The sequence below is a fragment of the Clytia hemisphaerica genome, unplaced genomic scaffold (assembly GCF_902728285.1).
Source record: "Clytia hemisphaerica strain Z4C2 unplaced genomic scaffold, Clytia hemisphaerica genome assembly, whole genome shotgun sequence".
In the NCBI taxonomy this organism is placed as follows: Eukaryota; Metazoa; Cnidaria; class Hydrozoa; order Leptothecata; family Clytiidae; genus Clytia; species Clytia hemisphaerica.
Window position 1 is genome coordinate 1,991 of NW_027103255.1, and position 72,089 is coordinate 74,079.

A 72,089-nucleotide genomic window follows, 5' to 3' on the forward strand; every position below is an offset into this window, starting at 1 on the left:
TCTTTGTGTTTGTCTGTGTCGTGCTTGAGAAAATCACTTAAATCTCCCTTTTTGTCTGTGTCTAATGTACTACTAAAATGACGGAGTTCTAATTTTTAGAAAAAGGAGAGAAAACCGATTTTTGGTCTACTCAGAACAAAATTGAAAATAATTAGAAAAAAATATGAGACACTTTCCTATTAACATCAATTCAAATATTATGTGACTGTTATGGAAAGGGGACACCTACGTTAGCGAACCCTTTAGAGTAAGCGCTTAGTGAATTATTTTTTGACAAAAAATAATCGGCTAATTTTGTTTTTTCCTTTTTTCAGGACCTAAAAATCTCAACATAAAGATTTCATATATACTTGGTTTAGAATAACCAAACCTTTGCTGATGTCAGCCATTATGTTCCATAATGGCGTCTTTACTGTCATGTGATACTGGAGAAACATTCAAAGTGGTTCATGGTGAAACCTTGATTGGCCGTGGTCCATTTTTAAAGGTTTGAACATTTTGGTTTAAAGTCTGTCTCAAAAGATTGTGAACACTTTAGTTTTTAAGTATTTTCTCAGAACCCATTTATGCTATGTTAGAAAATTATACACCGTTGGAAAGATATTTCCAATGGAGAAAAATCTGAAGGATGAAATATTTTTGAAAAAATGAAAACTGAGGAAGAAAATGAAGATTTTTTCTATTGTTTTGAAAATCATGACATCAGGCTATTTAGAACATTTAAACCTCACCAATTTCAAGGCGCCAATTTCAAGGCTGTGTCCAGATTTTTCGCATCTTTCCTAAATAAAAAGTTACAGCACTATGAAGTTGGTCATTTTTTGCCGTTTTAGGCCTACTTCAAAAGGCTGTAACTTTCTTTCTAAGAAAGATATAAAAAACTATACAAAGATTGGGCTTTTCCAGAAAAAAACCGTATACCCCCTGTTGAGGAGGTCCATTTCCGTTCCAAGGCGTAAGGTTTAATATGTGGCGGAATTCCATAGGGTGATACAAAAATCTGTCAAAAATAACTGGAATTCCATGGGAGTAGCTTTTTAAATCCTACTAAAATTCAGAATTCCAGAGGGGTTTAAACCTGAAATTGCCTGGAATTCCAGGCGAGTACAGAATTTCCAACCACAGGGCGGTGGACCTCCTCAACAGGGGGTATATGTTTTTTTTCTGGAAAAGCCCATTTGAAATCAGGTAAGTTTAAAAATTTTCTAAATAGCCTGATTTCATATTTTCAAAAGAGTAGAAAAAATCTTAATTTTTTTATTTTCGTTTCTCTTCTTCATTTTTCATTATTTCAAAAAAAGTTCTCCTTGGAAATCATCTTTCAAACGGTGTATAGCTTTCTAACATAGCATCAATGGGTGCTGAGAAAATACTTAAAAACTAAAGTGTTCACAATCTTTTGAGACAGACTGTAGTTACTTTTCAACGAATGAAAACAAACTCTTGCAACTTTTTTATGATAACGGAAATCTTTCATTATCTTTTCAATAAATTCTTCTGGAAATAAAATAATATCGTGAGCCCTGTTTTCAATGTATACCATAGATACATCAACGTCACAAGAAATGAGCCCTGCTCGAAAATCTTCAATTCAGTAATTTTCTATCTACCACTGGTTAAAATTTCAAGTGGAACACTTGTCAATTTTTAATGCTTTTGCTTCTAAATATTAGTAAGTAACTAAAAAGTAAAAGTAAAGATATCATTGAAATTATTTTCTTCCATTTTACAACAAGGCCCAAGATGATTTTGATACATCTTGAAAAGAGAGTATTGTTTGCCATACTGTGGAAGTTACTTTAAAATTCTTACTTTCAGGTTACAGACAGCAAAGTATCACGAAAACATGCAATATTGAAGAACGCAGAAGATGGAGAGATCTCCCTCAAACCGGTTAGTAGAATGACGTACACGTTTTTTTTAGAAGAACATCTAAAATTTTTGAAGCCTTTGGATGTTCTTAACTTTTTGGGTTTCAAGCCTTAAAATGTTCTTATTTTCACCATTTTGTGACCATTTTTACCCATTTTCCAAAGAAACGGGTGTTTTTGAGTCCGAAAAACCTTAATAATGTTCTTAACTTGTTCTTAACATTTTGGCCATCGAAGCCTTCTTATATAGTTTGTTCTCATAAAAAAAAACGCGTACGGCTACAAATTTTGATAGAATTCGAAGTGAATATAATATTGTTATAAGAATGGTGTTTTCCCGTTTTCTCATTTTTAGGAAAAATCTTTCTGAAATATTCTAACGATATTCTTAAGTTAGTGTTCAAACCCAGCCTAAATCTAGCATTTAATTTATACCTCATTCAACATTCAAGCAAAAATTTGGCTGCAGGAATAAATATATTATTTTTGGACCTACCTCCGGGTGCCCCGGTGGAGGTCCTATAAATTAACCCATGTCCGTTCGTTCGTTCGTTCGTCCGTCCGCCCGTCCGTCCGTCTGTTACCAGCTTTTCTCAAGATTGGCTCATTAGTTTTTTTGATTTTTGGCACAATGATGCAAAATGGTAATGCCCAAAATGTGACGGAGCCCGATTTTCGAAAAAAATTCATTTCCGGCCGAAAATGCCGGAAATATGCCGGAAAAACCGGTTTTTTGGCATTTTCTCAAGATTTCATCATTAGTTTTTTCTGATTTTTTTGCAAAAACATGCGTATTAGCAATGCCCAAAACTTGGCCGACTCCGATTTTTGAGAAAAAATCTTTTCTGGTTGAAAATGCCGGAAATAAGCCGGAAATCGCCATTTTTGCAGATTTTCATCGGACTTTTTCCTCGTATTTCGTTGTTTTTCCACACAAAAACATTATTAATAGCAATGCCCACCATGAAGCATGGTTCAATCGTCAATAGAACTGAGTTTTGAATCCGGAACTTTCTAAAAATCGCCGGAGCAGCCCATTTTCGCCGGAAAAACGGTATTTCTTGATTTTCTCGAGCTGTACTTTATATTTTTTTATGAAATTTTGCACACTGATGCAAAATGATAATACCTAAAATGTGACGGAGCCCGATTTTCGAAAAATAAATTTTTTTCCGGCCGAAAAAGCCGGAAATATGCCGGAAATACTGATTTTTTGGCATTTTCTCGAGATTTTATCATTAGTTTTTTCTGATTTTTTGCACAAAGATGCGTACAGTATATGGCCCCCAAAACGGAGACGGCCCCCAAAACGGAGGTTTTCATTGAAATGAAGATTCTGACTTGTAGATTTATCAGAGTTAAACGATTTTTGTTTATTTTGAAAGAATGATGGTTATACTTAAAAATGAGCATGTTTTTGCTGGTTTGAGACAGATTCAAAATAACATATTTGCGTCTAAAGGAAATATTTTAACGCCAAAATTAGATAAAAATTGCATATAACTCACTCTAGCTCCTTGGATATTGAAAATAAGTTATGAAAACGAGGTATAGGAAACTTTCTACACCTAATGCCGCTCAGAAAATGCAAATACATCTGTGACTTTAGAGGCTGGGTAAAAGATATAGCATCTTGAAGGTCAACCAGTATTTTGGAGCCCTAGAATCAGCAATGACAAAACCGAAAATTCTTAAAATGAGAAAAAGCAAAAAATCTTGGAATTCTACTCCTATCACCTTGAGTTAATAGTTTATAACAAAAAATTAACATTATATATAAAATTTTTTGCTGAATCAGCAAAAACGGCAAATTCTGTCATTTTTTTGCAAAATATAGGAGAAAAATATCTTTAAAGCTTAATATTTTCAGTTTCAGTTAAGCTTTTTTTCTAAAATTTTCACGGCTTATTCCGTACATGAATGGAACTATTTTCAAAAGAGATTTGTTTTCAAAAAATTGATTAAGACGTTATTAAATCAAAATTGTCATTTTGAAAATTTCTAAATTTTCAGTTTGGACTTTGCAATATCGAAAATCTTGAAATATTTCATAAAAATCATAAATTTTACATCCATCGGGTCGTAAATTTAAGGGAAAACACAAATATGTTTGTAGTTTTTCCCCCTATTACCACTGGGCTTAATAATTTGATTTTAACTACACCTCCGTTTTGGGGGCCCCAAACCTGCATTTTGACAACCAGGGGTATACTGTAAAAATTTTATCAAATAGATTTATGCCCAAAACCCTCTAAATCATATTTCAAAACTATGGTCAAAATTTTGTATTCATATCTTAAAGATATCTCGAGAAATCGCTAAAATTTCAAACCTCCGTTTTGGGGGCCATTAGAAAAAAGCTACCTATCTTTAAGCGATTGAAAAATATTGTTGAAATTGAAAATTTTGAAAAAAAACTTCCAGGAAATAAAGTAGAGATGTTAAAGGTTTTCATGCAGCAAAAACTTTTGTAAAATCTCTTTTCCTCTAGATTTGAGAGAAATTTCAAATTTGATCGCCGTTTTGGGGGCCACACACTGTATTAACAATGTTCAAAACATGGCCGAGTCCAATTTTTGAGAAAAATTCTTCTGGTGGAAAATGCAGGAAATCGCCGTTTTTGCAGATTTTCATTGGATTTTTCCTTATATTTCCAATTTTTTTCACACAAAAACATTATTGATAACAATGCTCACCATCAAGCATGATTCAATTGTCAATAAAACTGTTTTTTGCGACCAGAACTTTATATTTATTTTTTCCTTACAACCCTTTCCTCTCCCCCCATCAACAATCAATGATGAATTTTTTTGCGTTATGCATTTTCGCTAAACGCTATATTTTCTGACTGGTTCTTTTTCATTTTTCTCCTCGCATTGCTATCTAACTTTCATCATCAGGTAGGTCCATTCAGCATCTAGCTTGTTTTTGTTAAATTCAAGGATGGTTGCATATTCTTAATTTTTTGGCCACTTTCAGCGTAGAATATTGTTGTAATAAAGTGTGTAGGTTTAGCGGTTTTTGTGCTCGTTCAACAATATTCAGGAGTGGAATTAATAAAATAGTTTTTTATTTTTAAAATAGAATTTTATCAAAAGGTTTTGCTTCTCTTTCTCTCTCATAGCGTCAACCCCCCTGACATTTGGGGGGGGTTACACTCAAAAGAAAACTGGGAGCTAAAATACAGACAAATATTTGGGGGGGGGGCTGGAATTTCAATGGCAAGGCTAGGGGCTGACTATTTCTTCTATTATTTCTCTTTATATCGCCACATTTTTATCCAAAAACCTTTCATTTTACAGCCTATTGATTTTGTTTGTTTTCACTTGTGTCTACCATCTTGAATTTTATCTATTATAGTCAATATAAATCTGATTTTCCTAGAAACGATATCAAATCAGCAAATACTTTATACTAGGTATAGGACTGGGGGCTGCTTAAAAAACTTTTAATATTTTGGGGGACCTATTTTTTACCTGGGACCTAGACCTGGGCTGACCCTATGTCTCAGCTTGAGATCATTGTGACAGATTTGGTTTCAGTTTTTTTGGTCCTGAGATTCAAATCCTATTTTAACTTCTAAACCAGTGTGCAAAGACTCATGCTTATGCGCCTCTTTGTTATGGTATTTGTACTAGTAATAACATGGTTTAGAGGGTGATTTGGGATTAATAACCCCGAAGTTCAGCTATTTTGAAGTGTTTTCAATGAAACGAGGGGTTATTAATCCAAAATCACCCGAGAATACCATGTTATTCCGCGTTAATTATATGGTCAAAAAAAGAATTGAAGAACACTCAATCGCTATTCTTCTCGAAACTTATAAAAACATTCGAAACTATAAAAATTTCGTACGATATTTTGTTAACCAATCAAAATATCGTACGATACTTTTCTTTCAACCAATAGAAATTTTACAAAAAAGCGGGGCTATTACGGATTTATCGCCCCGCTCGTCCTTTACAAATCTAAGCTAAATGTAATCAACCATATAATTAAGCGTGCTCTTAGATGCCTAAAAACATGAAAGGGTTGGAAACTGCATCTCTAAATACTGAAATACTCCAAAATAAAAGGTAACTTTAGACTTTTTTAGAGCAAAATAATGGACTCTTCTTGTGACAGTTGAAAATATTTTGAAAAATTGATAAATTGATGGTCGTAATAATAAAGGCCTTGGGGTAGGAAAAGAATCGAAAAATTAAAAAGTGGGGGAATTTTTATTAGGGGCACCTGAGAGTAACCAACGAAATACAACAATCTGTACCCAAGCCAGACCCGATATCTACGGAATTAACAAATATACTACCTCCGTTGTTTCTTAAATTTTCAGATTCACAAAAATCCAACCTTCCTTTACATCGAATCTACTGACTATTGGCGACCATTACAAAAAGATATTTGGCATACTTTACAACATGGATCGAAGATTTCACTCTTACCCAACTCCCTTAAGTTTGAAGTTATATCGAAAAAGTAAGTTTTGTTTCAAGTTAATTTTGAGGGATTCAAATGTTTTGGTGACATATTCCCAACCAGGTGCACCGATCATCTTTTAAGAAAAGTTCAGTACTTTCGACAACTTCTGGCAGTAGATTAGCATCCTAATCGCACGATGAGTTATTTTTTCTCATTTGGCGCCCCTTCAAAGAGAGTAATTAATCGTTAATTGTATCCTGTAGAGAGCAATTAATCGTTAATCACACTCTTCAATGACGGGCCAATGTTTACAAAATAGATTTTAATTTTTTTTCTTACATTTTTACTATCGAACTTTTTAATTGCATTCGAAATTAATTTTGTGAGAAAAAAATCTATAAGCAACAATAGAAGAAAAACATAAAGAGAAGAGAAAAATATAAAACTTTCAGTGTAATTTACTTTCCTGACGGGGAAAAAGCAGTGAAACCGATTGTGCGATTAGCTCGTAATCACATGATAACTCGTACAATTCGAAAATTGCACTCGTGATTTTTTTGTTTCGAATTTGCTCGTCCTTTCGGACTCGGAAAATTAATAACAAAAAAATCACTCGTGCAATTAATCTCGAATTGCACTCGTTATCATGTGATTACATATACTAAGTCTTTATTTAGAATTCGGTGCAATCTTTTTTTCAATATAATAGACCTTTTCATAAATTACGTCACGAACATCGCTTGCCTTGTTCTGAAATTATTGCCAAGGTGATTAACTCCTAGTGGATTTTATTAAAACTACTTTCTATTTATAAAAAAATCATTTAATGTCTCAAGGGACATAATCACCATAGTAATTGTTTGAATACGAGGCAAGTCATGTTTGTGACGTAATTTATGAAAAGATCTATTTATTATAAGTAAAGTTAAATTTTGAGTAGTACTTAACTTTACTTATAAGTAACAAACGGATAATACTAACCCAACGGATCTCGGAAAAAAAATACTTATCTCACTTCATTTTTTCATAGACGAAGCACAGTCGAATGCTTAAAAGAAAATGGATCAGGTTTGTTTTTAATTTATCAATTTTGGCTGTCAGCAACCCAATCTGCCTCTACAATTACCTTAATTACCTTAAGGAAACTTATTTTGGCGAGAACTAATTTTGGCGAAAATGGCAAGCGACCTCGAAATTCGCCAAGTTTAATTTTTTTTAGGTCATTCGCCAAATTAAGTTCTCGCCAAAATTAAAAAAATCGTTGATTCGCCAAAATAAGTTCTCGCCAAAATTAAAATTTTGGGGATTTTCCCTAAATAACTTCTTGAGTTCACAAAAAAGCTTCAAATAAAGCAAAATAGAACAGATTTACGCTGTCATTCGCCAAAAGTTCTCGCCAAAATTAAAAAAAATCGTTGATTCACCAAAATAAGTTCTCGCCAAAAATTAAAAAAATTCCTGGTTAGCCAAAATTAGTTCTCGCCAAAATTAAAAAATAATTTTTAAATCGACCGTTCGTCAAGATTAGTTCTCACCAAAAAAGTTCCCTTAAGGTAATAACTTTTGAACCACTCGAATATACTTTCTGTAATTTCTCTTTACTTCTCTACAAATTCACTTGAACAAGCTAATTTGATACAAAAAATCCTATTGATCTTCGATTCTGTTCGACTTAATTGATCAAGAAATGTCACAAGATTGGAGTTGTTGAGCCAAAAACTTTCAAGGGACAAAATAATATTTTCGACTTAAGGTAACTTTAGAGTTATGGAGGCTCGAATAATAGAGGCTTTTTTATTTCAGTTTACTAGAGAAATTTTCAATTTGCTGATGAATTTGTTCGAGTTAGGAGACGTTCGAGTAACAGATGTTAGAGTTATGGAGACCTCACTGTAGTCGATTTTTGGACCTACCTGGAGGTCCTATAAATTAAGCTTTGTCCGTCCGTCCGTCTGTCCGTCCGTCCGTTAGTTACCAGCTTTTCTCGAGATTGGCTCATTAGTTTTTTCTAATTTTTTGCACAATGATGCAAAATGGCAATGCCCAAAATGTGACGGAGCCCATTTTTGAAAAAAAAAAATTTCCGGCCGAAAATGGCGGAAATATGCCGGAAAAACTGTTTTTTCGGAACTTTCTAAAAATCGCCGGAACAGCCGATTTTCGCCGGAAAAACGGTATTTCTTGAATTTCTTGAGCTGTACTTTATATTTTTTTCATGAAATTTTGCACACTGATGTAAAATGTCAATACCTAAATTGTGACGGAGCCCGATTTTCAAAAAAAATTCAATTCCGGCCGAAAATGCCGGAAATATGCCGGAAAAACTGTTTTTTTGGCATTTTCTCGAGATTTTATTTTTAGTTTTTTCTGATTTTTTGCAGAAAGATGCGTATTTGCAATGCTCAAAACATGGCCTAGTCCGATTCTTGAGAAAAAAAAAATTTCCAGTTGAAAATACCGGAAATCGCCGTTTTTGCAGATTTTCATTGGAGTTTTTCACACAAAAACATTATTGATAACAATGCTCACCATGAAGCATGATTCAATTGTCAATAAAACTGATTTTTGCAACCAGAACTTCCTATTTGTTTTTTCCCTACAACCCTTCCCTCTCCCCCCATCAACAATCAATGATGAATTTATTGCGTTGTGTATTTTCGCTAAACGCTATATTTTCTGACTTTTCTGATTTTTTTCATTTTTCTTTTCGCACTGCTATCTAACTTTCATCATTAGGTAGGTCCATTCAGCATGTTTTATAAGAAACAAACGACTAATTTTAATAGATCGTCACTATTTGTGTTCTGAATGATTGTTCAACGGTCATGCTCACGTAGATATCAATTATATATGTGTTAAATGCATAACTAGGTAGGTCCATAAATGTATCACTTGTTCAACGTAAATCGAGAATTTTGTACTCTTTTTGACGTCAAATATCATAAAGAAGCCGAGCTACAATCTGACAATCAGTGTCTGTGTGTGTGTCTGTCTGTCACAAAAACTTTAGGGCAGCCTGGAGAAATTTTTCAAAGATTTTGATTTTTGGGGCCTGGGGACGAGTTTTTCGCCAAAACGAGACTAAAACTTTGGAGCAGTCTGGAGACGTCAAAAATTGTTGGATTTGGCTGAAATTTGGAACACTTGTTCATTGTGTGAATATCTGGGGGTGATTTTTTCATTTTTCAAAGATTTTGATTTTTGGGGCCTGGGAACGATTTTTTCGCCAAAACGAGGCTAAAGTTTTGAGGCAGCCTGGAGACTTCAAAAATTGTTGGATTTGGCTGAAATTTAGCACACTTGTACCTTGGGTGAATATCTGAGGGTCTACAATCGGGCCTATGAATAATTTGAAGCCACTTAAGGTGAGCCCAGTGCGTTGCGCACGTTCGACTATTTTGACGTCTTCAGCCTTGATTTCCTCGAGGGTTTTGTTTGATTTGTTTAAATGTATCATCTAAAATGTCAGAAAATTCGAGAAAATTCTCTCCTCAAACGCTTACCATCCCAATAGGTTGATTAAACTTCACGAGTTGAATGTGCGATATTTTGTTCACTTGGGCTTTTCGAGAAAAAAAGTTGAATATAGGGGGGTGGAGGATATAATAGTTTTTGGAAATATACTCCCGGACATTGTGACTTTTGACTCCCCGGACAGCAGGTCTAACCCCCCCCCCAGACAAGCATTGGTTGACCCCCCTGGACACTCAAAATTACCCCCAAACAGAGCAAGTTTACCCCCAAGACAAGGCAAATTTTGTAGATTTTTCACTACAGTACCCCCGGACACTAAATCATCCACCCTCTACCGTTTGTATGTACGAACATTTTCTGGAAGAGCCCCTTTTAAGCAGGTAGGTCCATAAAAGTATGAATTGTTTATTTTTCAGAGAAGAAAAAGTCGGAAAATGCTGCTACCGCTAAAGAAAATAAAGACTCGCAACCCGTTGAAATCAAACTGTCATCAACAGCGTCTGGTTAGTTCTTTCCTCTTCTACCTTCTCGATGCCAAGTTAAATTTCTCGGTCCCATTCATTAATGTTGGAACAGTATATATATTCTAAAGGGTCCTGATAATTTTCAAATGAAATCTTGCATTATGTAGATAGGGGAGGTTACGTATAAATAAAGGGTACAGGCCCATTTACTCAAAATTAAAGGGGTTAGAGTGGAACATACGAATTTTACAAATTTTATTTGACAAACAAGGTCTAAAATTAGTTAGTGCAACATGTTTTCTGAGTTAAATGAGATTGGAGGGGCACCAACTATCATTATACAATTCTTTGACCCCATTCTAAGATTTGACCCCAATTGGTGAAACTTTGCGCACCTTGATATACGGAAATCTTAAACTTCGTCAAAATATTGACTGTAAATCTTCCAGCTAAATCTTTCAAGTACGGCTACTTTGTCTTCATTGCAAAAGTCAAAATTACACCTGAGATATTACTGAAATCTCAAAATTCTATACTATGAAAGTCCATAAAAGTATAAATTGTTTATTTTTTAGAGAAGAAAAAGTCGGAAAATGCTGCTACTGCTAAAGAAGAAAATAAAGTAAAGGAGGACTCGCCACCCGTTGAAATCAAAATGTCATCAACAGCGTCTGGTTAGTTCTTTCCTATTCTACCTTCTCCATTCCAAGTAAATTTCTCTGTCCCATTTATTAATTATTGGAACAGTATATATTTTAAGGGGTCCTGGTGACTTTCAAATAAAATTTTGCATTATGTAGATGGGGGAGATTACGTATAAATAAAAGGTACATGCCCATCTACTCAAAATTAACGGGGTTAGATTGGAACATACGAATTTTACAAATTTTATTTGAGAAACAAGGTCTACAATTAGTTAGTGCAACATGTTTCCTAAGTTAAATGAGATCGGAGGGGCACCATCTATCATTATGCAATTCTTTGACATGAATAATCTAGGATTTGACCCCAATTGGTGAGACTTTGTGTACCTTGATATACGGAAATCTGAAACTTCGTCAAAATATTGACTGTAAATCTTCCAGCTAAATCTTTCAAGTACGCCTTCATTGCAAAAGTCAAAATTACACCTGAGATATTAATGAAATCTCAAAATTCTATACTATAAAAGTCCATAAAAGTATAAATTGTCTTTTTTCAGAGAAGAAAAACTCGGAAGATGCTGCTACCGCTAAAGAAAATAAAGTAAAGGAAGACTCACCACCCGTTGAAATGAAAATGTCATCAACAGCATCTGGTTAGTTCTTTCCTATTCTACCTTCTCCATTCCAAGTAAATTCGGTCCCATCCCATTCATTAATATTGGAAAAGGATATTTTCATGATATTCATGACGTTTTCTACGGAAATACCCCGGTTTTAGCCGGTAGTGGCAAATTTAAACTAGACAAAAGCTGTATAAAATTTGCCACTACTGGCAAAAACCGGGGTCTTTCCGTCATTTCACATTACGTCATGGATATTATGAATTTTGAGGGGTCCTGATAATTTTCAAATACAATTGTGCATTAAGTAAACATTTAACAGTGACATCAAAATACCCAAACCCGAAACGAATTGTCAATTTTGAGACGCAAGCCGTATTTAGAACATTTTTCATTAACATTCACAGCCTAATTTCTTGTGAAATACTCTGATTGTAAGAGATTTAAAGGCAAGTGATACTATATATAAGTGTCAGACTTCTTTCAACAGAGACTTCTTCAGGGAAAGAAACTATCCACAAAAGACGTGTACTACGATCCGATGAAATGTAAGGGAGGGGGTTTAAAGAACCTTGCATTTACTAAAAATAGACAAAAAGAGCGACAAATTTCGGGAATTAACTGCATATAGTTTAAAGAACGTTAAATTACGGATGCGTGTTAAAATGCATGATTCTTTAGAGGAACAGACTGTCAACTCTGTAATAAAATACCCACTCAGCAGTTTACCCTCAATTTACGGTGACCTCCTGATTCTTGCATAACAGGGCTCTAAACTTCAACAGTTTAAAGTCCTCAGCTGAATTTATTTAATGAAGTCTCGGTGAAAATGAAAGTTTGATATGGAATTAATATTTCAAATTTTTCTTATTTTTGAACAGGGAAATCTCTATTGAGAACGAAACCACTTCCATCAAAGAAGAATGCGAAACGCCAGTTACCTTCTTGGATGTTAAATGTTTCTACGGGAGGAGATGCAAAGAAAAAAACAGGTACATATCTAAACCGATCGTATATTATATATTACTAGAGTCGGGTGACTTTCCCATGCCTGCTTTAGCTTTTCCTTGAAGCCTTTCATTGAATTTGAAGCTATCACTCACTGACCCTTATATATCCCTGGACCAAGCTATATCCGCCATCTTTGATCGAAGTTTTTTTTGAATTGGTACCCGTAAAGAAGCCATTGCAGTGTGAAAATTAACGTCTAACGGCGCTACATCATCAAAAGTTTTCGAGGGAAAGTAAATCTAGCGCACTTGATGCATTTACACCGCTATTGAGTAGTGCCGCCATTAGGGTACCACTTTTCAAAAAACTCCGATCAAAGATTTTGCTTGGCCGGGATTGAGAATCTTGGTCCAGGGTATATAAAAGGTCAGTGCTATCACTTCCCTTGGCAATTTGTTCCATGTTAGCTGTAATCGAACGATTTCGTGTGAACCTCGGAATCCATCATTTTCAAAGTTGTGTATAGTAATTCATTCTCATGCTATTTAAGACTTGGTCGACGAGCCATCTCCTTGGAGATGGTGGTCTTATCATAGCAGGGGAGATTTTTATACACCTTTACCATACAAAATTCTCCAATATTGGTAGTTCCAATCTTCCTAGTCTCTTATCATAGGGTAGACTTCGGTAGACTTATACCTGCCTCGAATCACCTTATACCTTATATAAAACGCTAGATAGAGCTGCTCTGTATTTCTCAAAAAGTGGTAGACGAAAAAAGTTAATCCGTCATAATTGAAAGTAGAAAATATTTCGGTACAGGCAATTTTTTTCAAACAAAACAAACAACCTGTGGTCTACTGTGGCTCACTTTAACAAAGATGGCAGATTATTTTGCTTCAGCTAGGGACGAAATGTTCCATCTAGTGTTTTATATAAGATATATGTGGGTTTACAGCATAACAATTTATTCAATCGAAAGATACAGCTCAAAGTTTTACACTGATTGACTTTGAAAACCATAAAGAACAACAAAAAAAAGCCCTTTTGCGATCCAACCAGGGAAAGTCTTTAGGCTGTAATTTTTGACTGGATATTTTTTGCATTTTAGACTTTAAGATTGATGGTTTCCTGATAATAAAATAAAGATCGTAGCATTATTCTACAAGAAGTTGATTTTCTTCCTCTTCACTTTTCCTCTTCATTCTTCCATTATTTTTTTTTAATTTTTGGATCTACCTCTGAGGTCCTTTAAATGAACCTATCGTCCGTTCGTTCGTCTGTTACCAGCTTTTCTCGGGATTGGCCCATTAGTTTTTTCAATTTTTTTTTACAAAGATGCATATTAGCAATGCCCAAAATGTGGCTGAGTCCATTTTTTGAGAAAAATGCCGGAAATCGCCAATTTTGTATATTTTCATTGGACTTTTTCCTTATATTTCTTTGGGTTTTTTTCACTCAAAAATATTATTGATAACAATGCCCACCATCAAACATGATTCAACGCTATATTTTTAGACTGATTGTCTTCATTTTTTTCGTTATTGTTATATAACTTTCATCATCAGGTAGAGGTCCATTGAGCATCTAATTTATTTTTTTATAATAATTCCACTCCATAATATCTTTTCAAGGATCACAAAACCGCTAATTAATTCGACCTCTTTACAGCCTGTTTTGTCTCCGCTGCAGATTATATTGAGACAGACTTTACATATATTACATATTGCAGGCCTCCCATTTGTCATAAATTCCTAAATTTTTACAAATTTTCACCAATTTGGTAAAAATGTCATAAATTGTCATAAATTTTGAAGATTTGTCATAAATTTCATAAATTTCTTACAAACTTTCCCCATCAATCACTCTAGTTTAATTAAGTCATTCTTTAGAAAATATCAAATTTTTATCGATCTTCAGCCAGTTCTAACCATGATTATAGAATTTTTACATAGATTTCACAACACTTTAATAACCCATATCTTTGTATTGAAACTTTTGGTCAACCAACATGATGTTGTATTGGAAGATTTGTTGTTAATCCTGGAAAACGGCTGAGGCTGAGCTAATATCATGAAAGATTCATTTTGAATTTAATGAAAATGAGTTGGAATAATCAATGACATCTATTTATTTGTGTACATAATCAATCTATTTTAATGCTACAATCAGTGACAAAATACTTAACACAAAAGGGAAATTCACCGGGTTGTTTTGAAACCACAATCTATTTGTAAGTGCTCTAAAGTAGGTTCGAAGGGTAGAGTTTTAACTCTGAGTTTTAACGCTAGACTTAAGACTTTGGATCTGAGGATCTAAGGATCAAAAAGTTCAAAAATGGTCCAGTAGGGCTTGAAATATAGCCTAGAAACCAATAAATCCCTCCCAGATCGAAATAATCGATGAAATCAAGTTGAAGGCCTGAAATTGACATTCTCGCTCGAACTTCAATTTTCGAAAAATGGTAAATTAGCCAAAAGTGGTAATATATTATGGCACTGACAGGCACTGATTGTAGGCTGAAAAAAAGTTGTTGTATAGTTTCATTCTTTAGTTTTCTTTGTTTAAAGTTTAAAGGCTGAAGTGTTTGATTTTTTCTGAACCAGACGACTTCAGTCGAACCATCGAACCAAGAAATCCCGGTAAAGTTCGATTGTGTTCGATAACTGTTCGATGTGTTCGATTTCAATTCCATAGAACTCGACCTCTACTCGTTCTCAGGGGCGGCCACAAATGCACCATCAGGGTGGGGCAGAAGTAGTTGGCGCCTGTCCCGTAAAACAAACAGCATTGTTTAAGATCTACAAACCAATAGAACTCTATTTGAACTCTAAACGAACTTAATCGAACAATATATTATTATCGGACTAAAATCGAACATTGATTTCTGGTAAAGTTCAATTACTTTTCGATTTGGTTCGGTAATCGAACAGTTATGGTTCAATTAGTTCGATGAAATTCGATTGTCCGATTACGAAAATTGATTCGATAACGTTCGGTTGACATCGTCTGGCCCAAGTTTAGCATTTTATGCTTCCTTTTATGTTATTGCTCATTTAGTTATTTTGATTAAACAGATAATGAATACACAGTGATTACAGTGTCACAATTGCCAGAGGGCCTTGATTTACATAATTTCTATTCCTCTTTTAGTGGACTTGAATTCATAGGGCTTAAAACCTGTGAAACAATAATTTGAAAAAGGGCAAGAATTTTTGTCATAAAAATGTCCTAACTTTTGTTGAAATGTCATAAATTGACATAAATTTTACACCCAAAAATGTCATAAAATGTCCTAAAATAGCATTAAGAGCAGTCATAAATTCATAAAAAAATTAGCTAAATCAAGAGTGGGAGACCTGATATTGTTGATCATTTCAACCGGCAGGTATCAAAAGAGAGCTGAAATCCAAGAAAGCCAACATTTCAACTGAACAAAATGACATGTCAAAAACTATTGGAGGAGAGAGCTCAAAAGGTCGAAAAACAAGTCACGGTTTAAAGTCGCCTGATTTATCGGACGACGAAGTTCTCCCTGAGAAGAAGACTTTGGCCAAGGAATCGCATTTAATCGACGAAGATGAAACGAAATCTCCACTTAAATTAGCAAGGGAATCATCTTTCCCACCCTCCCTTGACACACCTGGAAGCAGCAAAAGATCCGTACTCGGTGCTCGAGTTCCTGTTCAACCTCAACCTGATTTATTGGACAAATTATTGGGGCTTGGATCATATAAGCCAACAAAAAAACCACCCATCACTCATAAAAAATCAAAGGAATCACCCTTGACATCATCAGAACCGAAGGAATCGTCTTCTAGGGAATCCCTCGACAAAAAGGATTCATCTTTCCTTTCGCAATTAATGGATTCAGTCTCTACTAAAAGTAAACGGAAAATGAATCCAGTGGAAAACTCGGAATCACGTGACGAAGAATCTAAAGCAAACGATGATGATGAAGATGGTAAAGCAGAATCCAAACCTTCACAACCTTCATCTAAGAAGCCTAAGGTAACCTTTCCAACTACACGTTTATTTTATAAGAACAAACTATTTCAGAACATAAGGCTTCGATGACAAAATCATAAGAACAAGTTAAGAACATTTAAAGCTTCGCGGTCTCTAGAACACCCAATTTCTTTGGAAAATGATCAAAAGTACTTTTAAAAAATGGCGAAAATAAGAACATGCTAATAACATTTTTAGGCTTAAAACTCAAAAAATTAAGAACATTAGAAGGCTTCAAAAATCTTGGATGTTCTTGTAAAAAAAGTGTATCCGTTTCTACAATGTTGACCATAATATTTGACATTTGACACAAAGAGAATTTCCCACCATTTATTTAGCCTTAACTTAGGATTGGAAAGTAGAGTTTTGACTCTGAGTTTTAACATGGTACTTAAGACTTTAATATCCAAAAGCTTGTGAACAGTTCAACTAATAATAATAATAATAATAAGGATATATTTCTGGCATTTCCAAAATTTACATTTGGCTCTTCACCTGAAAATTCTGTATATAATATATGTGCAATGTCTAGAAAAAAATTGTAAAATAACCTGGTAGTATACTGAAGAAAAATTGGGGCCGTATGCAGACAAGCAGATAGGGACGAAGCGGTGGGCTAGTATGACGAATAAAATGATTAGGATTAAGAAGTATAAGGGGTAAAATGTGAATAGTGATAGAGCTAGACTAAAACCTAAACAAATCCGAGTATCTGAGTATGCTAGCTGAGGCCATCGCATTGTGTGCTATTATAAAAAAATTAACGAATATATTTAAAAAAAAATACTAACATAATGTTATAAGCTAGACTAGACTTAGGTTCAAGTACTATTGGTGGCTAGGGGTAAAGTAAGCGACAAAATAGATCTAAGAACTCGGTGAGATAGAATCACGACAGAGCGTAAGATAGAATGAGTAAAACTTGCATAGATTGCACACCGAAGGCTGTGTAAAAGTGTACTGGACCTTGCAAAACACGACCAGTATTTTGACATAAATAAGTGAGCTATAAGTAAGTGAACTATCTAAATTAAATTAATTGAAAATAATTAAACATCAAATGGAAAAAAAAAAACTTCATAGAACTAGAATATAATAAAGTCATATATATGCACTGAAGAAAATACAGACTAAGTAAACCTAAGAACAGATGGGCTAAATCTAAAAATCAGAATGGAGACTAGGGAACCAAGGCTACGAGTAGGGATATTAGAAGAATTGAAGTCAGAATTAATTTAAAACTAAAATGGCGCGTAAATCAAATCGAGAATTAGACTAAAACTAGGTATAAGAAATAATATAACATAGAAAGCACCAGCTAGGAAATAGCGAGTAGCAACGCAGGGACTACAGTTGGTAGAAGAGGTACTACTGCAAGCTCCTAGCTAGGGCTTTGTCGAAAAAATATTTTTTTGTTTCTTGACAAAAGGCTTTGTAAGTTTCTGAGTCACGACAGTTAACAGGTAGTTCATTAAAATTTTTAGAAGCTTCAGATTCAAAGGAACCACTAACATTACAGGTTTCACGCAATTTAGTTCCACCAATTACATCCGTTCGAGTCTTGGCTTGCACATATTTCTCCATAGGGAGGAATTTGGGCCAGTCATTCATATTCACTGATTTCCACGCAAGTTTAGCCAAACTGTATTCGGTCCGTTCTTTGACAGGTAGCCATTTCATATCTATTACGTCAGACTTGCGAGAGTAGCTCTTCCGGACGAAGCTAGCTGTGGCATTTTGGACTCGTTGTAATTGGTTGAATAGATATTGTGGTGCGTTGTGAGTTACGGTATTACCATAGTCTATTTTACTCAATACAAGAGATTCTGCCAATTGGCGTCGTACACGGTATGGTAAATATCGTTTGATGAGGGATAGACTCTTCAGCGTGCCATATGCTTTAGTGACGATTTTTTTGACATGTTCATTCCATGTTAGGTTTTCGGTGAAGATGATTCCTAACAGCTTGAATAGGGGAACACGCTCAATCACATTTTTGTTATTTGACTTGATTTCGAATTCAAAATTATGCCTCCTTGCCATTTGAGATGTGGCAAAGAGCATCGATTTAGTTTTTCTGGCGTTAAATATCAAGTTCGAATCCAGCGACCATTTCTCAATTACGCTAATATCAGAGTTCATTTCAGTGACACAATTTTCAAGCTCGTTTGGTTTGGTGTGGCGATATATAGTCGTGTCATCAGCATATTGAACACATTTTGCGGTGGTTTTTGTTGCCATGTCGTACACGTAAATGTTGAAGAGAATGGGTCCAAGTATGCTTCCTTGGGGGACTTGGGGGACTAGTCTGAGATGTTAGCCCGAAAGCCATTATACCCCTTCCAAATCGAAATATCCGATAAAGATAAAGTAGAAAGCGCGAATATGTCATTCTCGATCGAACTTTGAATTCTGTCAAATGCTAACCAACATATTCTGAGCACTGTTGTACTCGTTTGCTTTAGGAGCTGAGGTATTTACTTGTTCGTTTGTATGTAGGCGTTAACTGTGTGAATCTGCATATTATAATATATCCAATCATCATTGTAAATATCTCTGATTGTAAGGAGTCCAAGTAGCTTGAATTTCTAATCAAAAGATAATGTTTTGGGAAAATTTTGGCGGAGAAGTACCTAAAAATGGAGTTTCTTAGACTGGTGTGAAATTGCTTCATTAGTCTTTCCTTTTTGCCATAAAACTAGCACTTTTTACCTTATGAAACCCATATTTACATAACTTCTTACAGAATGAAGATGAAGACAACAAGCTTCCTCGTTGTCCATACGGTCGCCAATGTTACCGAAGAAATCCTAATCATTTTCAAGAATATTTGCACGATTCTGACCATGATGATGATGACGATGAGGGCGACAAGGATGAAGATGCCGACGGTGACGACGATGAGCGCCCGGAGTGCCAATACGGATTGTCTTGCTATAGGTGATATACTCTATGATTGATAATAAATGAGGGCCCTAGAATAAATATATCGAATAGAAAAGTTCACTAAAATTAATTACCTAAGGGAAGAAATTTTGACGGGAATATAATTTGGCACTCTGTACCAGAGTGTATCTCACGTTTATCGTTTCTTAGTACACACTGTGCGCCTTGTCTATTTGATGAAGCATGAACTTCTAACGACTGGACGGAGAACTCATTGTTTCAAAAACAAAGCGCGGCTTTTTCCTTTTTGCAGAGAGCGCGTTGCCGCCAAAAATTTGAATTTTGGTGATTTTCAACATGGCGTCGAAAGTTTTTTTCCCGACATGGCTTGCATAACAACCAAAGAAGCTGATATATCTTTCTTCATGCTTATGCTATCACTATGGGGTTTTGATTGGTGAATTTGAATATGATTCATGTACCAACATCCAAAAGGAATCAATCTCAAACTTTACATTCATCGAGACAAGCCATCCGACACTTGCACCTTTCAAAATCCGACAGGCTTTTATTTTGAATTTGTTGTCGTCAGAGATGGACCTGGATCTTGGCTTATTTTGAATGAATGGAAATGAATGGTCAACTGGTGATAGATAAAGGGTTTCTTGAAAGAATCAAATGGGATTCACACCCATTCATGGCCTAGAAGCCCCATTCATTTGATTTGAAAATCATGCTGAAATGACGTCGTTGCTAAGCTGTTTTTGCCTCATTCACCTCCGCTGGTGCCTGGCAGAAATTAACCAAAGTTTGGAACTTCTTGAAAATTTAATTTCAAAATTGCTTGAATCATGTTCAAATTTAAACCAGAAACTGGATATAAAGAAGGAATACAGAAAATTGATGGGTAAAGAAAGACTAAGAGATCTTGGATATTTTGAGTGGCATCCACTTGGACTTTTTGTTTTGAGCGCTGAGGAGGATAATATGCAAACACGAAGTCTGGATGACAAGAGACAAACCCCTTGCTTCACTTTAAAGTTTAAACAGTTTTAGAACTATTTACAGCACTCATCATCAATCCACGCCACTGCATCCATTCTTCTGATCTGGGTTCATGCATTTTGCACTGGAAAGTTGTCGGATTTGATAAAAAAGTAAGTAATTTTTAACCTGTTTGTTTATCTCTTTGATCTCTGAACTGTCTGACTGTATACTGGGTATAGTGTACAGTAGGGGTTATTAAACATGATGCTAATTTTGCAGAATTGACGTGTTGGTTTGGTACTACAAAGGTTTGACGAGTTTCTTTTTGCGCTTTGTGGAAATTCAAAGCTGGAACATAATAAATAATGTCAAAAATGCTGCTAGCATCGTACTTTGCTGGGGTTCTAAAGTTTAGAAATTCTATATACAGTATATAGTTCTGAAATACCCCTTAGCATCATTCCATCCCACACAAATTTTATTCAAATTTTAACTGGATTGGCAGGACGCCTGCATTCCAGCCTGCAAATTTGAGAGCAATAAATTTATTGGTGTGTCCCTGATAAATCTGTTACACTGTTATCAAATAAAAATCAATGTCATAATACTGTTGTCAAACTAAAAATAATGAATTTTTGTTCTATTTTACAGGATGGCTATAAAAAGATTGGAAACAGATTGGACGCAACTCAAGCTTTAACAACTACGGACTACAAACGTAAACCATGCTGGAGAGCATTTTAAGAGATGCAACCATTTGAATCAATCGGAAAATGGATTTAATCCATATGTATTTGCAGTATTTGGAAAATTCGTTGTTGAACCCGTTGTAAACTATGATGACGTTTTAAAAACATTAACATTTTAATGCCACTTTTTAAAGTTTAAATGGATGCAATCTATACTATAAAGTTGAGATTTACAGCATTTGCATCTCATGCCCTTATAAGAGACACATGAACCGTTACAGTAAACATCAATATTTGACAACAAAAGACTAAACTGGGGTGGACAAATGTTGTGTGGTTATTTTCTGGTATTTGTGGTATACATTGATGGATTTCTGATGGAATTACAGTAATTTTTTACATTTTGTTTTCAAATCTTCTGCTCTTTAGAATGAATTTGCACACTGTATTGACTGATTCCCTGACTGATACAAGAAATTATGATTTTATTTTTCATATATATTTTATCAGACCTTATATTGATTTCTTAAAATTGACTTCAATTTTTTGAAGATAGTTTTCAAATGAGCATTTGCAGCTTGGATTTTTTGCACTTAGGCCTCAATTTGAAAATTATTGAATGTTTTTGTATCTTCAGTATTTTTGTCTGATTTCATTCATACTCTGACTAGGGAGAGACAAGCATTTTGGTTAAAATATTCTATAGGAACACCTATAATAAAATGATTATTATTGTCTAGGAAAATTGTATAATTTTTAAATTAGATTTTTGTGCCAGTTAACTAGGGTCCTGGTAAATATATTTCATCTAAAGAAAAATTAAAACAAGTTTAATGTCTGGTCTGATTTTGGGATTTCTCTTTCATACCCAAACTTTTGCTTCCAAAATTTCATTTATTTCTGGCCAGTTTTTGTGTCACTCCTTTTTTCTACCCAAATTAGGAAAAGTTATTAATTTTGCCTCCCTTATATACATAAAATCAGTAGAAATATTACAAATTGCCAATTTTATATTAGGTGTACTTACTACTAGGGGGTCTATCTGGGTGTATGATAAAATCTAAGATATTTATTTATGGCATTTAGTGACACAAGTGGTTAAACAAAAAACTGATAACACTCTAAGCACCAGGCGTACCAGAATGCCTCGTACGAAAACTTCATTTGCCTGTACAGATTTAAAATTCATAAAACTTTTTGCTCAATTAAAAAAGTAAAAATTTTGAAGTATTAACTTGTACAAAACTTTTGCTGAAAAAATTAGGTGTTTTTTTTTTAAATGGCCAAATATTTTCTAAATTAAAATTGTGAAATGTTGTTGAAATGTGGTATTAAACAGGTTTTATTTCAGAAATTGTAAAATTGAAAAAGATGATGCACACACATGATTTAGGTCTTTGAAATACTGTAATTTATTGCTTTGTGAAAATTTAAAAGACTGATCAAATTGTGTACACTTTTATCAAATTAATTTGATTAAATTCTACAGCATGGAGATTTATCCTGTAAACATTAAAAAAATTGTACATAAAATTAGTAAATCAATAAAATTCAGCCCTTTCTTAACCGAAATACCACCTCAAAATTAAAGTAAAATTTAAACACATTCAGCAGAATGTCAGCACTGTTGTTTTGGACGCCAATATTTTTCTAAAGCTTTTGAAATTAATCTTTGTTTCAGTCTAATAAATTAAAATCATCCTAATTACAGTAGAAAAAAGTTTTCATTACCAAAAATAACATAAGTAAAATTCAATTAAAATTTTTGAAATAAAATTTCTAAATAAAGATTGATTTTTGCATGAACATATAAACGACTGGACATCTATCTTTTATTGTCTCTTTGAAGCGAGCTTCGTTGCCGCTTGTATTTCAAAATTGGTATGGAAAATCCGACAATATTCCGTCATAATTTTATTTATTTGAATTATCTAGGTAAAAGGATTGATAGAGCTTGAACATTACTCCTAATGCTCAAAAAAATTATTTTCGAATTTTTTCACAAGTTTGCAATATATTTTATCAACATTTTCAACTCTAAAATGCAGAATTTCAACTGCGTGTATACTTTTGAATCCCTTTTGTCACTCCAATAGTTTTTTTTATGACTTGAAAAAAATAGCTTGCCAAAGTTGAGAGCCTGTGTCATAAGAATATCGAAATTAGAATGTGACACTCTCTAAAATTATTAGACACTTTTAAGTCAAAATTTAGAAATATTAGTCGGAGTTTTGACAAGCTGACGATGATTTTGCCTCAGTTATCTTTGCTATGATATAGATAAAAGACTTGAGAAGAGTAGAACAACAGAGACTTTTGTCGAAGTTTTGACGTTTTAGCAAGGTATTCCCAAGAGATATACCATCAAAATTTATTGTTTCATTTGATGCTTTTAAACGAGGCGGCAACGAAGCTATCAGTGTTATCTTCAAAAATACAAAGGAGATGGATGTCCAGTCGTTTATATGTTCATGATTTTTGCCACTATATTCCAGAGTCACTGCCAATTTATGTTCACGTACAAATTTTGGTCATTGTGCAGCTATGACCTTACCATCGCTGGGAGTGTCAATATTGTCAGCAATCAAAATAACAAAAAAGCTGACCATCATTCCATTTCAGTCTTTCATGTGTATTTTCCAATATTTTAACAAAGTTTGACCAATCTGACATAAAGTATAGTCAGGAAAGTCATATATAATATACCAAACTATCACATGTTCAATTTAGAAATTCATTTCCAAATAAGTCCTGTCATTATAATGTCAATTTGAAGAAATGCATATCGATTTTTTTCTGCGTGTGTGAGAGATTTAATAACAAACTTTCTTAAAAGCTTTGCTTTTTATTAGAATTTGACCAGTTGATTAAAACGACATTGATTTAGATCAATCCAGCTGGGGAGTAACGTCAAACATCATAACGTATGATATATCGTAAATACATGTAATTCATCTTTCTTGACATCAGCGTCTCTCATCTGCTCCTCATACAATACATACAAATCCCGTTCAATGAATAAATGTTAGTCGTGGATATAACCATTTTCTGTTGTTGACACCACAGAATGAGAATCCTAAAAATGTAAAAAAAATTATTCTCTTTAAAAAAAGCAATTTTGACAAGGTATAAAAAAGGTATAGCTATATTTAATTTTCTATACATTTGAGTGAAGGACAGTGAAGGTAGTAGGGTAGTAGTTCTTCGAAAGCACATTTGCTAAATTGTTTCCTGTACTATCAGTAATGTATAAGAGGGAAGATTTGTGAAAGTCAGTATGAAGAAACCTCATCAGCCTGTCAGCATAGTCAGCATTCTCATTCCAACAACATACTTTTCCCTCTCTGTTCATAGAAAAAAAAGAAATAAATATCCAACTCCTACCTTTATATTTGGACGTGAATCTGTATTTAAAAGATTTCCAATAGATATTGTCAATATTTTGATGAAAAAGCTTGTAAAAGTCAAAAGTTTCCACTTCACACTGATGGTGGGAGCAGAGTGCTTTCGAAAAAGATTGTTTTTTTGCCCGACATTCATACAAATCACAACAACTGGGTTATCGAGACCTCGACTTTTTCTGACGCAATATCACGTGAACAGAACGTGATCATCCTATTTATTTGAAACAATGAAAACTACGCGCATATATGAGGAGCTCTCCGTCCAGTCGTTAGAAGTTCATGGATGAAGTATGATTTATAAATAGCAACACTGCCCTCGTCACCTCCCCTCTCTCACCTACTTACACTCCATCGCAGCGGTCGGTTTGAAAAGACATTGACGGCAATGAATTTTGAAATAAGCCGCGTAGATATTTGGTTTGTGTACAGACAAATAATTTGGTGGATGGCTTGAAAAATTAAATTTGACGGGATTTTGACGGTAATATTTTTGGCCAAAAAACTCTGTTAAACAAGAAAAAATCCGTTTTGAGTCCTAGATGAATAAACAAATTGGATTCGGCGGGAAAAATAAAATTATTCGGGAACTTCATTCACAAAATCCGCCAAATTTTCTTCCCTTAAGGTAGAAATGAGAATATGAAGGGTAGAAACAACCTCGTGTATTATCAGCTTTTTTATATTTACTGATAGCGCTATATAATATTCTCTGGCGTCTCTATCAAGCAACGTTAATAAAGCCTGGAATACACGGGGACGAGGCTGGGGTAAAAACTTTTGAAAAAAAATGCACCAGATTTTCACTTTTTTACTTTCTTTGTTTCTGTAGACAAAATCCTCTTCACAAGAAACAATTTAAACATACCAAGGATGTTAGTAATACAAGTAAGTACTTTGTTACTTAATCATGTGTTTCGATTATCGCCAATATAATCATTGGGATTGCTTTGATTCACTTATTAAATTCATTTTGGCTACTCTTGTGTGCTTAATTGTAGGGGGTTCATTTTGCAATTTTAGGAAAATAAATCAACCCCATATCACTTTGTAATGAGCCCCCCCCCATGATTTTTATCTGGAGTACCCATCCTCTACTTATTCCACCCCCCCCTTACAATTAAGCACACGATGAGAATTTCTATCCAAATCCCAAAAAAGGATAAGAATTATATTCTTCTTAGGTAAAAAATCCAATGGGAATGGTTTTGGAGTTCAGTTTTTCCATTGAATTTTAAATGCAGATGAAAACAAAGCCATTTTTCAATGGGTATGAAATTGTAGGGGATCTCACCAGGTCTTTGACACAGGGGTGTAATCCGGGGGGGGGTTACTTAGGCAAATGGAAGGTATGGGTACGTGTCGCCCTTAATGGTACCTTTTTTGGACTTCCAAAGTCCTGCTAAGGGTTGGAAAAATCAGAAAATCAAATTTCAGTCCCACAAAGGCTCGGAAAAATAGGAAAAAAATTACTTTTTATTATCGAAATTTCGTCAGATTTGTCCCAATAAAGGTCATGACATTCTCAAAATCTTTATTTTGTCCTCCTTTTTTGTCCCGCTAAAAGTGCAAGGGTGTAATATAAAAAACCTTATTTTAGCTTTATTTTTAGTCAAATTTCCCTCTGTTGTAAGATAAAATGCAAGTTTCAGTACGCCTATCTTTTTATCACGGTACCATTTTTGTGAAGGCCAAGTTTCTTACATCTTTGTTCTTAAAAAAATTAATTTCAAGAGTGGGTTTCCTCGTTTACTGTACTGAACCTTCAATAAAAACTGTCACATAAGAGTGACTAAAACGATTTCAACAATCGTCAATTTTCACCCGCAAATCGTTCGTCAAGTATTGCAAAAATTTCCTTTAAATTTCACCATTGAAGACGAACTGAATGAATTAAGGTTATACCAGGGGAAACGATCAACGTGATTTGGCACAAACTTGATATAAAGATAAAAAACTAACCGTCTCCGATGCAGAATACCCATAATAAATTTCCTTATATCTATTTCACAGGGGATCTATCTGCAAAGCGAAACAGGCCACAGCGTACAACAGCTAATACAGGTAGTAGTTTTTTTATCCTTACATATCGGGCGGCTCACGAAAAAGCTTCTGACGATTTTGGACGTCTTTAGGAAAACCAAAATTGAGAAGTGTTCACCTTAAGTGGATTAAATTTCACGTGGATTAATTTACGCGATATTCGCAAATGTTGGCCATTTTCACGCAAATTAGTCATCGCGAAAAATATAAAATCCAAATTCTGGCCAAAAACCCTAGGAAAACGAAGATTGGGTGAAAAATAGCTGATTCGCGAAATTTTGTCCAAACGAAATTTTTAGAATCTCGAGGCAATTCGTGAAAAAAAGTCCACGCGAAAATTAATCCACTTTAGGTAATTTGATATCCCTTATTGAAGTGTTTTGGCACGTAAATTACCACTATAGGTTGTCCAGGAAGAAGAATTTTTACGTTAAATTGAGAATGTCTAAAACCGTCTGTAGTGCTTTCGTTGGTAATCTGGTAGTTTCTTCTAAAAGAAATTTTGTGTCTTGAAACACGGATTTTTTATCACGTACAGTTAGTTCATACTCGCTAGTTGTAAACGTAAATTATTCTAACTCCAGGAGATTCAAAAAAGGCCTTAAAACTGGTTTTCGTTGGACACCCCTTAGACCAAGGCAAATTTTTGATATTATGCTCCTAATAGGTGAAGAATTGACAAAAAAATCGTCCTTTGAATCTCAAGCAGTTTTCGAGTGAATCGATTTTTAGTTAATCGATAGAACTTACCAAGGGTCCCCCCCTTTACTAACGGTTTTTCGAAGTCTGAGAATCAAATATCTGAGGCTACCAACGGATTCAGCGTGAATGTATATAAAGAAAATGGGGTTGTTTTTAAAGTTTCAACCACCTGGTGCCGAGAAATGGTATTTTTGGACCTACCCCGGTGGGGTGGAGGTCCTATAAATTAACCTGTGTTCCTTCGTCCGACCGTTTTATCTGATATTCCGATGGCGTATTGGTGACCGTCCACGCTAAAGCTCTAAAGGAGCGGACCAATATACCATCGGAGAGATTTAGTAGTGGCCCTTTGATGTGCCGACAACAGTCAGGTTCAATGGCTATATCTTCGCTTGGTCAAGAATTTTGTTTGTCCCGACTGAATTTAGCATGAAAATATCTGCTGCGCCGACCGTCAAAAACTAATTTTATTTATAGTTTTGGCGCTTCAATGACAAAGCAAATTTCTGATTCAAGAAGGGCAAGCAAGTAGTGAAGAGCTTTTGTTAGATTTTGGTTGTTTTTTGGTTTGTTTTGGTGGATTTTTTTACAATGTAAATGTCTTTGTACTTTCTTAGTATTACTTTTAGTATTCAGTGTACTTTCTGTAAATGCACCAACCTTTTAAAGATTTTTTTTTTGCACACAAATGTTGATTATTTTTTGTTTGTTTTGGTGACTGATTTTTACTAAATTTTCTCAAAGCCAAACTCAAAGATCATAAAGAAACAGTAACAGGTATTTTCCTTATGCTTTTTCAGTAAGCTTTATGTTGGTATAATCTTGTGCGGTCCTATCAAAACGACTGTCGACCGCCAGACAACTGAACACAACCGACTGACACCGACAACAGTCAAAGTCAGTCAAAGTCAGACCTTCAGAGCAAAAGCGTGTCGTAGCATATTTCCACATCTGGTACCAGATAACCGACCGTTCGTCCGTTCGTCCGTTTGTCTGTTACCAACTTTTCTCAGGATTGAATCATAGGAATCTTTAGATTTTTGGTACAAAGGTGCAAAATGGGAGTGGCCAAAATGTAACGGAGCCCTATTTTTTTGGCAAATTTGGGTCAAAAAATGGCTAAAAAACGGGTTTTTTGGGCTTTATGAAAAATTGTATCATTCATTTTTTCTGATTTTTTGCATAAAAGTAGGGTACCATCATAGGTAAAAGATGACTCAAGCAGATTTTTGCAAAAAAGATTTGTTGGCTCAAAAAATGCATGTTTATCTATAAGAATCACTATTAATAAGCATACATCAATGTTCTTAGTCAAATTACTCAACTTTATAAAATAGAAGTATTTTCTTGCTCATGAGGGTTTACTTTTGAAGAATATGTGTGTTTAGACATGAAATTTTGGTTGCTTGGCGTGTTATTATAGAAAAACTGGCCAAATTTGATATTTCTCTATAAGCACACTAGTAATTACTTAGGTATTAGCTTTTCTCGAGATTGGCTCTTTCATTCTTTATGATTTTTGGAACAAAGATGCATAACTATAAACCCTCGAATTTGACGGAGCTTGATTTTTGTGAAAAAAGATTTTGGGTAAATTTCAGCTTAAAAACGGCTTAAAAAAGGGTTTTTTGGAATTTGTGAAATATTGGATCATTGTTTTTTTCTGATTTTTGGCATAAAAGTAGGTAAAGGAGGCTCAAGCAGACTTTTGTAAAAAAAGAATTTTTCAACTCAAAAAACGCATCTTTATCTATAAGAATCACTATTAATAAGCATACATCAATGTTCTTAGCCAAATTACTCAATTCTTTGATGAGATATATGTTTTTTTGCTCACAAAGTCTTGAATATGAAAGAATATTGCAAGAGCATGAAATTTTGGTTTCTAAACGTTTTTTTTTATAAGAAACAAACGACTAATTTTAATAGATCGTCACTATTTGTGTTCTGAATGATTGTTTAACGGCCATGCTCACGTAGATTTCAATTATATATGTGTTAAATGCATAACCAGGTAGGTCCATAAAAGTATCACTTGTTTAAGGCGAAAAATCTACGTTTTGGGTGTTCGTCAGCACTTTCCTAGAAGCATTTTCATAAAAAAATCATTCCCACAGCTGGATAGCCCTGAGTTTGTAGTATCCGAAAATGGTATGATTTGTCAACTTTCGATGTCTAGTTCTGGAGATAATTAATTTTTATGAAAAACTGCTGACTCAGCAAAAAATATCGATAATTTTCAATATTTAAACCAAAATATCTCGAGATCTAGACATTGAAAGTTAACAAACCATACCATTTTTGGATACTACTAATTCAGGGCTATCCAGCTGTGAGAATGAATTTTTCTGAAAATGCTTCTAGGAAAATGCCGGCGTCATCGGAAAACACCCAAAACGTCGACTTTTTGCCTTAAAAATACCATTTCTCGGCACCAAGTGGTCGAAACTTAACAAAAAACCCAATTTCTTCTATCTACTTTTCACGCTGAATCCGTTGGTAGCCTCTGATATTTGATTTTCAGACTTCGAAAAAACCGTTAGTAAAGGGGAGACCCCTGGTAAGTTCTATCGATTAACTAAAAATCGATTCACCCAAAAACTGCAGGAGATTCGAAGGCCAATTTTTTTCTTTCAATTCTACACCTATTAGGAGCATAATATCAAAAATTTGCCCTAGTCTAAGGGGTGCCCTACGCTGGTCTAATAATAGGACTTTGGAAAGATGATTCCCTTATTCAGTCATTCGTTTATCCTCGTTCATTTTAATTCACTCACTTACTCACTCATTCATTCATTTGCCTAATGGCACACTCATTCTTACATTCATTCATTCATTCATTCATTCATTCGTTGAAGGAAAGAAAAAAAGCGTACTAGCGGATGATTCGGATGACGACGGCGAGAACAACGCATACGATTACGACGATTCTTTCATCGATGACGACGGAGATGATGATGATTATGATGATGGAGATAACAGTAGCGATGAAGATTTCGTCCCCCCTGGTGACGGTGATGATGGCGATGAAGATTTATCAGAACTAGTCAGTGAAGCGAAAGATTTCATTGATGACTGATATTGTTCTAGCTTCATCAATTTTTTCATCTGGTTTTCTTCTTCTGAAGAACTAAAGATAAATCTTAAATCTTTAATCATTTTGCAAGCAAGAAAAAGTGAAGCCTATATATAGATTTGCACCGCATTTAGAATGGCGGATTGAATCTAGCATTTTCTCATTTTTTCGTGCGACAATATTTTTCAAAATCTGGCGGTAGATTTTACCTTCAATCTGGCGTTTGTATGAAAACCACGTAGATCACGCGTTTTGGATGGGGAAAAGGAGGTTTCATTTCCCATATAACAATTTCAACTCTAGCCCCTTCCAGACTTTGAACTCAATGGCATGGTCGACAAATCCTTAGCATATGTATCAAAACTGTGTTGAGGGGGGGGGTTATTTTCATTTTCATTAGAAATACTGGGTAATGTCTACTATTCAAATATTTATTTTTATTGATGTCTACACCTTGAATACGTAATAAAGTCTGTCTCGATTATAATCTGCAGCGGAGATAAAAAAGCTGTAATTTTTGACAGGATTCGAATTAGATAACGATTTTGTGCTTGTTGAAAAGATAAACAGGAGTGGAATATTACTGTGCTATAATTATCATTAGAGTATCATCAATTTGAAAAGATTTTTCAAAAAAAATATTCACTCAAAAAGTACAGCTCAAAACTTTTCCCTGCTTGACTTAAAAAGAGGCTACATTTTGAACCTACCTGAGAGGTCCTATAAATTAACCTTAATCCGTTGCATATTTGTTAGTTTTTTCTGATTTTCGCGCCTGCCAGATAGCCCGATTTTTGTAAAAAATAATTCTGGCCGAAAAGGCCGGAAATATGCTTGAAAAACTTGTTATTTGGCAATTTCTCGAGATTTTATCATTAGTCTTTTTTTCTATTTTTGGGAATACCTTATTATACGAATATTACTAGTTATCTTAATGTCTGTGATAAATCTTCCCTATGTCAGGAACTTGCTCTTCGATTTCGACGTAAGCACAATCTCGAATTAAAGAGGAATTTCGATGAAGACGGCATTAGAGGATACCAAAATAATTCACTTTACTATAGGAGCATTGATACTTGGAACGGTTTGGCGACCAATGTTGTAAATGCACCGTCCGTAGGGAAATTCAAACTAGAATTGACAAACGAATGAAATGATGAGATCTATAAATTGTAAAGATGTAAGATTGTTTCATAGAGGTCAATAGACCTGAGAAATGCCTTCTATATAAAAAAAAATTTATTAACACGAATTGAAAACTTTCGTTTTAATAAAAACCCCCTTAATTAAAAGCAGCCGTGGTGTCCTTGAAAAAGCAAATAAAATTCGTGTTAATTGTTTGCGTGTTAATTTCAAGGCCGTTGAATACTTGCCTAGTAATATTCGTGTAATAAGGTAGATGTGTATTAGCAATGCCCTAAACATGACCTACATTTCTTTTCTTTTCACACAATAACAACGATCAAGCATGATTTGATTATTGATATGCGTAAGTCAAAAACGTCATTTTTCATATCGGTAACATCCGAAAACACCGGAATTTGACACCTGTGTGTTACTAAAAATAGCAACACAGGGGTCAAATTCCGTATCTTTCGAATGTTTCCGTTAAGAAAAATTACGTAATCTTGACTTACACATATCAACAATATTGTCAATAGGCTACGTCATATCTTCCTTCGCTCCGAGCGTAAAGGCCGGTCTCCACTTGCGCGCGCTTCAATCGTACTTTTTGGCTTCAATCATTTTTGCTTGGAAAAAAGATTACGTCATATCATAGAAATATAGTGCGCGCGCGAAAGAAAAGTTGAACACATTTCAGTTTTTTTCAACCGTTACGTCAGATCGCGCCAATGGAGTTGCTTCATTTTTCTTTTGACCAATAGCGTGGAAGCTTTGCTTGAAAAAGTGTGATCGAAGCGCGCGCAAGTGGAGACCGGCCTTAAAACACCTCCTCTTCGGGATATGAGCACTGCTCTTGGTTAACATATTGAAATTCTCCGGATAGATCGCATGCGCAGTAAAGACACGCATAATCAGTCTTCCATTATTCAAAACAACAGACGGCCTTGGCAATCTAAAATCAGAACAATATGGCTGCCGACAATCCCTTGCATTTTGATAGAGACGAAGCTGTGAGTTTTTTGGAGAATTATGCCTTTGGCATCGAAATATTACATCCTAAACAATTAGAGTTGATAGAGGAGTTATGTATGGGGGAAAATATTTATCTGAGTGCCCACACTGGCTTTGGGAAATCAATTGTTTTTCAATCCATACCTTGGTTTTTTACCTATCCAATGATCAAAATCTTGGGACATCAACCCTCTTGGTCATTTCTATAGCGTCATATACTTGACAAAATTGAATGGGCGAATTGGAAATGCAGAACACCAGCTTGAAATGCAGTTTTCGTTTTGGAATGGCGCATTTCAAGCCAAATTCTGGTATATCAACTTGAAGTATTTCAAATCGGTGTATTCCGACTTAACACATTTCAACTTGATGTATTCCAACTTGACGCATTCCTATTTGAGACTTTCTACTTGACGGTCTGCAAAATAGATTCCCTCCGTTTTTATCTGGTCTGCGTTTTGTACGTCTTTAAAATTTAAAATTAAAGTTTGAAAGAACTCCATAGGAAATATCAAAAGACGGTTTTCCAGCAATTTCCTTTCCTGGAAACGAAAACTGCCTGATTGTACTGCTCCTCTTCAGTATAAAAACTTTCTCCAGCGACTTTGCTGCATCTGAAAGATACTTGTAATTTATTTCAGTATTTAAATATCCCAAAGCAAGGCCTTGAGATGCAAGTGGCAAAAGTTGGATAAATTTGTAATACGTAATACGGAGAGCGGGAAATAAGACGCCCAATCAAAAATACACGTACGAAAAAATTATTTAGACCTGAAAATCCGGTCCTGGTTTTTCTATTGTGGTAAAGTTGGAATGCTTCAAGTTAGAATGCGTCAAGTCAGAATACATCAAGTTGGAATACGTCAAGTCGGAATACATCAAGTTCGAATGCGTCAAGTTAGAATGCGTCAAGTCGGAATACATCAAGTTGGAATACGTCAAGTCGGAATACATCAAGTTCGAATGCGTCAAGTTAGAATGCGTCAAGTCGGAAAACATGAATTTGGAATACATCAAGTTGGAATGCCTCTAGTCAGAATACGTCAAGTTGGAATGTCTCGGGTTGAAATGGAATACTTTAGTTTGATATATCAGAATTCGGCTTAAAATGCGCCATTCCAAAACGAAAACTGTATTTCAAGCTGGCGTTCTGCATTTCCAATTCGCCCATTCGATTTTGTCCAGTATATGACGCCATACATTTCTCCATCGGTCTCTTTGATGAAAGACCAAGTAAAATATTTAAAGACCAAAATTATAAGAAAAATTTTGTTTGGATTCTGTGAGGAATGTTTAGAAAAATAATTAATGATTGGCTCTCGAACGTCATGTGATCAATAAAAAAACAATGAAGTGGCTCTCATGAGCCAATAGGAAAAAAGACAACTTGCAACATATCTCTAAATCTTTTGTTTAGAAAACTTAATGATTGGCTCAACAAACAATTAAATGGCTCTCAGTAGCCAATCTTCCTCCTGCCTTTCATTTAAAACTGTCTCTTTCCGTAGAATTTTCATTTTCCCGAACAAATGTTTATATGGGATAATTTTTAAGTAATATTATATGAGCTATTATACGAGCAAATGTCTGATAACTGGTTTATCGGTGACCCCAAAAATGCACTTTTTGTGTTGGAGGACACTTTTGTAGTAAAGTGACGTTAGATTGCTTCTACCGCTACAATGCAACAACATCTTTTCGTCAATTTATATTTTTACATGTAAAATACAAGATATTGTACTCTTTTTAACCAATCAGATTGCAGATATTTTTTGGATCGCCGATAAATGCCATTTTTTATATTTTATGAATTATATCATGAGAGAAGAACTGCAATTTTATCGTAATTTATGTGATCTCCTCAATTTATATAGTCCAGGCAATATGGGGTATAACCCCCACCTTGCTGGTTTTCAAGGTCTTCAACTGTTTTTGGGATCCCATTATCTATATTTTGACAATCACGATTCAGAAAGCGCAAAAACTGGACAAAACAGCTGTTTCTGGCTAAAAAACACGGTTTTCAAGGGTTATTATCTTGAGTTAGGTGCAGAAATCACCTATACTTGCAATGTGTGTCTCTAATCTTAATTTTTTGACAGCTTTCCAAAAATAGACAACAGGTCTCCGTTTTCTCAAGCTAAAATTTTCATTAATTTTTGACCCTATGATTTTTGCCTGAGACCGTCATATTTGTCCGAAAACCACACCAAAGTGTCCGAAAAAAAAATTGGAACCACAGTAATTTTGATTCCCCAACCCCTTAGCTTTCCAAAAATGTATAACAAGTGCTTTGACCAAAAAAATCGAGCGACCTAAAAAAAACGAACAATATCCCCCCTACTATAAGCCATATATTGATGCAGACCTATTGAAACTTGGCAGTGTGTTAGATAAGACATCAAAGATTGTACGTACAAAATTTCAAGATAGTAGCTTTAAAAAATGTATTTTTTTTTTCAATTTATATTTTTAAAACCCGAATATCAAAATGTCGTTAAAGAATTAACCCTTGCCCAAAATTTAAGTCGGAATCTTTTTTCACAGGGCCAAAAACCCTTCGAACAAATCTGAAAACCACTTTATTGTTAAGAATAGGGTCATATGCGACATTGTGGAAGTTTTTGTGACTGTTGCATGACTTGATGGTATTTTACAGACCATAGTTTCCGAAAAAAATGGTCAAGAACCTGTAAAACTCAGATTAAATTTTCAAACAATTTTCTTTCTAACTAACCATTCAAAAAAATAATCCCCCACCTCGAGTCGGCTAAGGACGTGATTTTTTGAAAGAAAATTTTAGTTTTTCTCCACACGCGAATATTTAAATAGTACGATTTTTCCAAGCTTTTATTATGACTCTGATGGCGTTTGAATCCACAATCAGTTTAAATAGGACTGGTTTTAAGCAAGTCAAAAGTTTAAAAATTCTTTTGTCCGCTCAAATCACTGTTACTATATTTTTGGCCCTTTCACTTTAGAAATAAAGGCGCGAGAAAGTTGCATTAATCTTTAGGGGGGTTTGTAGTGGTTCGAAATACCGTTTTCCCGTCAAAATTTTTGCTGAATCCCAGAATCCCGAAAATTGGAAAAATGATAACACCGTCACACCGGCTTGTACAGGGCAAAAATGTACCTAAATACCGTCATCGTCTGATTTTAGAATACCGTTTTCCAGTCTCTTTTTTCGTCAAATCCCGTAATACCGTACTAAAAAAGGGCCAATCCCGTCACACCGTAAAAGTACAAACTCCATCCCTCTTTAAAGGTAACGACCATCTAGATCTTCCCATATTGATCACTCAACAGCGAATGAAGGCACGTCCCAACCTTCGAATGGTTCTTTTAATACCTTTAGACGTCAGGAAAATTAAAATAACTAATTTCAATCTCCTTTGGCTTTAATAATAGATCATCATGTTTATGATAAATGAATTTTGGGCTTAAAAGGTTGAACAAGATCTGAAAAATCTCAGTAGGAGCCATGTAAAATGTCACCATTTTCTTTGATTTCAGTCCCTCTAACGGCCAGAGTTTGAAAGATGCACGTTACACATTTTTTAATAAGCAACTCCATTTTTCGGGTCAGGCCTGGGGCTGCTTAGCATTCTGGCTCATTTTCTGAAAAATTTGCTTTTACGACCCCTAATATTATATTATACCATATTGTAGACTGGGCTAAAATAGGGGAGACGGCTCAGCAGAGAGATCAGTAAATTAAAACTGTTTATAGTTTCGTACCATCGATCAACTTATATTCTTAATTCAACTTATAATAAACCAGCGGTCCTAGGTCACTTGTTCGACAGTACACTTGTGCGACAGCTTAGTTGTTTGTATTGTCGACTAACTGGGAAGATCTGTTGTTAGACTTCCCAGTTGGTCGACCCTTACTTGTTCGACATCCCAGTTGTTCGACAATATATCGACATAAAAGTCGAACAATTGGGATGTCGAACAAGTAAGCGTTGTTCGATATGTCAGTTGTTCGACAATATAGTAGTTCGACTGCTCACTTGGTCGACATTGTCGAACAACTGACATGTCGAAACAACTTGACGCCCACTTGTTCGACATCTCAGTTTGTTGACATTATAGTTGTTAGACTTAGACAATACAGTTGTTAGACAATTACTTGTTTCCGCTCATTTTCTTATCAAAGCTTAGATGGTAGGTACTAATCAGATTAATATTTGCCTTTTTCGCGAAATGTATCCACGCAGGATTTTCGAGATCAGACTTTTGGGTAAAACGACCTTGTAAATATGGTGTTTATGTGACGAAAATTGCCGTTGTCAGAGCCTTTTCAAGGCTGTTTAAAAAAGATCCCGGACCCGAGGACCCCAACCTTGTTAAAACCGGACCCCTTAACGAGGACCCTAAATTTGTCGAAAACAGACCCCTATAGGAGGACCCCAAATTTGTTTGAAGCGAGCGGACCCCTAAGACACCCCAAATATGTCGAAAGTAGTAGACCCCTGTGAGAGGATCCAATAATTGTCAAAATGGACCCCTTCAGGAGGACTCCAAATTTATCGCAAGTAGACCCCTAAAGGAGGACCCCAGATTAGTCAAAAGTGGACCCCTCTTTGACAGGACGCAAAATTTGTCAAAAGAGGGCCCCTATGAGCGGACCCCAAATTTGTCAAAAGTGAGCCTCTTTAAGCGGACCCCAAGAAATTTTTCGAAAGCGGTCCCCTGTACAAGACACGTATTAGCGAGTTTATGTATCTGTGTTTTTCTGCGACGGGGACGGTTAGGGTTTGATCAACCTCGTTCCCTGCGTATTATTGGCTTTTCGATGCTTACTGATAGCGCCAGATAATACCATGGCATTGTTTGGGAGGGTTTTGTGGAAAATTTTTCATGCGCGTGGTTCGTAGCTCAAAATATTGGGGAATTTTCATTTTCACTTCGGCGGAAATGTTTTCATTTGATTGTTGACTTTTGGCCGGTTCTACGGTAATCTATGCCGGGAATCGAAATCTAACCCCATTTAATTAACGGTAATTCGGATCTGCTTGGAGATAGCAAGTCATATGAATTTATACAGTAGTAGACTTCAACTTATGACTCTCTTTTGAGGTTTTTCATGGGTTTTATTATATCACCTTCAATCAAGAGTTAATTGGTTTGTTTATTACATAAAGAAGAGCTTTTAAAAAGAAAAAAGAAATGCACCGGATTTGTGCGCGATCTCTTGTTTACTAAGAAAGAAATAATTACCAACAACTTCTGGTTTTCGGAATTATTGGTCTCACCCTGCTAGAGTTCATGTTAGGGAGTTTTTTCTTCCTGGTTCGGAAGATTTCAGAGTCCCGGCGGTTCGGTGCGTGTCCTTCGAAAGTCGTTTGGTGCCGCGGCGCATAGTACAGCGCGCCCATTGATTAGTTTTACAGTTTGTAGCTGCAAAACAGAACTAAAACTCGTTTCTCGACGTCTTGTACCCCAACGACACTCAAAAGGCACCAACCACTTCCATTCACGGTGCCCCAAACCACGACTTCCTATTTTCAACCGAATCAAGAGCGGAAACACCCCTAAAAGGTTTGGGTCCCATCGTAGCGTCGGGGGGGGGGAGTTGGAAAATTTTCAAAATTTTAATAAACAGGGAGGGGGCCTAATTGCCGACCGGGGGGTGGAAATTGTACTTCTGAAAACCCCAAAATAAAGTAAATAAAAATATAGGCTAAAATCAGGCTATTTAGAGCAAAATAAGGGCGGACCTAGACTATGCTATACTTTAGGTGTATAAATTTTCGCGAGCAGAAAGTTTCGCGATTTTCGCGAATTTTGGCCCTTTTCGCGAAAGTAAATCTCTTTAAAAATTCTAGGAAGGGCCATTCGCGAAAGTTTATGCTGGCGAAAAATTCTTGACAAAATAGAAAATCTGTAAAACTCAAAACTTTGAATAAAATGTAACTTTTATGGCACTTTTTAGCCTGCTAAAAGACTAATAAGTAAAAGGAAAAAAGTTTCAAGCCAACCCAAGAAGTAATTTTACGTCTTGATTCGCGAAAGTTTATGCTCAGAATAAAAACATACTGGTTTAAAATATTTCGCTCTCTCTTAGAGCATCTTCAGTTTTTTTGAATAACAAAGACGTTTAACAATTATATTTAACGACGCTAGAACGGCATTACAATGACTTCTTCAGTGACGTCTTCAATTAGAGACGAAAATGCTTGACGAATATTACGAACTCACCAAGCTCAGACTCCTCGTTTGGTACCGCTATATCGACGATATCTTCTTCATCTGGACCCATGGCAACGAGTCACTGAATCAGTTTATCGATTTTTGCAATAACTTTTCGAAAAACCGCAAAATGAAATCAACCATTCAATACGAGACGCATCAATCAACTGACTCCGTAAATTTCCTGGACGTCGAGGTTCGTTTTCGTGACAGCACCATCCAGACAAGCGTGTATTCCAAAGCAACAGATGCACACTTATACCTCAATGCCAAATCTTGTCATCCAAACCATGTCATCAGAAACATCCCGAAGGGACAATTCATCAGAATCCGTCGAATTTGTACGAACGTAGCTGACTACATCAACCATGGCAAACAACTCCTTCAGTACTTTCTGAAAAGAGGGTACAGACACGATGTTGTTGAAAACGCGTACAAAGACGTCCTGAGAGCAGCCGGGAATCTCTCTTTCGTTCAAAAGAAAAAGATAAACAAGATCAACAATCCATCTTCGTCTGCACATGGCATCCAGCTCTCAGACACCTATCATCACTTCTTCGTCAAAACTTCAACATCGTCAAAAACGACATCACCTTATCGATCGTCTTCCCTTCAACTCCAACAGTCGCCTTCCGCCGCCGAAAAACAATCGCCAACAAAATCGTGCGAAATAATATCTTGGAAAGACAATCGTCAAAACACCACGAAACCGTGTGGTAAATGCAAGCTATGCCCGAACATTGTCACCCAGTCAGAAATCACTCACAATGGTATCACTAAACGTCTAACCAATGGTGGTAGCTGCAAAACGAAGAACGTTGTGTATGCAGCCAGATGCAAGATCCATGACAAGTTGTACGTTGGTCACACAGGAGAAGCCTTGTCAACGCGTTTTTCAAAGCACCGCTACGACATTGGAAAGAGACCGAAAAATTCAGAGTTTGCAGAACATTTCCATCGCGACCACTCCTTTGCTGACCTTGAGGTGATGATCCTAGAAAGTGACTTTTCATCCTCCGCAGAAAGAGAACGAGCCGAAGATAAATGGATGTGCAGACTCCAAACTCTGGCTCCATCAGGTCTCAACAAAGACTGCCACGGATACGCGAAAGAAGTGTACCAGATGTTCCGTGACGTCAAAAACTGAAGAAGTCATTGTAATGCCGTTCTAGCGTCGTTAAATATAATTGTTAAACGTCTTTGTTATTCAAAAAAACTGAAGATGCTCTAAGAGAGAGAGAAATATTTTAAACCAGTATGTTTTTATTCTGAGTTTTACTTCGTCCGCAATGCTGAATTGAAAGTTTATGCTCGCGAAAAATATTTTTCCGTTAAATTCGCGAAAGTAAATGTTGTGAATTTCGCGATTTTTCGTCCTCGCGAAAGTTTCTGCTCGCGAAAGTTTGTACGCCTAAAGTAGTCAAAGACAAATTCGAAAAATAAAGAATAACCTCAAGTCAAACACGCTAATTAGCAGTCGGGCGGAAATCTTGTCCGCGCAGGCGAAAAATAGTCGGAGGGGCTCAATGTCTTAAACACAGACTCTATTTTCCGCCACGCAATATATTACGTTTTATAATATACAACTATGTTATATCGTAATATCATAATATATATAACGGACGATAGCATCTTCTATGAGGAACCTTTTCTTTGACAGCTAAAAATATTCTTTAAAATTAATAAACGGGGGTCCTAATAAGGTCCGGGGGGGTTGGAAATTTTTCAAAAAATTAACAAGCGGGTGGGGGCGTTTATTTGGCACCTAAGAGTAAAGTACCGTCTAAAAATGCAAATTGTTTTAAATAGTTTTGTTACGCAAAGCAAGGTTAACATAACCTGATAACAGCTGTTCATAATTTTCTTACGTGCACGGTAAACCTCTGAAGGCACTTGAAAATTATACATCTGAGGAAAATAGTCCTCCCGCGGAAAATTTTACAACAAGAATCTTGTTGTGTGCCAGAAAGTCAAAAACTAATACGGCGCCCTATTCATAAACACAATCACGCAACTTTATTGTCATCCCCAGTCCTTTTAGACGAACGCGGTCCTTACGATTTCGAAATTGCATATTCGTCAGATTGTATGTTTCACCCATTCCTTTAGAGCTTCAGCGTGGTGGGCAGAAAACAACCACGATCTGATCTCAGGTTAGGTTAACGATATTCAACTTCAGAATTTGTCAAATAATTCGACAACTTTCGTCGAACAACTGTATTGTCGAACAACTGATCATATAGTTGTTCGACGACCCACTTGTTCGACAATTATGTATTGTCGAACAAGTGGGATTTCGAACAGCTGGGAAGTCTGACAACTGATCTTCCCACTTGTTCGACAATACATTTGTCCGACAATTTTCACGATTTGTCGACCAAATGTATTGTCGAACAAGTGTACTGTCGAAGAAGTGCGGAATCCCCAAACCAGCCGAGGCTGGAAGGTCAGCCAATAGAGCTTTAGCTAGATAGCTTTAATAAAGTGGGTTAAGAGATATAAGAGATGTACTGAAACAGAGTAGACTAAAAATGCTGAATAATGTACAAAATGTGAAACATTTGATAACTTGATTTAAAATTATTTAAAACGAGCCTGAGAGCTCCTCCAACCCCCCAAACCCCCACCCGCCACGAGAAGCTCAAAGTATACTTATCTTTATAGCATTGTAGCACTGTTTCTATGACATCAAACAATTAAGCTATAGTTCATTACTGTAAAATAAAAGAGAAACATAGTGTAATTAAACTTTTTGTTAATTTCATTACAGTCAGTTATGATACATTTTTTTCTGTTGGATGTAGACAGTATCCATATCTGACCAAAGTGCTATGCTAGCCCGGGGGGGGGGTACTATCCTTGTCGACCGACGGGGGTGCTCCGCTGAGGTTCGAAAAATGAACCCTACGTGGGACTCGAAATTTGCGAAAAAAGTGACCCTGAATGGGACTGAAATTCCAAAATTTTCTCAATTTTCTACTTTTTCCACAAATTTTCCAAAAAATAGGCACCCTGTACGAGGGACTGATTTTTCTATTTTGGTGTTTTTGCGACCCTACCTGGGACTCGTGGAGGTCAAAAAAGGTACCCTGACCAGCGGAGCATCCCCGTAACCCATCTTGCCCTAGTTTTCATAACTTTCTGCAGTCCACTTTCTGCAAGTCTGATAAGAGATATGTATAAACTGTTATCTCCATTCATTCCATTCCATTATTCGGTCAAAACGTGCACCAAGGTTAGGAAAGGTTAGAAAAACACAATCTGCGTCCGGAACTGCATGAAAAATAGTTTGATCAATTTCAACAAGAACTGTATGTATTAATATTAATATAATTGATCAAATTCCAAAGACCATTTGTCATAATTTTGCAAGTCCAATAATAGGAAATGTGATGTCACCATTAGGTTCCCGTCATCTGACCGACCCTGATTTACGGTCAGCAGGTAGAGTCTGTAAGTCTGAAAGCTCTTCCGCTGTTTTGCTGGATTTCCACTGTCGACCTCTGCACGCTCTGTGTTTACAAGTTTTCAAATCGAAGTAGTGAGCCACATGCTAATGGAGAGTAAACCGAAAACCAGTTTATCCACGGTTTCTCAATTTCTTAATTCGGATCAGTCCACACGACGGATTCCCTTTCAACAAGATGTAGCTGCTTCTTAAAAGAAAAATATTTTCGACCGAATGACCGAACGACCCCCACTTTTTAAAGTAGAAATGACGGGAACCAAACCAATTTTTTGCGATTCGCCTTTGTCCAAAAAAGCACAATGGCAGCCAGTCTTTATCAAATTTAGACAGTAGCTGTACTTTTGTAAACTTTATCAAATTCCAATAACATTAAAACACCATCAATCCCACCTAGAGGCAAACAAGAAAAATATGTTTTTATTGGAAAAACTAATAAAATCCAGCAATAAAAAGTATCAGAACATTCAACATAAACAAAAACTTGAGCAAACGGCTTTAAACCTTCAAAAGATGTAGAAAAAGAATCCCCTTGATGAAAATCATGTGTTTGATTTGCCGAGTTAAAAAAATAAATGACAGATATTGAAGCTTGCAACAGGTTTACAATGGAAATACTTTGGTACAACACTGACTTATCACATCTGACTTATCGCTTGAGCCGCCATCTACGATGGCCCCTAAGGCTCACCACGCACTTCCAGTTCTTATAAAATTTGTGAACTAGAACTGTCTAGGGTCATGGCCCAGAAGGCTCAAAAGACACTGGGCACCTCCGAGTTATTTTGTGACAACTCTGCGCACTTCTAAAAATATTTTAGAGACGCAAAAGTCTCTCGAAAAATAGTCGTTCTGGTCAGCAAAATAGATACCGAGTTGTAATAAATGAGTTGATGATAATATCGAGAAAAGAATTTTTTTTTGACGAGTTGTAAATCTAGTCTGCGATTCATATAACAACATTTTTTGATGAAAAAACAAAGTTGATATTTGGTCACTTTTTGCTTCCTCGGTTTAAGCCCGAAAATTCCCTAATTTTTGCTGACCAGCATTTAACATTTTAACCTGTAACTCTTGATATGAACAACTCGGAAATTGTAACTCATTTTGCGTAACTCGACATTCATTTTAAAGACCAAACAAATTTTCATCGCGCCGTTCGCTCGCTTGGAAATTTCCCGCCGTGACAAAAAGTCAGAAGTGCGCAGTGTCACTTGAGCCTTCTGGGCCATTGACCCTAGACAGTTCTAAAGTCTGTTCACGATAAGTATGCACTCTTTTTTCTTTTCGCTATAACTTTTGAAGGAATTCTTCGCTCTTTATAAATTTGGTATCGTCGGAGAGATACTTGTGAGTGGAACAATTTGAAGTAAAAAAGTCTTTAAAAAAATTCTAAAAACGAAGATGAAAATGAAGAAGAAGAAAAATGAAGATCTTGTAGGGAAGTGCTATAACTTTCATTTTCACTGGAGAGATTCTTTGATCTTAGGAGGTCATCACTGTGAAGAAATTTCACTAAAATATTTATTCAATATAAAGTTATGATACAAAGTTAATAAGTGATTGACCCCCAAAAAACAGCAGAAAACAGCAGAAAACAGCGTTTTTAGACGTCAATCAGCTTATAACTTTGCTTGATATCTTTTGACTGAATTATCATTTTTGAGAAATTTTTTCACAGTGATGATGTTCGATAATCAAGGATTCACTTCAGTGAAAATGATAGTTATAGCACCTTTCTACAAGATCTTCATTTTTTTCTTCTTCATTTTCATCTTCATTTTTAGAATTTGTAAGATTTTTTTATTTCAAATTGATCCACACACTAATATCTTTCCAATGATACCAAATTTACGGTTAGTGTAAAACGCAGGTCACAGGTCAACAAAGTGCAGACCGGAAAAAAGATAATAAGATCATAACATATACATAACATAACATCAATACATAACGCATTAAAATACAAAAAAGTAATACATGTTATTTAGATATTATAAAATGACAATTGAATAGAATAACAACCTAGTGACACTTACTTACAAAAATAATGACAAAATCATAAAATATGATGCGTAACAAGACAAAAGCACGAAAAATATTTATTATACAAAATGGTGTGAATGGATAAAAAATGGCACCAAACAGAAGCTTGCAAGGTCCCTAAGAGAGTGGTTTTAGAAGGATGGAACTAATTAATTATTAAGTTATTATTTTAATGTCTTAACCCTATTCAAACTAGGCTTTTAGGGGCGGTTCAGAACTAGGGGGGGGGGCGTTTCCTGTACCGCCCCTTATCTTTTGATCTAGTGGGTAAAGACCCATGGATGAAATTTGGCACACAAGATCCTTGTCACGTAAGGTAACTTTTGACAAAAAAAATTTTTGATGACGTCACTCATCATGCCCAAAGTGAGCAAAAACCGAAAATTTCCTTTGTTCTTATAACTAGCTACTATATTCTAACAAAAGCTTTAGAAAAAACTTGCCTGAGTTTAAAATGCTTATTTTATCCTAAATATTCAATAAAATACGGTTTGAATGATATATTTGACATTAAAAATAAATTTGTATTGGAAAAGTGTCAATTTTTGTGATACCTTACTGTCAGAAATGTCATCATGCTCAAGGTGTGAAAATTTTTAGGTGTCAATTTTTTTTTTTTTTTGAAGCTAAATAAAAGTTAGGAATTTACAGAAAAATTTCACGGCAAAAGCTCTATTATTTCAGGAGCTATTACCAATAGTTTGATCTCCGAACAGAAAGAGCCCCCCCCCCCTAGTACGAATAGGGTTAATGACAATTTTTGACAAAAATATTAACAGAGTCATAAAATCTGATGCAAGAAAAGACAAAAACACGAAAAATATTTATAATACAGAATGTGATGTTGATAGTGTGAATGGATATAAAACGGCACCAATCAGAAGCTTGTGAGGTCCCTAAGAGAGTGGTTTTAGAAGGATGAAACTAATTAATCATTCAATTGTTATTTTAATGACTTAATGACAATTTTTGACAAAAATATTGACAGAATCACAAAATATCATGTCTTACAAGAGAAAAACACCAAAAATACTTAGCACACCGAATGTGATGTGTTAATTTGCAGCGGTTTAATCGTCGATCGTTATATAAAATATAACTTCAGCATGTTTCAGCATGATTTTAATGACTCGTACCATTGTTTTATTGACCACTTTCTGATGGGGTCATCAGCTGGCTTTAAGCTCCAGCTGACAATATTTATGCTTATTGGGTCAAGGGCTAGCGTTTGCCATAGTTGGATTATCTAAAACGCCTTTACTTTACGATATAGTGAAAAAATTGGCAAATTTGAAGCCTCGAGTCTTAGCAACCTGGTTGCTTATAAAAATAAATGTGTATCACCCCAGTCACAATCTGGTTATTTTGGGAGCTCATCCCTGGATACGTTAAATATAAGTAAATATTAAAGATAAAAGGAAGACATATAAGTTTTGCCTAAAAAAGATTTTCAAATTTAGTTTTACATAATATTTGAAAGGCTTACAGCTAGCAGTTCTTCTTCATGATAAAGAGCAATTTCTAATAAATTGTTAAACTTCTGGTCTGTAAAATACATTTTGAATATTGAATAGTATTTTTCCTGAACTAAAACATTCAAAATATACCTTATACCTGATATAGCTTGATATTTAAATAAAGTGTGCTGGGCTTAGATTGCAACAAGCTCTAAGCTTATACTGAATGTCTGTCTAATATTGATGAAAATACTTTTTGTATTTTCAAGAATAATAGGATTATGGTCTGTAAAATACCAAAGACATAAACAAAATGATTGGTTTATAATACCAGATTTATGAATGGGGTTACGTCACTCAAAAAATCCTCAATAAGTTCAGTACATGAGGATCAGAGTATACGTGAACTGTCAAAAGCTAGGGAAAATTGCGTTTTTTAAGAAAAATCCGAATATTCTGGTCTGTAAAATAGGCAGTTTTGATCCAGAGACTAAAAATCACTGATTAAACATTCCGCTGATATAGTGGAGCAACATTTGGGAAGGTTTGGCGGGGGATTACTTTTCTGAATGGTTAGTTAGAAAAGAAATTATTTGAAAATTTAATCCGAGTTTTACAGGTTTTTGACCATTTTTTTTCTCGGAAACTATGGTCTGTAAAATACCATCAAGTCATTCAGCAGTCACAAAAACTTCCAAAATGTCGCATATGACCCTTTTCTTAACAAGAAAGCGGTTTTCAAATTTGTTCGAAGAGTTATTGACCCTGTGAAAAAAGATTCCGACTTAAATTTTGGGCAAGGGTTAATTCTTTAACGACATTTTGATATTCGGGTTTTAAAAATATAAATCAAAAAAAAAATACACCTTTTTAAAGCTACTATCTTGAAATTTTGTACATACAATTTTTGATGTCTTATCTAACACACTGCCAAGTTTCAATAGGTTTACATCAATATTTCTTGAGATATGGCTTAAACGTGCCCTGCCCTAGGCAAAGCTGCTCGAAAGAACGTCCTCAGGTGGAATGCTTGTGATAGAGAGTTAGCCTGAAAACCAACGTGATTCTCAAAATATAGATAATGGGATCTCAAAAACAGTTGAAGACCTTGTTCATCGGCAAAGCGGGGGTAAGTGCTCCTTATTGCCTGGACTAATATTCTAGCCCTTCCCGTTTTTTAATAAAAAAGTAAAACATTTCGAAAGTTTTCATTCGAATAGGGAATTTAGCTTCGGTATAAGAGGACAGATTTGAACATTAAAAACAAACCAAAACATTCGAAAATATTTTTAGGATGACAGATATATAGGGAAAATGTTTGTTGTTGCCCCTCTTTCTTCGGATAAAAATTTTCGGCGTAAGATTAGTGGTCATGAGTTGCAAAAGATACACGAACAAACTGTTGATGAGACTGACAAACAAAAAAATTGTTGAACCTTTGTCCCTTTACACGTTGACTTTGATAGACGTCGACAAAAGATCTAAGTGTGTTCGGAAAATGGCCACTAAAATGTACGAGAAGATTCGAATAAGAAACAAGAATTGAGAATTCAATGGAACTTTGTCAACATCGACGAAAATTGCAGTGACTGAAACGGTATGTATTAATAGTGAAATAAGTTTTATTCTGTAAGAATTTTCTATATTACAGAATTCATTGAATATATCTGAAAGTTACCAATTTCCCGCACACACCAAACTATGGGCGCAAAAATTAGCACATATTTTAGGAAAGTGTTTTCCCGCCGGCGGTAAAAAATTTGCGTCACAAATTGTTTCATTCGGCAGTGATTGAATTTTCCTCTATATTTTATTTGATTTATTTTTTAACATGTATATTATTACCGATATTACTAAAGACTGTCCAGATATAATTGGCAATGGAAACAAGAATGTCTGTAACTTTTGATAGTCAAATATAATTATGGAATTTTGTTTGCTTTGTTTCAGAGAATTAAAAGCGCTATATTTGAATGTATTTTTGGTTGAAAAATTCGCGATTTTTAGCGGTTAAATTTGCGATTGCAAAAATTTCGCTTGTTTTCTCCTTATGCTTTAACGTTCATTTTTACACCAGTGGTAGTTCAACCTTAGGTTGTGCGTAAAATATTGTTTTTGTGTGAAAAACATTGTTTCTGTGAGTAAAATGTTGTTTCTGTGCGTAAAATATTGTTTCTGTGCGTAAAACATTGTTTATGTGCGTAAAATGTTGTTTATGTGCGTAAAATGGGCTCTTCCAGAAAAAATCCGTTCATGGGGGGTGGAGGATGAATTGTCCAGGGGTATTGAAAAAATACCAAAAAATTGCAATGTCCAGGGGGTAAATTCCAATGTCCAGGGGTAATTTTTTGTGTCCATGGGGTTGATTTAATGTTTGTCCAGGGGTATAACCCGTGTCCAGGGGGTCAAAAATCAAAATGTCCAGATGTAAATCATGAAAAAAATAATATATCCTCCACCCCCCATGAACGGATTTTTTCTGGAAGAGCCCAATATTGTTTCTGTGCGTAAAAATGTTTCGTGTGGTAGGTTTTGAGCTACTTGAAAAGTTGAAACAATGAATTTAATGGCTCTGACCATAGTCAGAAAATTGATTTTAGTATCTGAACATAAAAGTTATGTTTTAGATTCTTTAACACTTTTAACAAAGAATTGCCTTTATAAATTGCTTCATAATCAAACCCCTTAAGAGTAATTAAGAACTTAATTGCAAAAATGACGTTATGAACTTTAAAAAGACGTTAATAATATGTTGCGTCACCTTCTTTTATAAAAAGTGCTAAGTTTTAATGGGTAATTAACCTTTTTGTTTCGAACTTTTTTCAAACTGCCCGCAAAGAATTGAACTATTTTAAATTTTGCGGAAAATTTTTCGAAAATGATGTGTCAAAACAGAGGAATGTAAAGAGATGGAAAAACAGCTTTTCTGATTACTCAAAGTTCAACGATCACTTCTATTGAAAATTCTATTGTAAAAACGTTGATTAGGTCATTAAATGAAAGTCCAGAAAAGACGGCTCGCCATACAAATCGGACGGTTTCTACATGATTTGACGATAAAAATGAAAATTTTTTTTTCCTTTTTTGCCGATTACTAGTTCAATTTTTAAGAATAATGAGCAATATTTTTACCAATGTATAGCAAAAGAAATTCTTAACGCAATGATAATAAATTGGTTCTTGTAAAATTGTCAGAAGTCGAGTAAAATCAAGATGAAGTTATAATTTTCTCGAGCTCTAGCTTTCCATATTATGGCGCGGTCATGATGCAGTTATATCAGTAGAATTGCTAGGAAATTCTGAGCAAGAAGATACAGGTACCTTTTCGTATAGGAGAGGTGTACCCAAAATATAAGCCCTAAAAGTTTGCGCATAATCAGGCTTGAAACAAAAGAATTTTGTCACGACACGCTAATTATGCAGATTTTTTATAGCGACAACAAAAGAAACCTATTTACTCGACATAAACTCCCTAAGCTCTGGTTTAGTCGGCCCACTTTTAGCCCTGCCTATTCTAATTGCTAATTAAAGTTGGCATAAAGTGGATCGAAAGTGGGCTGTCTAAAGTGAAATGTTATGTAAAGTCGACATGGTGCCCTCTTTTGATTCGCGTCGAGTGGTTTTGCCGATCATAATCAAGAAAGTAGGCAGAAAGCGGGCTCTCTTTAGACAGCCGTTTTTCGATCCACTTTTAGCCAACTTTTGTACGATTTCTTGTAAAAGTACACGAAATTTAGGTTACTGCGCATGCTCAGATTGAATTTCGTCGAAAATTCGAAAAAAAATTTTAATCAAAACAAACCATCGGAGATACGAAAGGAGAGACAAGAAATCAGCAGAATTATCAGCAGAATTATCAATCATCAACAAATTTATTTATTCTTTTTTACTTGCACTCACAGAGGACATTAATTTCCAAGTTTTTCTACATATTTTCTACATATTTTCTACAACAACAACGTACATATACAATTGAACATTCAGCCCAGAAGGTAGTATCCCATCCCATTTTTCTACAGTTTTTCATCATCATTACATTGTCAACCAAACCTTTGTCATGTCTCTCTTGGACGATATTAACACACCATGCTTCTATGAAGATGAACTCAGAAATCAGTTATTTTGTTCTGATTCTGAAATTAACTCTGATGAAGATCATGATGATGGTGTACTCTCCTCAATCATAACAGATCCGAGAGACATCCGTGAGAGATTAAGGGAAGGTTCACGTGAAGGTTCTCCCATAAAATCAAACGGTAAAGGCAAGAAGAAAAAATCAGGTACAAAGGCTATTTGGCCTCAGTCTGTGGTAACAGACATGATTGACATTATATTGGACACGCCAGAAATAAAAAAAAGACTTTTTACATCAATCTCCTCAAATAAGAGAAACAAGGAAGTTTTTCAACAGGTCATAAATATTCTAGAAGAACGATGTGCAGCCAATGGCACTTCTTTTATGTTCAATGTTGAACAAACAAGACGAAAATTTCGCAACTGTATAAGCAAAGCAAAAAGTTTTATGCTTACATCCCAAAAGGGTTCAGGGTTGACCAGGTTCATGGAGGACAACGAATTGGGTCCTTGGTTCGCCCGTCTCTGCCAAGAACTCAAATCAAGACCCACGTGCAGAAGGTCAGAACAGATTGAACCAAGTTCGAAAAAACGGAAAGTGGTCGAATCTGAGTCTCTTTCTTCAAAGAAAGACAGTGATGAGACACCACCAACTTCGTCGTCATCTGCCTCTGCACGTGGCTTTGTCCCAGATCACGAGACATGTAAAAAGTCTACAAAATCCAAAAATAAAGAAAAAAATGATGTTTTACAAGAAATTTCAAATACTATGAAAAACTTAAATGATGCGTTATCAGCTACTAAACCACTCGATGATTTAGTGAGCCTCATGAAGGAGGAGTGCAAGCGTCAAGCGGCCGTTGACCAACAGCTTATCTCTTTAATGGCCCTATCCATGGGAGTTCAACTACCCCTAATCCCCCCTGTTAATAATGATAATGTGGTTGAAGATAATGGTAATGGTAATGATAATGGCAATGATTTTATTTTGAATCTGTTTGAATAGTGTTTGAATATGTCCTTTGACTTCTTTTCTAGAAAGTTTATCTAACATTAACTGTGTACTAGTATTCTGCTTTTGAGGTAACTTAAGTTTTGATAGTTTTTCAAGCTTTTGTATTGATTGTAGCTCAAACAAGTAGACCAATACATTTTGTATTGTATTTTGTTTGCAGTTTTCAAATATAAATGCAGTTATTTTTAGCAAAAGGTTAATTGAATTGTAGTTATTTATTATTTTTTCAGCAAAAGTTGAATTGAATTGTAGTTATTTATTAATTTTTTAGCAAAAGTTGAATTGAATTCTAGTTATTTATTATTTTCTTTAGCAAAAGTTGAATTGAATTCTAGTTAGCTATATAAACAGTTAACATAAAATGAATGTAGTTTTTTTTAGAATATTTAATAGGGTATGATGGAAAGAGACTATTAGATTTCGTTTGCCTTTGTTTCCTTCCTGTAGAATTATTGATACTGTTTTTTTTTCTTTCGAGAAAGATTTTTTGAAACTAAAAGTTAGTTAGTTGAATAGAATCCTTTAAAGTTATAATATTCTTTCATTGCTTCAGCTCCGCCAGGGGGACACTTTATTGGAATGGCTACCATCAATAGCACAAAATGCATATTGGAATTGCCATTCGGTGTCCATGGCTATCATTGCATCCTCGAAATTTTGGGGACTCTTTGGAAAGAATCTCATGACCGAGTCCTCCCACAATGCTGTCACAATAGCATCACAAACTTCGTTAATTATGACACATACAGTGGCCTCACCATGTCCAACCATCTCCGATATAGTGAAGAGATAATCCCCCCTCACTAAACGGTAAAGAGCGATAGCTAATCGCTCTTCTGGTTGGATTGGCTCCTCGGTCACGAACTGTTTTTGAAGTTTATCCCTAATTGCTTCCAAAATGTAGAAAAATATGGTACGGGATATGCGAAAAGTTTGCTTAAAACGTTTATTTGAATAGGTAGATGACACCTTTTGCCACCACCCAGTGTTTCGCACAAAACGTTTGCAAGAACGAATTTGGGGTGGTGGCTCCTGAGATAAAATAAACTGTACCAAATTTCCAAGCAAAGTTACCGTTGACATTATGATTTCACGTTTTTTCCTTAAATATTCGGTTAAGGATCTCAAAAAAATCAATCTTTTCTTTTGTCTCGATTGTCGTCTTTTCAACAAAGTAAGGAGAAGGGCAGTATTATTTGGTTTCATACTTTCTTCACGTCACGTGTACTGATTGATTATAAAATGAATAAAAAATGAATGTCCAACTGCTACTGCAACTGTGTTGTGTTCTGTGTGTACGTTGTGAATTATAAAAAAAATGTCCAATAAAATATGTAGAAGTTAATTAAGAAATTGTATGTCCAGGTAAGTATGTACGTTGAATCGAATATAAAAACAAATATCAAATCTTGAATTGTAATACAGTTAAAATTCTCAGCAACTTGCTTCACTTGATATAGATCGACGAGAGAGGATAATTATTCCGCAGCTGAGTCTACCATGTTTGTTTACTTTTATCGCGGTCACACGCACCATAAAACCGGACATAAAATATTTTGCGCATAGAACTTCGAGCTCGCAACCAATGATGCTATACTATTGTTTCGCAAAAGTCGGCAAAGAGTTGGCCGTCTAAAGTCAAACAAAGACAGCCCACTTTCGATCCACTTTATGCCAACTCTAGCAATTAGAATAGGCAGGGCTAAAAGTGGGCCGACTAAACCAGAGCTTAAGGGCAAGAGACCTGGTATATGACGAGCCGTTTTTCCATTGTTTTCAAGAAGCTGTTTTTCCATCTCTTTACATCCCTCTGGTCAAAAGTTATGACTGTTTTTTTAAACAAAATCCAGATGAAAAATTGATGAAAAACCACTATTTTGAAGATTTCGCGACAAAGAAGCATTTACAAAAATTTTCCGCAAAAATTTTTATTGTTCGGTAAAAGATACACCATCTACTGCGAAAAGATTTTCAAAACGTTTTTTCTTCGCCTAAACTAAGCTCTTCAAAGATGAAATACTCTTCCTCGCAAAAGTCTTCATTTTCTTCTTCATCAAATTTTTCCAGTGCAATTTTTAAGTTTTCAAATTCAAGAATAGTTTGTCTAACATAAAATGTATAACACGCCATAGTTTTGTTGGTTACAAAAACAGAAAACACATTTTAAACACGACAATTATGAAAAATTCACTATGGTCAGAGCCCTTAAATCAACAAACCGTTTGAAATACAACGCGTCTACGTTGTTAAACACACTTTATAGAATTCCTTCACATTGAAAACTAGATTAAAACAAGATTATTAAGGGGGGCGTACGGGTTTGATGGTGTGACGCTATTAACCCTTTTTTCCGTCGGTGTTTCGGTGTTTGAAGAAAAAAGTGACGGTATTTCGGTGTCAAACATGCCATGCGGTGACAAAAATAAGGATTTTACCAAATTTTGCTGTCGGTGTTGACGGTAATGCAAGAAATATGCGTCGGTATTTCGGTGTCTGCGACCCCTGTACGCCCCCCTCTATTAATGGTTCTGGTTTGAAGTTTGCTTGAAATACGATCATATGCAATCATGCAAACTCAAATAATTCGATGATGAAAGACAAAGGAGAAGATCGTACACTTTTTTGTTCCCATATTTTCAAGCCACTTTCAAGCAACAGTGTGAACACACCTTAAAACATTGTATGAGTCTTACTAAATGAGTTTTGGAAAAATTTATCTAACGCTATAGCGTAGTAATACTCCAGGTATCAGGGTAGTAATTTAGGGGGTCTGGGTGCTTTTTTGGGTTGGTAAATCAAAATAGCAAAATAACAAAAAATCGACCCTGCCAGAGCAAAAAATATTAAAACATCAGCCTGTCAGAGAAGGTTGAAAAAGGGGATCAGCTGGAGTTTTTACAAGATACTTCACTAATTGGTCATTTAAAGTTATAGAGATAACGCGAGATTTAGAAAAAGTAATAAGATTCTTTCATACATCTTAACGACCGACCAACGATGTAAAAATAATAGATAACCAACTTGCCTTCATTCTCAAAAAACATCCGTGTTACGGTTGTAAAAATAACAATGACATTTTGCATCGTAAAAAGTGCAATTAAATAAAAACTTGCTTCATTTGCAACCTTCTATTGGACAGAATCGATCACGTGATCTATATTTTTCCAAAATTTGGGTTAGAAAAAGTGTATTTTCCTATAGGCAGCCTCACAGAAGGAATTTTTCAATTAGATATTATTGTTCTATAAACATTTATCTGTTTATTTTGTATCATGAAACCTTCATGCACTTTTCATACGTGAGATATCGCATTTCAAATCACACATATATTTTTCAGATAAGAGCATTTTATGAGCGTTTATTTAAGATGAAGATTAAGTGGTATCAGGCCGAACCGTAGTCAATTTGTCTAAAGATTGGTACCTTTATCTTTTGAAAAAAATTCCAAAATTTGCAGTAAATAACAATTTAAATTTTCTATCAATTCAGTGGATGTCAAAAAGTGTGTCAAAATCTAGCTAAAAGCATAACACGCATTGCACACAGAGCTTTTTAATAGAGTGCTCGTTTCAATAGGAAAACAATGGTTGTTCTCTTGGGAGAAGTGCCTTTTAGAGGTAGTTGGTTATCTATTATTTTTACATCGTTGATCCAAAACAATAACGATCTCAAACACAGTTTAAAAAGATAAGTAGAGAAGAGATGCAGTAATTATTTTCAATTGAGCATTTAAAGCTGAGACAGAAAACTTTCCAAAAGATTTCTGTGAGACGGAACTGACGAAATAAGAACTGAACACTGCTTAAGAAAACCGAATTCTAAAACTTTAAAATAAGCGCAGCCCTCAAATAAGCGCTGCACCTAAAACCACGAAAATTTAATAAGGGCGCTTATTAGAGGAAATATGGCCCTTTGAGGGTCTAAAACAAGATTTTCAATTGAAATGCTTACTATGTTGGCATCCAGATAACGTCGTGGGTTGTTGGGCAAAAAAATTCTGATGGTGCCAGTGGAAAGAGCATGGAAAATTGAGTTATAAAACATAACAATTTTGACAAAAATATTTTTTATCACAAAGACCTCTAGAGGCAAAACAATTTCTCCATTTTCTTGACTTTTATTCCCAAGTTTAGGTTCTGATATATGTTTGTATATATATGACGCGCCCACGCGCCCTAAATTTATTTATACTTGTTATGATTGAGCTACCCCTTTCTTTGCATTGTTGCGTTTCATGTTTAGTGAAGCAGTCGGTAGCATAACTTCATAGTGTACGGTCATATAAAACCACATGGTCCACATCGAACCGGATGTTAGAAATACATGAAATTTGAGAAGTTATGTGAAAACCGTGTTTTCACTGAAGAATTTATTTGTTTGAACTCGGGTGAAGTTCAATGTTTTGATTTTTTATAAGCTTGGTAGCTTGTTTGAACTAGGGTGAAGTTCAATGTTTTGATTTTTGTAAGCTTGAACTTATTTTGAACTTGAATGTACATATGGTCAAAATTGTTGGTTTATTACACATTGTTGTTTTGAACTTGGACAGTTCATATAATTGAGTAATTTGATTGATTATATTGTTTATTTGAAACTTGATACTTGATTGTTGGTTCCTGTTATTGATTTAAATTGTTTATTTGGAACTTGATGTTCCTGGATTGTGGATTATTATCAATATTGAATTTCATTGACTGTATGTATGGTTCTTGACTCTGTTTCTCTCGCCTTAACTTGAGCTCGCTGGTGGTGTGAGTGAAGATTAGTAATTCAAATAAATAAGATATAAAATAAATAAGAAATAAAACAAAAATCAAAAATCAAAATGTCTACAGATGCAGATAAAAATGTTAAAAGGCAGAGAGCAGGGTTCATGAACTACATGGACAAATTGTTCAATGGTGAAATAAAAAGGATCATGTCACTGGAAGAAGTTGACCAAAATAGCTTGGATTATTTAAAAACAATAAATGAAACTTTGAGTGTGAAGTTAGAGAAAGTTTTGGAAATCGATCAACATCTAGCTGATCAATGTGAGGAAGATGAAGACTACACCAAAGCAATTGAGCAAAGTATGGAATACGAGGTAAAAACTAAAACTAAATTAACCTCAATTAACAGTTTTATCGCTAGACATGATGCAAATTCAGTGGCACCTCAAATTGAAAGCTCTCCTCCCATCTCTCAATCGAATCCCTCATTTTCTTCAAGCACGGGTGTGAAAGTCAAATTGCCGACCTTAAATATCAAAAAGTTTTCTGGTGAACCCTCTGAATACCAGTCATTTATCGAGTCCTTCACTGAAGCTATTGATAAGAACAATAGTATTCCACCGATTCAAAAGATGAATTATTTGATCGGATTTGTAACGGGTGAGGCTGAAAGTCTTTTAAAAGGCCTCCGCTTATCTGGAGACAATTACAAGAAAGCTCTTGAACTTCTTAAAGAGAGGTTTGGAAATTCTCAAATTTTGAAAACTGTTCACATGAACAGAATTATCGAGCTTGAATCTGTTTGTGACATTTCTGAGGTGAAAGAATTGAGGAACTTTACGATTCTGTAGAGTCTGCTAAATTGCGTGGGTTGCGTGTGTGCGTGGGTACGTGGGTTGCGTGGGTGCGTGGGTCAAAAAGTTGCGTGGGTGCGTGGGTGAATATTTTTGCGTGGGTCATTTTTTTGCGTGGGTGCGTGGGTCAAAATATTTTTTGCGTGGGTCCCAATTTTTTGCGTGGGTCCCAATTTTTTGCGTGGGTCCTAATTTTTTGCGTGGGTCCTAATTTTTTGCGTGGGTCATGATTTTTTTGCGTGGGTCATATTTTTTGCGTGGGTCCTAATTTTTTGCGTGGGTCCTAATTTTTTTGCGTGGGTCATTATTTTTTGCGTGGGTCATAATAACTCTTGATAGACGGTGATATACCCTTCGGTAATTAATTCTTTCAAAGTAAACAAGGGATGGCGCACAATATGAGCATATTCATTTTTCTTGTAAGCATATACTTTATAAGAATCAAATCAATAACTCTTGATAAACAGGCATATACCTTTCGGTAATTAGTTCTTACAAAGTAAACAAGTGATGGTGCACAATATCAGCATATTTATTTTTCTTATAAGCATTTACTTTATAAGAATCAAATCAATAACTCTTGATAGGCAGTGATAAACCTTTCGGTAATTAGATTTTACAAAGTAAACAAGGGATGGCACACAATATGGACATATTTATTTTTCTTATAAGCATATACTTTATAAGAATCAAATCAATAACTCTTGATAAACGGTTAAATACCCTTCGGTTATTAGTTCTTACATAGTAAACAAGGAATGGCACTCAATATCAGCATATTTATTTTTCTTATAAGCATCTACTTTATAAGAATTAAATCGATAACTCTTGATAGACGGTGATATACCCTTCGGTAATTAGTTCTTACAAAGTAAACAAGGAATAGCGCACAATATCAGCATATTTATTTTTCTTATAAGCATCTACTTTATAAGAATCAAATCAATAACTCTTGACAAACAGGCATATACCTTTCGGTAATTAGTTCTTAAAAAGTAAACAAGGGATGGCACACAATATGGACATATTTTTTTCTTATAAGCATATACTTTATAAGAATCAAATCAATAACTCTTGATAGACGGTGATATACCTTTCGATAATTAGTTTTTAAAGTAAACAAGGGATGGCACACAATATCGACAAATTTATTTTTCTTATAAGCATATAGTTTATAAGTATCAAATTAATAACTCTTGATAGACGATGATATACCCTTTGGTTATTAGTTCTTAAGAATTAAACAACCATTGCTCTTAAATTGGTTAATTTTTTGGGGAGTTTTTACAAGAAACTTCACTAATTGGTTATTTGAAGTAATAGAGATGACGCGTTCTTTAGAAAAAGTAACAAAATTGTTTTATTATAGGTTAACGACCAACCAAATCAAACGAGAGCTTGTAAAAAATCCACCTTGTCCCAATTGTTTTAGCAATTTTGAGCCTAGTTTGTTCTTATAAAATTGTTTCATTAAGGCTCGATGTAAAGTAGATTTCAGATTAGGTTCCATCTCTACTTCTTGTCCCCCCATGTAGTTTAAACTTTAGGCAAAATTTTCTACTTCAAGTCGTCTTGTTTGTAATTGTTTTCTTTATGAGAAACAAACTAATAGCTCTTAGTCTTAAACAAAACTTAACTAGTAATCGGTATTGAAAGTTCATAAGATAAAAGAGGGACAGTGCAGTAGATGAGCATATTAATTTTTAAAGAATTTAATAATTCTTTTCAAAATTGCTACGTTAAAATTTACGAGAATTATATTTTATATTTTCTATTGAAATTAGAAAAATCCATGCAAAAGTCAAAACAGTAAGTAACAAAAGATTATAAAATGTGAAAAACTAAAGAAAAGAAAACAGTGTACTTAATGATCTGTTTTCTTAATGCCGAATCAATCTAATGTTATCTGTATTTCCACGGTTTTGCAAGGTATTTTAACAAACTTTGTAACATCGGCACAATTTTATTGACACTTAAAGATAATTTTTGATAAGAGGGAAATCACTTCAGAAAATAAAAATTTATATAAAATTTTGGTAGAACTAATGCACCGATTAATCGAACGAAATGATCGAGAAGTGTTTCTTAATGAATCAAAAAATGATGTCGCGATTTCTGAGCGATGTCACAATTTCTAACTCACAGGCTATCTCGAATTTTCAATTCCCGAAATTTTAGTTTTGAAGTGATTTCCCTATACAGGGTGTCCCAAAATAAAGTATCGAACTTGAACAAGCCATTGAGTAGAAAAGTTTGTGTGTGTTATCGCTAAAATACGAGAACGTACTTCATGGTTCAGGCTTACTACAAAAGTTAGTTAAAAAAAAATGTTAATCAATAGCTCTTTTTACTATTCCATTGTTACGTAATGACAAAAAAGAGAGAGAGAGCTCAAAATACAATTTTGTGAATACACACATAAAAACTTTCTACTCATAGTTGTGTTTCGACTCGATACTTTTTTTCGGGACACCCTGTATTGCAAAGTGTGTCGAAAACTATTGCAGTACCGATGTTATGTTTATAGCCTTGCTTGAAACAATAAAAAATTATAAAACGCAAGAATATTAAAAAAAACAATAAACAAAATGAAAAATACCTTTACACAGTATCAAAATAAAAAATCATCCATTAAAAGTGTAGCACAAGAGCTTTGCCAATACAACGAGACTTTTTTCTGGAGTTTGGTTTTGGAAACTTGGTTAATGATAAAATAGACAAAGCTCTCACTTGTATGACTTAATAAAGAAATGAAACACAACTTTCCGTATTAAAATAAATCTAAAATAGATAAAAATAAATCATAACGAGGAAAATATAAAAATACCTTCCTTATCCATTCGGAAAACTTTAATTCAAAACTTTACGTAATGCTTTTTTTATTTTTATTAACACTATAGCTAAAGAAATGCCCAAATAATCAATTCTAAAGTCGAATGTCAAGATGTTTATAACTTTCGAGAATTATCAAATCATTTGGTTTCAAAGAAGATTGCAGATATAAAAGAACAAAGATTAAAAATAAACAATACTTACAATACTTAAAGTCAATTAAACGTGAATGCCTCTGGTATAGAGACATTACACCATTTTGGCCTTTTTAAAACACAAGATTCTTTTTTACAAAAATAAAATATTTGCTGCACAGCTTTATCTTTTCCATATGGAACAGACAATGCACCATCAACTTTAATGCATTCTGAACCGATCGCTATTTGACTCTTGCAACCAGAACAAGTTGCCGATCGGTTCTCTTTTTGCTGTATCGTAAATGTTTGTGGCTGGTCAAATTGTGGGTGCTGTCGAAGCAGACCTATGTAATCTTTACCTCTCGTGTTTATTGTTTCATTAAATTTCATTGCCTCTTTGATAGCCTCTTTGGCAAGAAAGGCTTTAACATCGTCGTCTTCAATGTGTCTCGAGCAGATGATTTCGTCAGTTTGTATATCCAGAACAAACATCATGATGAATATTAAATGTTTGCATGGGGTTTCAGTTCCATGTTTTTCAATATCGGGACATGAACACGATGGGGTATTACACATTGTGACTTTGTACACTTTTCGACCGTTGGAAGTACCAAGAACTTCATATACATTTTTCAACGGTGAAATTTTGGACGCTTTTTTGATTTTCATCTCAGCTTGCAGCTTAATAGCCGTTGACTTTCGTCTTTCAAATAATGCAACGCGGGATCGTTTCTTTTTGGGAGGATTGCACCCTGCTTCTTTATCGACGTTGGTCTTTCCTGTGTTCTCGATATCAAAACTCACGCCGTGGTCTAAAAGATCTCCTCCGAGTTTGTGTGCAGTGGCGACTTCTCGTTCCAATTGCTTTCTTTTTCTTTCTGGAACAGTTTTCCCAAACCCAGGGCTGGGATGTCCTTTCTTTAAATTTTCTTTTGATGCTTCAAACAAAAGAGAGTCTCTAATGTCGAAATGCGCACACTCCAGTAAGGAAATCCCTAATTCGTCACGATGTTTCCACCCAGAGTGGACAACTTCCGCCAGGTTGCTCTGAGGTGCATTCAAATGCGTAAATGCTCGAAAGATGGAGTGCCTTCTCTCATGCCACCAATTCAGCCAGTCTACCTCTTCACCTTGCAAAAAGTTTTTCAGCTGTTTAAAACTACTTTCATAGGCTTCTGGGGTCGTAGCATATAGAATTTCGTGAGAAAGCTTTTTGAACTGTTCTTTGTCTCCACAAAAATTCTTCAGCTTTCGCTCAACAGATAACTTATAATGAAATTCACAGCCCTTAACATACTCTAAAACGTCTTCTCCATAAATATTTGCTAATCCGTTAAAGTTCGCCCCCGCCATATCCGAAACCCAACCTTTTGGAGAAAAACGCCTTGCGGTATTATTAACGTCTTTATAGGCTTGGTTAAAGAGTCTCCAAAAAGTAGCCACCGTTTCCCAATCCTCGTGTTTGCAGTTCATCGTTGCAAGAACCGTTTGCTTTTGGAGTAGAGGGTGGTAAACACTTGATGTCAATGTTACGAACGATTTTACCCGCTTGTGGTTTCCATCGAAGTTACAGTATTCACCTGCCATGAAGTGCTCCCCATCTCTATCCATATCTCTGGCAAGAAGCATCTGAGCTTTAGATGACTTGAAAACATGTTGTCGACTTTCATTAATGTCATATATCATGACCGGATCGCGACGATCTGTATATTCTTTGAATTTCTTTACTGCCTCGAAACTATCGCCATTGGGTTGCATTTGTCCTTTTTGGTTAGCCTTTTCATTTGACAGGAGTTTGACGTCATTAACTTTTTGTACTGTTTTTTCTACGTCTGACCAGTCTTTTCTAGCTTTTAAGTCTCCAAGAATAGCCATTGCCTGGATGCCCGTAGGCTTAATGCGGGAGTTGACAGCTAGCGCAGACTGTACTAGATCGGGGGATCTTGTTTTGTGGTTTGCGCTTACAACACATTTGTGGTTTCCACAATGAAATATAGTTGCTTCATTTTGATTGGAATAAGCGATATATTTTCGGGCATTACAATTGGTATGGTAAGCAAATGCCGAGCAAAAATTGCAATGACCATCTTTCGTAAAGCTCACGCGATTCCGTTCTTGATAATCTTTAAAATAGTAACAATCAATATTTGGACAGTTCAGGTTTCCAGCACAATCTGCGTATCGAACATTTGGATAGCCGGCCCATTCTGTTTTGTTATCTCTTTTCCATTTTCTTCCGTCTTTTATCAATTGAAGAAGGTTTGGTCGATTGTTGGCTTTAATATGATAGACTTTGATTCCATCAATATCTTGGGGGACGGTATTGACGTTTATAACGGGTTCATTCATCCAGAGGACGCGTGAGATCTTTCTCTGTTGGGTTCCGATAGTCTCAAGTTCTTCATCCGAGCTTGAAATAAAGGCAGGTGAACATGTACCATCGCTTTCGTCGTCGATACCTGAAATATTTTAAAATGTATAACTGAAATTAGACCAATGTTAATAAAGCGACAACTAGGAAGCCAAAATTTCATGCGGTTTCCTTGGTGTATCTTATTTGAAGCCCCCATCCCACCGTCTAATCAATTACGACAAATTAAGTACCAATGTAAAGATAATTCAGGGTGGAATAAATATGAATTTGAATATCTGAAAATTTGAAAATCAAAAATTAAAAAAATGAAGAAAAAAGAATTTGAATATTTTATAGAAAATAGCTATAATTTTCACTGATTCTTCAAAAATTCAGACATGAAAATCGGAAGACAAGGCCCAAACATTTGGGTCGAAAAATGGTAAAAATAGTATTTTTTAGTTAAAATTGCGCCCCATCTTGGGGCCATATTAAATATAATACATATATATAACAGAACAATGAAATGAATAAGAAAAACTTTATACAACAGATTTTTGGAATTCACTCAATTTTTTCTGCTATATTTTTGCATTTTTCTTACAGATCAGCTTAAAACAGCAATGACACAAAATTAATGATTTTCAAACAGAATATTGGATATACTCCACTTTGCCGACAAATTCAACCAAGCCAGCCAATTTATCTTATCATGGATAAATCGTTTTAAACTGGACAGTAGAGCTCAAAAACTGACAAGAAAGCCTAAGCGGCGTAAAGGCCCAGCAGTGTTGGCACTGTCAGCATATTTTTCCGCTGCAGAATCGCCATACAACAGGAGCGAATTTTTTCAATGTATAGACTCGAGTCGGGCGAGCAATAAAGATTTAATTACTTTAAACTTTTTTTCTACTAATTAAGAAAGAAAGATTTGACCATATAAGTTGGAGGTCTTAATTATATGTGGTTTTTTCTTACGCATGCGCACAATAGATAGTTCGATTTTAGCCTAGAATCATCGATTGATAATTGCGCGCATAGGCCCTGACAAAGTCAAATATTTCCGACCAGTTGTTTCTGCTCGTGAAAGTTTGTACGCCTAAAGTATATCATTGTTGTTACCTTCATTAGTGACGTTATCAATGTGGTCGTTATCAATGTGGTCGTTATCAATGTGGTCGTTATAAATGTGGTCGTTATCAATGTGGTCGTTATAAATGTGTTCGTTATCAATGTGGTCTTCATCATCATCTATAAAAATCAAAACGAAATATTTAGTTTCTTTTTTTTCGGGTACAAAATTATAACATCAGGTAATATATCAAAATCATTATGGTTCTTCGATGAATTTTGTTAAAAATAAGTCAAAATGTCTTTAATGACTAATTTGGAAAGACAGTGTTGTGCTCAAATTATGGTACATTAAAAGATGTATTTTGAGAAATTAACCGGGTGCACCAGAATAAAGTATATGTTTGAAACTCGATTGAAGAAGCTAGAGAATTTATAAATTTTAGAAGGGCACGTTTAAAACAAGAAATCAAAAAGAGATCCCTCATATTACAGTCCAATTTATTTTATTCGGATGTAGAAAAGGGGAAAAAGAGGACTTTATTCTGGCGCATCCAGTAATTGTGATGATTCAATTAGTCAATGCTAATATAAAAAGATAAGCAAATTTCTTCTGACCTTTGAGATAAGTTCAGAAAGTACCCTAAATAACATTTATTTCCTAAAAGGGTTAGGAGACAAAAATCTTCACAAATGCTTACCTGAAATTATAATAGTAGCTTCTCCAAGATTTGATGCTTCGGACTTGACGTTTTCAAGCTCTTCTTTATGGTTTGTCCCCACTTTCCTTCTGTACCCTAAACACAAAACTTAGTTTTATTTTTCTAGCAATAGGGGTATTTTGAGATTACTTCGGAGCTTGACAAATATTTTTTATGAAGGACTAATAACTTTGTTATAAAAATACTAGAAGAAATGATAGAAACAAAAATAGGAATTAGGGGCGAGGCGGGGCGGGGCTTGTCAGATATTTTAAGAGAGACTTGCCGTAAAAACAACGAAATAAAAACGGTCATGGAAAAGGAAACTCAAATTTTCAGCATATATGCTCCCATCAATAAAAGAATCAATAATTTTCACTTTTTGGCCAAAAATACCATAATCTCGAGAAACTCCTCTATTTCAGGAATATGTAAACAAATCTACTTTGGGTTTCTAGTATTTTAAACAGCGATAGAGATTTTGAATTTTCGTTAAAAAATAATATGTAGACAAGGTTGATTTCATACCCAAACCTTTTCTATGTAGAGATGAATTCTCTTCGTGCTTGACATATTCTTTCTTAATTTTTGATGACCCTTTCTTCTCGAATACAATCACGCAATCGTCCTTTCCACCATCGTCTAAAAAGGTTGACCCTACAGTTCCCGAGACTAAAAAAAAGAATGATTATTGATGAATAAATTAATATGAAGTTTTAACGGAGGTCTATTGATGCAATCCCGTGCGATGTCCGAGAAATAATGGGACGCGTTTTTCGCAGTAGCAGAAGTTGTAATTTGCTCGGGAAGGCAACAATGGGCTCTCAAAGGTTTATATATGATTTGCATGTTTTGATTTTCTTTATTCCCAAAATAATGTCAAAATTTTACGACTTTTTTTTCCAAAATAGTGTACGAAACTTTCATGTTTTCATAGGTAATAGTGAAATCACAACCGAAAACCAAAACAAATCAACACTAAAATCACTAAAACACTAGAACGCCCTGTTTTCTTATCTCCCCCTGCACCCGTATTCGACCCCCGTACAATTAAGCACAGAAGAGCATGGACACTGCTAGAAAAAAAACTATACCGTAAAACTTCAGGTTATCAAATAGTAATTCAATCAAAAAGTTATTACACAGCCTTCTCACAGACCTGGTGGGAAACCTTTACCTTTGACCAGTTGTGATAAAATTTAGGACCTAAATTTCAATGGGGATAAAGATTCCGTTGTTTTTTTTGTGACCAGGGATTTGAATTCTATTGTTTCAACTACAAAAAAACCAGTGGGGATGTGGAAAACTAAGATAGAAATTTTCCGAGGGGGTAGCATTCTTTGTTACTTTCCACCGGGGACGATTTTTTGGGGCTATTTTTCCAGTGGGGTGACCGGGGCTGTGAGAAGGGGATGTGTAATTCAAATTGTGGTGTACAAATAAATACTTACTGTCGGGGTAGGTCTGTTCAGATAAAGCACGAGTCTTTTGAAGTGACAGCCCATGCGAAGTTGAGATTCTATTTGCCATACCTAAATTGATATTGCTTCTTTAGTTATTGGATAAAATTTTGGAATTTCAAAAAAGAAAGTTTCGAATTTCAAATTTAGAATTTGCATTTGATAATCCCAGAATCTAATTATAACTTAATTTGGGGAAAACATAACACCCCCTGGTGTAAAAAATTTTCACTGAAAAATGACACAATTGTTAATAATAAAAAGGTACAAACATTCCGGGAGGGGCACTCAAGGTACTCAAAGACCTACCAGACACGTGTGGCCCACTTTTAACAAAAAATTGTCTTTATAAGTTGTTTCAGAATTTATGAACCTTAAAAAGACGTTAAATAATAATTACCCTCTTTTACAAAAAGTGCTAAGTTTTAATGGGTAATTAACCTTTTTTTTTTCATTTTTTTTTCAAATTGTCTGCAAAAGATTGAATAATCATTATCTAAAATTTATCGGAGAAAATTTCTAAATCGATGTTTCAAAAGTTATGACTCTTTTTGTGTAAAAACTTGATATGAAAATATGGTCATAAGCCAGTATTTTCAAGATTCTGAGACAACAAAGCCTTTACAAAATTTTTCGAAAATTTATTGTTAGTTTGGTTAAAGATACACCATCTAGTGCAAACATTTTTTCAAAATATTTTTTATTCATCGAAAATAAGAGTCAGAGCCCTTAAATAAGGATCAGTCTAAATGGCAAAAGGGATGCAGGACTGGTTTTCGAATTATGTACATAGTGTCTATATTTTAAAAGCTTTAGAAATTCATCTTAAGTCAATAATTAGCTTGTAAAAGAGAAAAATAATTTTAATTTTTTTCCCTACACGTTGACAATTTGCATGTAATAAACGCTCAAATCCTAGAAAATAGTTTAATTCGACGTCAAATAGACCAGCTCTTAGCCAATATCAGAACACGCTGCCTTAAGTGGATAAATTTTGGCGGGGATTAAATTTGGCGAATTTGGCGAATTGTGCTAAAATTCGCCAAATTAAATCCTCGCCAAAATTTCCAAATTAGGCAATTCGCCAAATAAATCCCCGCCTAAATCTAATAAAAAGAGAATTATGTAAAAAATCACAACTTTTTAGTATATTTTTGAGTATTTTTCACCCATTTCAGTGTGACAAAATTTCCAATTCGCCAAATTAAATCCCCGCCGAATTTTACGAAATTGATCTATCGCCTAATTAAATCCCCGCCAAAAATCGTATTTTGGCCAATCGCCAAATTAAATCCACGCCAAAATTTATCCACTTAAGGTATTTTTGCGCAGTATTCATTAAATGAGAATATTTTTCTTTTGCAATCTGTATAAATTACAACATACCTTCTTTTTCTTTGGCTACTATCGGCTCGTAGTGTTGATCACTCTGCAGTAAATGAATAGTTCCATTGATCGGGTTACAATTTTCGTTAGGTTCTATATAATTAAGTGAAACAAGATCATTCCTTTCCTTCTTCCAAATCACAACCGACGTATCTGTTGCTTTTGCCAAAGCATTGACCATCATATCTGCGATTCCATTGGCATAACTTTTGTCGTTCAATGTTTTCTCTATCTCCCGGTGGAAATCTGCAGTTTCCGTAGTAAAAAAATGTTTATAAGAGTCTCCATTAATTAGGAACTCCATTTTGATAAGGTCGAGAAGTGAGACATACGATGGTTTTAATCTGCTTTTTGTTGATGCAGCCAAAGCGATTTCCCAAGAATAAAAAATACAATGCCCATCTCCCGGAACTTCAATTATTGCTCTTGGTCTTGGTAGTTCGACCAATCTATAACAAAAATGAAAAGTACTAATTAATTCAATTAACCGAATTAGCGGAAATCGGATACCAAATTTTATTTCTGATTTCTCGTTTTTCCGAACTAGAAGAAATTGGGTATCAAATTTTTAGCGTGAAATTTTTCTGCTCCAGGTTGACAGCTATGCGGTTAAAGAGGGTCGGTTAAGCCGTTAAGAAATAGCCTATACAAAAAAAAAAAAAAAAAGTTTTTCCAAGTTATAGTAGGAAAATTTTCGAAGATAGAATTTTTCTAGAGGAGTGACTTTTTCACGAAAATTTTAAATTAGTGTCAGCAAGGGTCAGGATTGGAAGGACTGACAATCTTATCTAAATGGCGTGTACTTTAAGTATATATAAGAAAATAAAAAAATTACCTCTGCAGCTCAGAGTCTGCTAAATTGCGTGGGTTGCGTGGGTGCGTGGGTCAATATTTTTGCGTGGGTTAATATTTTTGCGTGGGTCATTTTTTTGCGTGGGTGCGTGGGTCAAAATATTTTTTGCTTGGGTCAAATTTTTTGCGTGGGTCATTTTTTTTGCGTGGGTCATTATTTTTTTGCTTGGGTCATTTTTTTTTGCGTGGGTAAAAAATTTTACGTGTCATATTTTTTGCGTGGGTCATATTTTTTTGCGTGGGTCATTATTTTTCGCGTGGGTCACATTTTTTGCGTGGGTCATTATTTTTTGCGTGGGTCAAAGTTTTTGAGTGGGTCACTATTTTTTTGGTGATTTTTTAGCTAACTCGATTTTTTTACCAAATTAAAACTTTCGAGTTAGCTAAGACGTTTTTTTTGTCAAATTAAAATTTTTCAAGTTATCTTATACAAAAATGTGTTGTGTACATATCTACGAAAACTAAACAAAAGCACACAGTTTTTATGAAGTAACACCTTGTGGTTTATTTTACATAGCTGCACTTATTTACTATAACATTATACAGAATCAACACACACCCGTCTAATTTTTGTAGACACACTTCAGGATCACACTTTTGAATTTTAGCGTGCTATATTTCAGGATTCTAGTGTTCTATTGCTTTGAAAAAAAGTACATCGTCTTTATTTCGTCCAATTTTTAATGTACTTAAATCAAAGAAATTACAAGTGGGGTGGACAAAATAATTGACAACGATTAAATTGTTTAGTAATCCGTCGCCTAAAGAATAAAACTTTTGTAGAAAAATTTTCAGATTTTGTCGCCATTTGCTTTGTTCTTTAACACTCAAAGCAAACCCAAAAAATTAAAGCGTAAGCTTCTAAAATGATTCTATAAAGCTTCCTCTTATAAAAAGACAGCCACAGCTATGCAAAATAAACAAAATAAACCAAAACGTGTTATGTAAAACACATCCAACATTTTGGATGTGACCAGTTCGAATTTCAAGGGAAGGCATTTTTTCGAATTACAGAGAGAATTTTGACCCACGCAAAAATTTTGACCCACGCAAAAAATAATGACCCACGCAAAAAATATGACCCACGCAAAAAATAATGACCCACGCAAAAATTTTGACCCACGCAAAATTTTTGACCCACGCAAAAAATATTTTGACCCACGCACCCACGCAAAAAAATGACCCACGCAAAAATATCGACCCACGCACCCACGCACCCACGCAACCCACGCAATTTAGCAGACTCTGCAGCTCATCATCTTGAGAAGACATCTTTTGAAAAACCACGTTTATAGAAAAATCTGTGTCTGACGAAACTATGAAACGGCCAAAAATCAGGACAATATACATATACATCCATGTGCAGGTGGCTGCAGTGATAGTAGCAATTGATTGACAGTTGGAGGCGCGTGTCATCTCTTGAAACCATTATTTGAATTAACTTTATATAATTTGACAACAATTAAAATGTGGTTTCAGTATACAACTACAAGTTTTTACGGTCAGCGTGTGTGTTGGCCAGCGGTTCTTATTGCTTTAAAAAATCATTGAGGCGCATGTTCTTTACTTCTTTAACAAGCTTGTCAACAACATTTGTTTATCTATTTAATTTACTCAGAAGAGACATTTATTTTGTGACGCGTGCTTGTCAAAAGAATCGCTCACTAACACTCAATTCCCGGGGCAATTATCTTGTGACAGTACTTGCTAACACTTTTTCACTGAGGATTTTTCATATGCAAGTTACGAGTTGCAGTTAGAACCTCGAGTTGCAGGTTACTTTTTACGAGTTACAACTTGGCGACGAGTTACATTTTAGCAAAATAAAATTCATATGATCAATTCAGAAAAATAATTATCATTATCATTATTTTTCAAAGCTTTATGCTTTTATTAAAAAAACAAAAAACAAAAGGAAATCAGTAAAAATCGAGCAAAAATGGTACCTGAGTTTGTTAATAAATCAAATATTCATAGGAAAAATAATTCTGATTGATAAAATCTTTTAAAAGTAGAGAATTTACGTCATTTGAATTTAAACTTTTTATACATAACCGTGCTTTCGCCACTCAGCGCACGTGGTGGTCAGCGGTTCTTATAGCTGTAAAAAGTGCAGTCAAAATAACGGGCAATTATCTTGTCACAAGCGAGTACTTCTCAACAGCATTCGCTGACACTTTTCCTCTCACTTTCTTTCTCTTTACTCGCAGGTGCCGAATAAACGGGAAAGGGGAAATATAAGAGGTCAGATAATTCGGCTAATTGTTAGTAATTAAAAATTTGAAACAAAAATTTTAACGATATTTCAATTAGCTAATTTCAGTGTTTAGAACGGCAACATAAGTTAGATTTGTTATTTTTAACTCGATAACAATCAATGACAATGATTTTTTTTTAATAAATTACCGTTTTACAAACTCAACGGATTAATTGATTAGTTGATGGAATAATTCGATCGATTAATCGTTAAATTAATTCAATAGAATAATTGGTCGATAATTTCGTTCGATTAATCGGTGCATTAGCTCTACCAAAATTTTAGATAAATTTTTATTATCTGAAGTGATTTCCCTCTTATCAAAAATTATCTTAAAGTGTCAATAAAGTGTGCTAGCTTTTTGTTGTATTACATAAAGCACAGCACACATTACATTACATTTGGTATTAAAAATTGTGCAGCTACTACAAAGTTTGTTAAAATACCTTGCACCGCCGTGGAAATACAGATAACATTAGATTGATTCGGCATTAAGAAAATAGATCATTAAGTACACTGTTTTCTTTTCTTTAGTTTTTCACATTTTATAATCTTTTGTTACTTACTGTTTTGACTTTTGCATAGATTTTTCTAATTTCAATAGAAAATATAAAAAAATATAATTCTCGTAAATTTTAACGTAGCAATTTTGAAAAGAATTATTAAAAATTAATATGCTCATCTACTGCACTGTCCCTCTTTTATCTTATGAACTTTCAATACCGATTACTAGTTAAGTTTTGTTTAAGACTAAGAGCTATTAGTTTGTTTCTCATAAAGAAAACAATTACAAACAAGACGACTTGAAGTAGAAAATTTTGCCTAAAGTTTAAACTATGGGGGGACAAGAAGTAGAGATGGAACATAATCTGAAATCTACTTTACATCGAGCCTTGATGAAACAATTTTATAAGAACAACGAGGCTCAATATCGCTAAAAAAAATGACCAATTTAAGAACAATGGTTGTTTAATTCTTAAGAACTAACAACCGAAGGGTATATCATCGTCTATCAAGAGCTATTAATTTGATTCTTATAAAGTAGATGCTTATAAGAAAAATAAATACGCTGATATTGTGTGCCATTCCTTGTTTACTTTGTAAGAACTAATAACCGAAGGGTATTTAACCGTTTATCAAGAGTTATTGATTTGATTCTTATAAAGTAAATGCTTATAAGAAAAATAAATATGCTGATATTGTGCGCCATTCCTTGTTTACTTTGTACTAAACGATTACCGACTTATAAAGTATATCAATGCTGTCTCTCACGAGTTACTTGATTTTGATTATTCTTAAATAATGCTTATAAGAAAAAAAAATAGTCCCATATTGTGCCATCCCTTGTTTCTTTGTAAGAATAATTACCGAAGGTTATCCTGTCTAAGCTGTTATTGATTTGATTCTTATAAGTAAATGCTTACGAAAAAGAAATATGCTCATATTGCGCGCCATCCCTTGTTTACTTGAAGAATTAATTACCGAAGGGTATATCACCGTCTATCAAGAGTTATTATGACCCACGCAAAAAATAATGACCCACGCAAAAAAATTAGGACCCACGCAAAAAATTAGGACCCACGCAAAAAATCATGACCCACGCAAAAAATCATGACCCACGCAAAAAATTAGGACCCACGCAAAAAACGCAAAAAAATTGGACCCACGCAAAAAATTGGGCCAAGCAAAAATATTTTGACCCCCACCCACCCCGCAAAAAAATGACCACACAAAATATTGACCCACGCACCCACGCACCCACGCAACTTTTTGACCCACGCACACACGCACCCACGCACCCACGCAACCCACGTACCCACGCACACACGCAACCCACGCAATTTAGCAGACTCGATTCTGTAGAAACAGAAATAAGAAACTTGGAATCTTTGAGCATGAAGCATAATGAGTATGGGCCATTGCTAGTCCCACTGTTGATCAACAAGGCTCCTAATGAACTGAAACTTATTCTTTCACGGGAAAAGGAATTTGATTTAGAAAATATTTTGAATTTTTTCAAAAATGAATTAGAAGCACGAGAAAAGGTATCATGTGACGGTAACTGTGACGTCGAAAGAGAACGATAAAAGATCAACAGCTTCCTCACTCTATACAGGAAGTGAGTCCAAAAACATCAACTCACAGCAAATATGATTAAATTAGCATCCCTGAACTGTCATGGATTTAAAGGAAACTCTGTATATATAAACACTCTTCTACAAAAATATGATGCTATTTTTCTGTCAGAATTATGGCTTCTTGAAGCTGAAAAACATCTACTACATAACTATAAAAGAGACTTTCAAATATTCTTCACTCCAGCAAAAATAGAAAAATCTGGACGTCCATATGGAGGAAACCTTATGCTTGTAAGAAAATCATCATATTATAAAAACATAGAACTCATCTTACGTGAAGAATTCACCACAATAATCAAAATAAACACAAATCATACGTCAATACTCATATCAGGAGTGTACCTCCAAACAGTATCCAACAAACCTGAATATAAAAATATTTACCAAAGTCAACTCAGCATTATCAGTGGTACATTGCAAAAATTTGAACAAACATGTGAATTCGTTGTCTTAGGAGACTTTCAGTGCTGTCCATCTCCAATACCAAATAGATCTTCAAACAGACATGATGGGCAGTCTAATCCATTAACATTATACCTAGACGAATTTATTTCCAGACACAACGCTTACCCTAAAGACTTATATGAAGCTACAGGACCGACATACACGTATCACCACGTAACATTGAAAAACCATTCATATATAGACCATTTTGTCATATCTACTAACCTAATACCTTGTATAACCGACACAACCGTTATTGAACCAACAT

The 72,089-nt window shown here is 34.9% G+C and overlaps 2 protein-coding genes across 7 annotated transcripts; both read left to right on the forward strand.

The window, feature by feature from the left end:
- The first annotated feature begins 312 nt into the window (after window positions 1–312).
- LOC136798653 (aprataxin and PNK-like factor) lies at window positions 313–30,347 on the forward strand. 6 transcript variants are annotated; one of them, XM_067055301.1, is made up of 13 exons: window positions 319–487; window positions 1,819–1,893; window positions 6,205–6,347; window positions 7,321–7,358; window positions 10,181–10,267; window positions 10,804–10,902; window positions 11,430–11,525; window positions 12,374–12,484; window positions 15,832–16,454; window positions 19,198–19,391; window positions 25,247–25,302; window positions 26,428–26,481; window positions 30,018–30,347. In XM_067055301.1, the coding sequence occupies exons 1-13, from the start codon at window positions 401–403 to the stop codon at window positions 30,236–30,238; spliced, it is 1,884 nt and encodes a 627-aa protein (XP_066911402.1). In that variant the 5' UTR covers window positions 319–400; the 3' UTR covers window positions 30,239–30,347. The 6 variants fall into 6 exon arrangements, with proteins under 6 accessions (XP_066911410.1, XP_066911416.1, XP_066911402.1 ...); XM_067055303.1 differs by having other exon boundaries at window positions 26,428–26,478; XM_067055309.1 differs by lacking the exon at window positions 10,181–10,267 and having other exon boundaries at window positions 313–487.
- A 25,102-nt stretch (window positions 30,348–55,449) lies between these two features.
- Window positions 55,450–56,187, forward strand: LOC136798528 (uncharacterized). Its single transcript, XM_067055162.1, has one exon. It carries the CDS (start codon window positions 55,450–55,452, stop codon window positions 56,185–56,187), a length of 738 nt encoding a protein of 245 aa, XP_066911263.1.
- Window positions 56,188–72,089: the final 15,902 nt, after the last annotated feature.

Excerpts from the sequence above, each read along its gene's own strand:
- LOC136798528 (XM_067055162.1), top strand. The coding sequence starts at position 55,450 with ATGTCTACAGATGCAGATAAAAATGTTAAAAGGCAGAGAGCAGGGTTC.
- LOC136798653 (XM_067055301.1), top strand. The coding sequence starts at position 401 with ATGGCGTCTTTACTGTCATGTGATACTGGAGAAACATTCAAAGTGGTT. Across the intron at positions 488-1,818 it reads GCCGTGGTCCATTTTTAAAG|GTTACAGACAGCAAAGTATC; the intron begins GTTTGAACATTT and ends TCTTACTTTCAG. Across the intron at positions 7,359-10,180 it reads CTTAAAAGAAAATGGATCAG|AGAAGAAAAAGTCGGAAAAT; the intron begins GTTTGTTTTTAA and ends TTTATTTTTCAG.